General features: G+C 44.3%; 5 protein-coding genes across 14 annotated transcripts; 4 read left to right on the top strand and 1 right to left on the bottom strand.

The window, feature by feature from the left end:
* Nucleotides 1-1,317: 1,317 nt before the first annotated feature.
* Nucleotides 1,318-2,547, top strand: LOC117057635 (CD276 antigen homolog; the record flags this gene model as incomplete). The annotated part of the gene is made up of 2 exons (XM_033168476.1): nt 1,318-1,678; nt 2,392-2,547. Coding segments are annotated over 2 exons (486 nt in total), but the record flags the coding sequence as incomplete, so codon positions are not given.
* A 14,269-nt stretch (nt 2,548-16,816) lies between these two features.
* On the top strand, nt 16,817-27,118 carry LOC117058656 (zinc finger and SCAN domain-containing protein 16-like). 4 transcript variants are annotated; one of them, XM_033169971.1, is made up of 4 exons: nt 16,817-17,027; nt 22,238-23,185; nt 24,255-24,384; nt 26,339-27,118. In XM_033169971.1, the coding sequence occupies exons 2-4, from the start codon at nt 22,352-22,354 to the stop codon at nt 26,809-26,811; spliced, it is 1,437 nt and encodes a 478-aa protein (XP_033025862.1). In that variant the 5' UTR covers nt 16,817-17,027; nt 22,238-22,351; the 3' UTR covers nt 26,812-27,118. The 4 variants fall into 4 exon arrangements, with proteins under 4 accessions (XP_033025862.1, XP_033025861.1, XP_033025864.1 ...); XM_033169970.1 differs by lacking the exon at nt 16,817-17,027 and adding an exon at nt 17,042-17,281; XM_033169973.1 differs by lacking the exon at nt 16,817-17,027 and adding an exon at nt 17,610-17,852.
* A 3,066-nt stretch (nt 27,119-30,184) lies between these two features.
* Nucleotides 30,185-34,867, top strand: ZSWIM9 (zinc finger SWIM-type containing 9). 4 transcript variants are annotated; one of them, XM_033169966.1, is made up of 4 exons: nt 30,186-30,358; nt 31,129-31,231; nt 31,598-31,850; nt 32,660-34,867. In XM_033169966.1, the coding sequence occupies exons 3-4, from the start codon at nt 31,603-31,605 to the stop codon at nt 34,029-34,031; spliced, it is 1,620 nt and encodes a 539-aa protein (XP_033025857.1). In that variant the 5' UTR covers nt 30,186-30,358; nt 31,129-31,231; nt 31,598-31,602; the 3' UTR covers nt 34,032-34,867. The 4 variants fall into 4 exon arrangements, with proteins under 4 accessions (XP_033025859.1, XP_033025858.1, XP_033025857.1 ...); XM_033169969.1 differs by having other exon boundaries at nt 30,186-30,378; XM_033169968.1 differs by lacking the exon at nt 31,129-31,231 and having other exon boundaries at nt 30,185-30,358.
* Nucleotides 34,868-38,604: 3,737 nt separating this feature from the next.
* Nucleotides 38,605-59,915, top strand: LIG1 (DNA ligase 1). 4 transcript variants are annotated; one of them, XM_033169961.1, is made up of 28 exons: nt 38,605-38,757; nt 39,434-39,520; nt 42,138-42,294; nt 42,743-42,854; nt 43,935-44,045; nt 44,155-44,310; nt 44,838-44,948; nt 45,058-45,213; nt 46,289-46,409; nt 47,743-47,841; nt 48,501-48,557; nt 48,651-48,823; nt 48,996-49,162; nt 50,284-50,360; nt 50,635-50,726; nt 51,361-51,460; nt 52,373-52,458; nt 53,522-53,637; nt 53,729-53,824; nt 53,970-54,080; nt 54,423-54,494; nt 54,636-54,780; nt 55,090-55,172; nt 55,536-55,688; nt 55,944-55,997; nt 56,851-56,994; nt 58,906-58,998; nt 59,601-59,915. In XM_033169961.1, the coding sequence occupies exons 1-28, from the start codon at nt 38,741-38,743 to the stop codon at nt 59,676-59,678; spliced, it is 3,024 nt and encodes a 1,007-aa protein (XP_033025852.1). In that variant the 5' UTR covers nt 38,605-38,740; the 3' UTR covers nt 59,679-59,915. The 4 variants fall into 4 exon arrangements, with proteins under 4 accessions (XP_033025852.1, XP_033025853.1, XP_033025855.1 ...); XM_033169962.1 differs by lacking the exon at nt 44,838-44,948; XM_033169964.1 differs by lacking the exons at nt 43,935-44,045; nt 44,155-44,310.
* Nucleotides 59,916-59,971: 56 nt separating this feature from the next.
* ATF5 (activating transcription factor 5) lies at nt 59,972-64,248 on the bottom strand. The gene is made up of 3 exons (XM_033169976.1): nt 64,080-64,248; nt 62,653-62,931; nt 59,972-61,133 (listed from the first exon to the last, which is right to left on the bottom strand). The coding sequence occupies exons 2-3, from the start codon at nt 62,828-62,830 to the stop codon at nt 60,490-60,492; spliced, it is 822 nt and encodes a 273-aa protein (XP_033025867.1). The 5' UTR covers nt 62,831-62,931; nt 64,080-64,248; the 3' UTR covers nt 59,972-60,489.
* Between the last annotated feature and the right edge of the window lie 5,507 nt (nt 64,249-69,755).

The following is a 69,755-nucleotide window of genomic DNA, read 5'->3' as shown; positions in this document are numbered from 1 at the left end:
AGCGGGCTGGACGGGTTGGATGGGTTTTCTTTTAGTTAGAGTTAGATCGCGGAAGATCATTCGGTTTAGCCTTAGTCAGGTTTCTTTTAGGTTTAGCCTAGGGCTAGGCTTGCGGAAGATATTTCGGTTTTAGTCTTATTTAGCTAGCCTCGCGGAAGATTGGGCGCGCAGGGACTTTAAGCTTAGGAGAACTTAGCTTAGGGGACGAGCCTATGCGGGTTCTGCCGAAGCCACTAAAGATACTACCGGTGTCTGTCTTCCTTTGGGGGTAAAAGGGGAGTAAAAGGTTTAAAGTAAAAATTTTAATTTCCTTAAGTTGGTCCATCTATTCAGAGTCAGGGTATATTCTATTTCACGAGGCAACTTTTCATTAAGAAGGCAACTAAGAACTCATGCACCTTCGGAGTCATCAATTGGCTTACTCAGCTTCCTTCGGATTGTGAGACTTGGCCGGCGCCCGTGCTCAAAAGCACGCGGAACGCTGGCCGCTTTCCCCGCAACTGGTACCTCGTGCATGATCAGTCCAAGTTTGTGCACGAGGAGCTCCAGCACGCAAACCCCGACATTCCACAGGGTGAGTGCAACTACCAAGAAGGCCCTCTGCCTGGTTTCCTGTAATTTCACTTCTCGCAGTGAGAGAACCACCAGAAGGCCCTTGGAACTGGACCTCAGTGTCCAGGCTAAATGATGGGAGTGGAGAAGCTCCTTCAGGTATACAGTGGTGCCCCGCTAGACAAAAATAATTCATTCTACGAGTTTTTTCGTCTAGCGGTTTTTTCGTCTAGCGAAGCGGCAATGACAGCCGCGCTCCGCTAAACGAAAAAAAAGACGAAAATTTTTCGTCTTGCGAAGCAGCCCCATTGACTTTTTCGTCTTGCGGGGCAGCTTCCGCTAGACAAATGCCGTTCGTCTAGCGAGTTTTTCGTCTAGCGAGGCATTCGTCTAGAGGGGCACCACTGTACTGGGCCAAGGCCGTTTAATTCATTCCTTCCATGAGAGTGATAATCAGATAGTGTAGCCATCAGCAAATAACCTCAAAATGCACCTTAAAAATGGTATTCAGTGCAAGCACACCAAATATCTGTAGACAAGTCTGGTTCATACATCCAGTGAGATCCTTGTAAAGGCTGCCTGTTCCTCTCAATCAGAATATTCCCCAATCTCACCGCTCACCTCCATGTACACAAAGTCATCTGGAGGGAAAATATTTGCCCCTTCTGTAGGGAATCCAAACCGCGAGATGTACCATTTGGGGAAATGTTTCAACCTCAGATATGTTGGTGCTGTTGTTGCCTTTAATATTTGTGATTTTTTTCCCCAGACCATTTTGAACTGAACTCTGCCCTATTTGTTATTGGGTATGTGGGGCAAGATGTCATCTTGCCATGCCAGAGCTCTTCTGGGGCTCTGCCACAAAACGTGGAAGTTCAGTGGAAAAAAACTGTAGATGACAACACTGAGAACATCTACCAGTTCACAGCTTTCACTGGCCAGGAAACATTTGGGCAAGGCTATGACTCCAGGGCAGTGTTTGCCACAGAGGGACTGGACACTGGAAATGTTTCCTTGATGCTGAAAATGGCCAAAAAGTCTGATGAAGGAAGCTACAGCTGCATTGTCAAGACCAAAGACTGGGGTGCTCAGACACAAACTGTTCTGGTTGTTGAATCTTCAAAAGGTATGAATCACAAAGTAGAACGGGCACGGAGGAAATAGCTTGGGCCTAACTTTTGCACTTGTGGTGTAAAATTTAAAGCTACAGTAATCACCAGAGATGACCTCTCCTTCACAAAGGACAGTCCTATTTGAAGGCACCCTCTCTTTGAAAAGCTTCCCAGTCCAAGACTGGTTTAAAGAGCCATAAGAGGGGAAAGCAGTGGCCTTGAATTTGATCATTAACACTTATTGACTGCTCAGCAAACTGAGCAGGAACCTGGGTCATCTATTCAGTAGGATGAATTAAAGTGGCACGATGCATTTCATCTTTTTTGGTTCGTTGATGTGGGCACCGGGGGGGGGTAAAGAAAGGAAAACAGGCCCCCTTACAACTATATTTCCCACTACTCTCTTTGCGACATCATAATCTAATCAGCAAAGAAAGGACCTGGTTGAATGTGTTACCAGAGTCCTCTCTGTTGTCCTCCTTGGAGTTCCTGCTGCCACGACTGATACTGATTCCCTGGATAGATGGCAATGACTCCAAAAATCTCAGAACTCAAGTGGTTCCATTTAAAATGGTTAACATTTTTAAAACATCTGCTGCCTGATCAATTAGGAACCTATTTTTAATAGATGGAAAGGTTTTCAGTTGATTAATCGTACTGCCTGATTGTCTGACTATCACAGCATATAAAAAGGCATCCCTCATTCTCTGTCATTTCTTTCTTTCAGGCAACAGTACCTCAGAGAATTCTTGTTCCTCCACTGCCTTTTGGGTGACATTGGTCTTTCTCCTTCTCGCTCTTCTCGCTCTTGCAGTCACTGTTTGGACATTCAAACACAAAGGTACCATATAAATCACTCTCTCTAATAGCGAATTCATGTGAGGAGTGGAGTGCAGACAGCGGGGCCAACTTGCATAAAATATTGGGGGGGCCAGGTAAGCCCCTCTCCACATAATCGATCACAAGATGCAGTGCACACACACCATTTGCATGGCAATGCCCATCCATTTTATTGGGGGGCAAAGATCCCTCAACCCCCAGGGAGTTGGCTCCTATGAGTGCACATAATATTATAACCAAAGCAGGGGCATTGAGACCCAAGAGAGATTTATCCACATGCTCAGAGTAATTACAAGGCAACGGTGGACCCTGGCTTTTCACATTTCAGTGGTGTCCCGTGTGACGCCCAAATCCAGCCTTCTGTAGGATTTCATAGTTGTGTCACCTGCTGCAGTGTCCCAGAAGCTCTGTGCCCAGTGTGGCCGAATCAGTCATGCTCCCCTAGATCTGCCTCTGCACAAGGTCTGCAGGTGTACACAAAAAAATTCAACAGAGGGTACAATCCCCCTCAAATGGCTTATAGCACAGATGACTAATCTGTGATTTTAACAGTACTGTAGCTGGATCACAATTCCCATCATCCTTGATGATGCTGGCTGAGGCTGGAGTCCAGTAATATCTGAACAGGCACAAGTAGACTACCCCAATCCACAGCATTCACCCACTCCTACATCCTTGCCTTGGGACTTTTACCGTACAGTCCTACAGCTCTATATTCCGTAGTTGGTTGCAAATACAAAAATCCATTAGGGTACTCTATTCTGGTGGTGCCCTTAGATGCCAAGCTAAATTAGACTTCCTTGTGATTCCCCATAGACCACTGCCCCACATTTCAAGGTGCCAGAGAAAAGGGAACTTTCTCACGGAATGAAGAGCAGAGTGTTAAAGAAGAAAAAGAGGAAATAAAGGAAGAAGAAGGTATGTCGTGTAAAATCCGTCTGCTTGTAAACAACCATTTGATCAACTGAAAAGTCGGCCACATTTTCAATTTTTGTATTTAAAAAGAGAAATATGAACCATCAAGATTACCCCTTTGCTAAACCAAGAGGCATTTTCTGCCAGCCTGAGACCCACATTAAACCTGGGACATTATCTGGGGTGCGGGTAGGTGGTCCAAGCACCTCCCTGTAACTGATTTGTGGGTTAGGGGCTGAATAGAAACAATGCCCCCACAATGTAGCCTTGGTCAGCTCTACTGATCAGAGGGATGTGGTGTGAAACAATGTCTCCACAATCACACCATCAACCCCACCCCCCACCCCCTCCACACATAAAGCAGGATGGTGCTTGTGTACACCCAGCAACTATGCCACTCTAAACGGTATCTGTGCAAAGTCCCTCAGTCAGTCAAATCCCTCCTGTAGGCAAGCCACTCACCCTGAGAGACCTGGATCATTCCCTCTGTTGAGAGATTGGTGGGCCATATCACTTAGAATGAAAACCATATGCATTTCTCTTTTTTAGGACTATTACAAGAAATCAGAACATTTCAGAAAGAAAAAGGTATGCCATATAAAATGTTTCCGCTTTCAAACAACCTTTTGATCTGATTAAAATATAGCCATATATTCCATTTCTCTGTTTGCGGCAAAACAGATGAAAAAAGTAGGTATCAGTTTGGAGGGTTAAGATGTTCAATAGTGGGCATTCATTTAGTGAAGGGCCTTAGATTAAGCCACAATGATGATACTGGCACAGAGTTTTAAAGATCACTTGGCCTGAGCATTTTGTTCTTCCCTTGATCACCACCTGCCACTACCTAGATTCCCCTTAGTTTCATAGCTTGCCTTCGACATATTCACATTCAAATAATAAACATATCTATCTATCTATCTATCTATCTATCTATCTATAGATATACCATCATGATTACCTCTTTTATGTGTGGAGAAGTGCTGTGGGCCAGCTTGTTGGATAGCTTGTGCCAACGTTGCTGGTTGTTATGTGAAAATAACTACTTACTAATAATTCCTTTTCTTCATTCCTTTATTCACAGAGTTTTCAGAGGCCTGTTCCTTCAAAGGTGAGAACAACATACTTTTTTCTTTCTTTTTTAGACTTTATTGAGTATTTGCAGAGGTACATTGGGAGATACCACAAAACAGAACACCATAACAAAACAAAACAAAAAATATGGGAAGAACCATTTGTCTGCAAAATAAAACAGTCAATGGACCAAACACTCCAGCTCCAGGGGGCGGAGGTTCTGTGAGCTCTCTAAAAAAAAAAATTTAGGGGGCTGCCCCCCCCCACTGTTGAGGCCAAATGTGGAGCCAGGCACGGAGCAAGCTTCGTGTCAGGGCCCCCTCAATGTTCTTTGGAAGATGACGCTTCTGCAATAGACATACCGGTACTTGTAAATATAAGAAGCAGAATACAAGCAAAGACAATGGGCTTTAGTGGTGGGAGGGAATCAGAAAGTTCTGCACACCTTGTGTTGTGCTGCTTATTCAGATGATCCTGTAAAGCAAACCCAAATCTTCCTTTGTAATCATCCTTCCATGCTATTCCAGTCCCAAAAAGATGAAATAAAGATCCAGGAAATGCTTTTACTTGCCATCAAAAGCTGCAAGTGATTTTTTTTTTTTTAATGAAAACGGAGGAGATTCCTCTGCAGCACTGAAGAAAATGTCCAGACTTTAAAAAAAACTATGCTAAATAGTGAAATAGTAAATTGCTGGATGCAGGTTGGTGCAATCTTACTAGTATCTGCCTTGCTTGTGTGTGCTTTTGTGTTTAAAACCACAGGAATGTTCTCCCCAATTCAGTGGATAGGATTCTAAAAATTAGGAGAAATATACATAAATTAAAAGTAATAATAATAATAATATTGGGCGGCTCCCAACAGAATACTAAAAACGCGATAAAAGATCAAAGATTAAAATCTTCCCTAAACAGGGCTGCTTATAGATGTCTTCTAAAAGTCAGGTAGTTGTTTATTTCTTTGACATCTGATGGGAGGGCATTCCACGGGGCGGGCACCACTACCGAGAAGGCCCTCTACCTAGTTCCCTGTAACCTCACTGCTCGCAACAAGGCGACCGCTAAAAGGCCCTCGGAGATGAACAATTCTTTCATTTGTCACCAGTGCTTTTTTTGAGGCGATATGCTGTACTGCCACCTGTTTTCCTCCAGCCACCATCTTGCCAGCGCCATTTGCCCTCCCACCCATTTACTTGCTTGCTCCCACACACACCTTGCCGCTTCTGCCATTGCCGCCCTGCAGGCACGGCCTGCCAGTTGAGTTTTGGCGCGACCCTTTTACAATCTCCAAAGCGCCTTCCTTTGCTCTGGTGCATCCTTTTTCCAGTAGGCAGACACCTTCCTGGAAGGCACTCTGGAGATCGTAAGAGCAGTGCCAAGGCTCCTCTGGAAAGCCATGCCTGCAGCCTGAGGAAGTACTGCACAGCCGTGATACTCTGAAAAGCAAGAGGAGGTATGTCCCACTGACCTCCGTGGGATTTACTTCTGATTGAACATCCCTAGAAATGGGATGTCAAATTGAAATTTCTATTTGTCACATGGTACAATGGCAGCTTGTTGAACGTGGTATCGTTGTCCAATTAATGAAATCCGTTTTCTTTACTTTGCAGTTGACGTGGTCTTCGACCCCGAGTTAGCTGTCTCACAACTGGAAGTGTCTAGAGATTGGGAAAGTGTTTCAGACACAGAAAGTATTTCTAAGATTTTTTACTATAGTGATACATTGACCCTCCATGCCTTTATTGTGGCAGCACACTGTTTCTCTGAAGGCAAATATTACTGGGAAGTGGAAGTTGGCCAAAAAGAAAATTGGGACTTAGGGGTTGCTTCTCATTCTGTTCATAGAAAAGGGAAGGCCAAACTGCGTCCTGAGAATGGCTACTGGGTCATAGGACTTGATGGTGGGAAAGATTACTGGGCTTGGACAGAGCCAAGGACCCATCTAGAAGTGACTGGAAATCTTACAAATATAGGAATGTTCCTAAATGAGGAAAAAGGTTCCAGAACCCTGTCTTTTTATGATGTCCACACAAGAAGTAAATTGCACACTTTCCGTATCTCCTGTTCTCACAAGCTTTATCCTGTCTTGTCCATGGGCCCCATAACTGCAGAGATAGATCGCTGGAAAAATATTCCACTGTTTGAAGATAAGCAGATTGTTCAGAAAGATGAGAGTGCCTTAGTTCCATCAAGATCATGGATGAAAGGTTTTGCATATACTTCTCATAGATAAGTTTTCTCAAACCCCAATAGCAAAGCAAGTCTTGATTTGCCTTGATTAACCATTGTATGTGAGATTATCCATAAAGAATATGGATCCTGACAGGTATTCATGGACAATTTACTTGACAGAAAGACTTATCCAACAAACCTTGTAACTGCAGGTTTTTATCCCAGTATGTATATGTTTTGGAAATGAAATTGTTGTTGTTTCTAATTAATAATTTTTATTAGTTTTCAATTACAGCCCAATAATAGCCTCATTGTAACAATACCAATTTATAATACCAATCGTTCAAATACCGAATTATGTAATTTAGATAAAGTGGGGCCCCCATGTGCTAGATTTGATGGTTTGATGATTTTCTTTATTTCTGCATTCAAAATCTTATTAATTCCAATTACATTCCGGTCATAATAATAATCCCTCATACAACAACTGCAATATTAATAACTTCTATTTGTGTTGACACATTCAATGATTTCTAAAACTACAAGTGAGGAACTCAATCTATATCCTATATCTTTCTGTGTGTGTGTGGCAATTATTCTGTCTGTGGTGTTTCTTCCTGTTCTTGTAAGAAGTTATGTCTTTCTTTCCCCAGTTGTTGCTGTTATCCATCATGCCTTGGGTGGAGCTGATATCCCAGTGTTGTTCCAGAAATTTCTCTGTTGCTCCATCCTGTGCTTCATTGTTTTTCAACTTTAACACCAGCTGCAAAAGTCACTCTGTCCCAGTAAATATTACCTGTTGTCACCATTTTTCCTCTCAGCCTGAGAAGAAAAGCGGTCTGTCGAACTGCAGATGACTCAGTAAAGAACCCTATCAGTTCCTTGGCAGTTCACAGACTCCTTTCATCCTTCCTTCCAATTGAAGATATATGAGCAATTATACTTCTAATTTAATTAAATTCCAAGTCCTCTAAGCATTATTCAGTTCATTTCATAAATAATAAAGGATGGGGAAGAGTCAGCTCTAAATTTCCATTGTATACCTTTTGCCAAAAAAAAAAATCCTTTTTTGTGGTAGAATTTAAGATACATGATCTGACCTTAATAAATATAGCAATGATGGGGTAAATGTAACTTATTCTTTGTTTTTGTTGCTTATATTAAATTGATGTTTTATTCACTGGTTTGTTGTTTCTAAAATGGCATTTTGTAAGCTAATTTCAGGGCCCTCTTGCTCCAAAAGATACATATATTTCATTCAAGGAAGTACATAAAGAATCTGGGAGAAGCTGGTAAGACAGACCTTCTTCTTAAAACCCTGAAGAGCTATTCCCCATCAGTATGGACTAAACCACACACTCAAATAGTTTTGAGCTTCAATAAGAAGTGTATTTGGGCAGCTCCAAATTACAAACTAATTATGTGGTTTATAAAAATTCATTGACAGTAATGTACAAAAATAAACAACACCTTCTGATACTTAGCATTCTTAAATGGGAAAGAACACTCCTTTCAATAATGTCACTGGCCCCATCTGACTCCTGTGTTCTGTGATGGTTTGAAGGGGGAGCACAAAGTGCATCTCTGGACATGCATAGGTTCCTTGATGGGTTACAGAATCCTTCATGGTCAGGATTTTCAATTCTAGAAAAGCCTACACACGAAACTATATGTGTGCAGATTCCTCAGTCCATATTATCAGTCCATGTTTAATGTTTTATTATGTTTTTAATATGTGTTGGAGGCCGCCCAGAATGGCTGGGGCAACCCAACCAGATGGATGGAGTATAAACAATGAAATGATGGTGATGATGTTCTTCTTGTATTCCTTGGCCTTCATTTGAGTATAAACAAAATAGAAAATTCTTTCCAGTAGCTACTGGAAAGAATTTTCTATTTTGTTTTGACTATGGCAGACCAACACGGCTACCCACCTGTAACTGGTTCATTTGAGTATGTTAGTCTACCTAACTTCTGATTGGTGGTGCAATGATATTAAAAGTGTGACAGTTACCAAAAGGACCCCCCCCCCCTATGTAAGACCAGAAAGGTCACCAAGATTATCAAATAAGAATTTGCTGAAATCATCCAGCAGCACCCCAAAAGCAGGCCTTCTCCATAGTGAGTTCAGGGTTTGGGAGAGTCCAGGGTCTAAAATTACCTAAACAGCACCACTGAGATTATGAGATCAAGTTTTGCCCACGAGGAAAAGGCACTCTGTGCATGCTCAGAGATACTTTGTTGTGACATTTCATAGAAGGGGTCTGGGCCAAAGATACAAGAAGGGATGCTAAATGGCTGAGCAACGATGGAGCTACATGCCAAGACCAACTGTGCCTGCAAGAGATTTTTTTTTTTTTTTAGTACACTGCTAAAGAGACCACGAGAGTTTTCTGCACCTTTACTCTGGAAAGCACCTCTGATGTAACACAGTATTTTCCATATCATTCTTACTATTTGGCAAATACTTGACAGCCTGTCATTTTAAAACTTAAACACCAGAGGGAGCTAAACACATACAGCTTGTTGCAGAATTGATTTTCATTTTTTAACAAATCTGACTACTTCTCAGGAGGCAAGTACCGGTACTGTCTATGAAAACACCTGTAACAGTCCAGAATTATTATTTTTTTAAAGGGGGGAGTGGAATTTGGATCAAAAACCAACACAAAAGAGACGGTTTCCTGCATGCATCCCCTCGCCACAATTTCAAATGTGAGATTGCAGCAACACCGCAATGGCCCCGTCTCATCCTTCAATTTATAATTTATTCAGTCTCTTTTTTTAAAAAAAAGAGCTAAATTCCTATGCCCTCATAGATGGTTTAGCAATCATGTCACCTCTGCTCAGGAAATAATTAACAACAACTACAACTACAACCACCACCACAGAGATTTGAAACTTCCTGGTTCCTTTTTCTTTTACTGTCCCAGGGGAGAAGCGAGAGCCATAAACAGAAAACAAGCAGAAGCACCTGCAACTAAGATGTTGCAGCGTATCACCACCACTAACAGGAGTTCATTTCAGAGCTCCAGCTAGTCAGCCATGCATTCCCTCCATATTATTATAAGCTGGAGGTGAAAGGATAAAGGAGGGCATTCCACTCTCTGTCTCTCAGTTTTTCTTTTCCAACAGACATTCAGCGTTCTGTGGTTACTATCCAGTCTTCATTCGGCTGTGTGTGTTTCTCGGGGAATGGGCTTAATTAATAATAATAATAATAATAATTCTCCATACCTTGGGGTTCCCTAAAGCATATCAATACTTCTCTTTTGCTTCTTGGTGGCATCATTTTAGCTCCAGCCCTGTTGGGACCCACTACCAGAGTTTGATATTAGGAGGAGTGATGAAGAAATCCAAGATTTTAGTATAGTCAAGTTTGGTAAGGAGCATGCCCACCCAGAAACAAAAAGATAACAGCAAAGACACAAGACTGTGCCTTTCTAACTTAGTTCTTACTTCATGCAAGATGGGAGGCTGTTACCCAGAAGGAACACAGACCACTATTAATACTGCAAGTCAAACACGGTGGGGCTGAAGTTGGTTTTGATCTGTAGCCGGGGAAACAAACACCCATCAGATTCCCAGCCCAAATCCAGCACTTAATTGGCTATAGAAACCTTGCGCTCCTTTAACTTAAATGCAGGCATGCGGTCCTATTCAATGTTTGAAAGCTACACAAACAATTTAAATACAAAAAGAGATGCGAGTTCAGAAAAGGAACGAGTTCCTTCTATGCTACTATCGTTTGATGGGGAGGGATGGACGTTTCTGCCCAATCACAGCAAACTCCCGAAAGGTCTGTAGATTTTCTCTGAGCATCACAACCAGGAAATGGACCCTGCGTGTCCGTCTACCCTTACAAGTCTATGGCGATCTCATGTTCAGCCCCAGGGGCTTGTGGGAAGGCATCTCAGCCCCCACCCACCGAAGCAGTTAAAGAGCCTGTGCAGGTTTAAAGGCTTGGAGTAGCTGCGAGGCGCAAACTACACAAACCCGCTTAAGAAGCTTGCTGAGCCAGTAGGAGCAGCTGTGTGTGAAAGAGCACATTCGCAAACCACGGGGAGAAGCGATTGGAAGCAGCCAGTTTTGTGAAGGCAGCGTAGCCCCAAGGCACACACTTAGAGCTTTGTTTTTTAGCAAGGAATGCTGCACCAATGTATGAGGTGTTACGGAAATTATGGGGGGGGGGCACCTAAGCAAAGTCTCCTCCCGAGTAAACTCATTGGGGTATGGAGTGATGCCCTTAAGGGGACCCATCTCTCTGCCCTGATCCAGTAGATGAGAGACCACGTAGAACAGGGAAATTGGGTGCTTCAGGAAGCCACTGGGCTAATATCCCTCAACCAGAATCCCATTGTTCTCTCCCAGGTAAGTGCTCAAGGTATCCTTGCCAATACTTAACACCCATTCACATTTGCTCAGGGCTATCTCCCTGATATTGCTCTGTTTTCCCCACATGTTAATCTTGTTTTTCCTAATGTTTTAGTGATGTAGTAATGATGTTTCCAAACTGTATTCTGGGATATGGTACGAGTTTTTAAAAGTTCTTGTAATGCTGCTCTCGGTGTGCAGTTTTACTGTAACCTATTGCACAATAAACCCTGTCTTGTCCTTGCTCCAGTGGCTGGACTTCTTTTATTTAACTCCGCAGAAACCAGTGGGCTTATCTCCAAGGGCCAGGTGCCTGGGCAGTTCCACACCTGGGATTTTCCGTTACAGAGGATAGAATTTTTAAAAAAGTATTTCCACCACCTTTTCTGCACACAGATTGCTGCACCTGGATAGCTTGCGCACTGTGTCCTGCCTGGATTATTTACTCCCTTTCTGGGAAACTAACACAGATGACTGCCAAATTAAAGTCCTAACTTCGCAATGTTCTGCAGGACAGCTCACTCACTCGGCTGTCCTGCAGATGTTCCTCATCCTTTCCATTACAGTGGTACCTCAAGTTACAAACGCTTCAGGTTACAAACTTCGGTAGCCTGGAAAAGTTACCTCGAGTTGAGAACTTTGCCTCAGGATGAGAACAGAAATCGTGTGCCGGCGGCACAGCGGTAGCAAGAGGCCCCATTAGTGAAAGCACGCCTCTAGTTAAGAACAATTTCAGGTTAAGAACGGACCTGCAGAACGAATTAAGTTTGTAACTAGAGGTACCACTGTACTCCCATTCTACTCTGGGCATTCTTTTGTCTCTAATCTCTTGTGCATATTCATCTATTCCTCAGTTCCAACTACAGTGGTACTTCTAGTTACAAACTTAATTCATTCCGGATTAAACCTGAAACTGATCTTAAATACTGTAGAGGTGTGCTTTCGCTAATGGGGCCTTGTTGTAAGAATTTAAGGTCTTTTATTTATATATATATATAATATGTTATTAATTTGCCAAACAAATAAGGCCACGTGTCTGAAAACAGCACAGAAAGACAGGCCTCACTCCATGTTGACTCCTAGCTGGCCAAGTGTTTCCATCTGCAGGGAGGAGGTGAGAAGTCTCTGCCTGAGGATGGGCCATTTCCCTCACAATGGACAGCCATTAGCCCTACTGGCCAGGGAGGAAACCTTTTGTTTTGCAGAAATGTGTGTCTGGGAGGGTCAAGGAGATGGCACAGGTGTGGAAAATTCCCAAGTTACCTCCTCTGACCATTCCTATTTGTGATGTAGCTCTGATGTATTGGGGGGGGGGGTAGTGGTCTTGGGTTAAATCTCTTCTGTTGATTGGATGATGTTTCTGGGGGTGGGCTAGACTCCAGAAGGGATTTTGAAATGTCTTTATAAGAGCATGCTTGCTTTGTTCTGGGTCTTTTCCCCTGAAAAACACCTTTGTTGCAACAGCTTCAATAAAGATCAAGCTTACTAGCTGCTTTGCTTCTCAATCTCCTCTGGTTAGCCCCTGTTTTTTACTCCTACCAATGGAGAACCTGCAAAGGACTTTGCAAGGGCTCTTGTGTACCCCATAAGGGAATAAGGGCAAATTTTTCCTATTACAGCCTCTTGCTGCTGCTGCGCCACCGGCACACGATTTCCATTCTCATCCTGAGGCAAAGTTCTCAACTGGAGGTAACTCTTCCAGGTTAGCTGAGTTTGTAACCTGAGGCGTTTGTAACGCGAGGTACCACTGTATCTGCTTTTCTTGTTTGTCCCCCATCACACATGCTGTGTAACCCCATCTACTTCCAAATCTCACAGAAATAAAAGTTTCCTCCACCCCTGCCCCTTAAAGATGGACTCTTGCAAAGATTAAGTTGAACATGTTTAATAATGGCAACCAGCATGCCTCTAGGCATATTCGGCTTTAGAGCAGGAAAGTGTTAAAAAGAAATAAATTCAAACAGGAGGCAAGCAAACAGCAGAAAAAGAAACAGCAAGAGAAACTTGTGGTAGATCAGATGTTGGAACTTTGGGAGCAAGGAAACCTAGGTTCAAATTTGTACCTGTTGGCTCGTCTTGAGCAAGTACAGGTAGCTATTGAAAGCTAGTACATGCTGTAGGAACAGTGCTGCATTTGGGCCATGGAGACCTCGGTTCAAAGCTTCACCCTGCCGTGAAGGTCTTTGCATGACCTTGGGCCAATCAGGATCCTACAGAATTGCTGTGAAGATGAGGAACGGCAGGGAAGTCCCATGCAGGCCACCCAAAATATGGGCTAAAAATGCAACATATACATCAATGGCCAAAGCTCTATTTTATCTTACGGTTGTTCTGAGGATAAAAATGGGATAATCCTGGAGGAATGGTGTAATATACACATGATAAATAAATAAAACAAAGAAACAATCGAGGAGTTTTAAAAAGGAAGAGCTACATCCCTAGAACCACTGGGAGGCAGCGCCAAACTCAGCTAGGACTTTTTATCAGCCTCAGGTATGATGTTTTGGAGAGTGCACCTGTATGAAATTACACTCTGCAACTAGCTCTGGGCCCTCTGTTCTGTGCCAGTCTCTCTACACTCACTGGCATGCATATAAATATCTAGGAAATGGTAATGCTTGACAGCTGTTTAGTAATAAGGAAACAAACACTGCCTGCAGAATTAACCACAATAACACTTAATGGGCAGGTGCCGGGCAGGGTGTATTTACAGCTTTTTTGGCAGGTGATTTTGAAGTATAGGAACAGTGCAGTAAACACTGGTAAGAGCTGGATTGTGCTTGTAATGCATATTCCTCAACAAGTTAAAAAAAGAAACTTGTGTACAGTACTGGCACCACTTGCACTGAACAGCGAATAGTGCTGGAAATATTGTGTGTATGTGCAAAGTTTGGGGAAGGAGATTTTATTAGATTTTTTTATTTCAGTTTTGCATAACTTCTTAGGAAGTTAACAGGAGCTGGAGGTGAGCAGTGAGGTCATCGGGTTTGCTAACAATGCCAAGTTATTTAAGGTGGTGAAAATACAAGGCAAATGTGAAAAGCTCCAAACACAGATCTCTCCAAGCTGGGTGAATGGATAATAAAGCCAGATAAATGGCAAATGGTGTTCAGTGTAAGTTAAGTGCTGTGTGATCACACTGGGGCAAAAAGCAAACAGAAAAGCAAACAGAAAAGCCACCCCCCCCCCCAATCTTAGCTTCGCATATATTGAACCGGCAGCGACTGACCAGGAAAGAAATCTTGGGACTGTTGTGATGAACAAGTCCATGGAAATGGCAGTGCAATGTACAGCAGCCATGAGGGTGGTGGATTCCACACTAGGAATTATTAGGAAAGTAACGGGAAAGGGATGCAGGTGGCGCTGTGGGTTAAACCACAGAGCCTAGGGCTTGCTGATCAGAAGGTCGGCGGTTCGAATCCCCGCCACGGTGTGAGCTCCCGTTGCTCGGTCCCAGCTCCTGCCCACCTAGCAGTTCAAAAGCACATCTAAGTGCAAGTAGATAAATAGGTACCGCTCTGGCGGGAAGGTAAACGGCGTTGGTTCACCAGAAGCGGCTTAGTCATGCTGGCCACATGACCCAGAAGCTGTACGCCGGCTCCCTCGGCCAGTAACGCGAGATGAGCGCTGCAACCCCAGAGTCGGACACAACTGGACCTAATGGTCAGGGGTCCCTTTACCTTTACCTTTAACAGGAAAGAACATTGCCAATATCATACCTATCTTTGATGAGGCCACACTTGGAACACTATGCACAGTTCTGGTTGCCTCATCTCAAGGAGGATATTGTAAAAACTTAGATGGGGGAGAAAAAGAGAACCAAAGTGATTTGGGGGCTGGGGGCTAGGCTGGGACACTTGCCCTACAAGGAAAGGCTAGAGCTGTGGAAGCTTGACTGGGGGGAGGGGAGGGGAGTGGTTAAAGATCACTTGATCAATGATCTATCAGTTTAACCTACTACACAGGGTCTTTGTTGGATTAAAGGATATGAAACATGTATTCTCAGAGAGACAGCCTTGGCCCCATCTCTGTCAATGTTTAGTCACCAGCACAAGACTTTTCCGTTCACCCAGGCCTCTGGTTAATTCATTTTGCCTCTTCATGGATCACTGCCTTGTCGTGGCGAAGGGGCTTGAATTACTCAGGGAAGCTATGGACAGGTCATAGTGGAGAGTTTGGACCAAACATGATCCACCTGGAGTAGGAACTGGCAAGCCACTCCAGTATCCCTGCCAAGAAAACTCCATGGACAAAGACAACAGGCATATAAAAGATATGACGCTGGAAGATGAGCCCCTCAGGTCGGAAGGCGTCCAACATGCTACTGGGGAAGAGCGGAGGACAAGTACAAGTAGATCCATAGCTGATGAAGCGGCTGGGCCAAAGCCGAAAGGACGCTCAGTTGCGGATATGCCTGGAAGCGAAAGGAAAGTCCAATGCTGTAAAGAAAAGTATTGCATAGGAACCTGGAATGTAAGAAACTGCGAGAGGCAGTGAAGGATAGGCGTGCCTGGCGTGCTCTGGTCCATGGGGTCATGAAGAGTCGGACACGACTGAACGACTGAACAACAACAACAACATGTGGTGGTGCTCATCTTTTAGTGGGGTGGGTAGGACTTGATCCTTATTCATTTGTTATTGGATGAGCATTTTATGTATATTGTTACTAGTGATTAAACCTTCTCTGGTTTTAAATTGTTTTTATAGCCTGTATTTTACTGTTTTCAAGTCGCTTTGAGACTTCATTGCAAAAAGGAAGCGTTACATGAAATTAATATTGATGGTGCCCTGAACTACTTGGGAAACAGGGTAGAATATATCATTATTATTACTTTTACAGAGTCTCTGCTTGCAATTCACGGTGCAAAACTGGGATGGCAGGTGACAGCAGTACATTATGCTAGTGGTAGAGCAAACAAGTGGGGTCAGCCTCCCAATTCATCCCTAAATGTTTTATTTTTGAACATGCAAAGAGGATCTTTCTTTCACCCATTGAACAACCACAGTTCTGATCATTACATATTCTAAGACTTCCAGGTTCCCTAGTCAGACCAGAGTCCTGGCACCAGAAAACCAACTACTAATGGGTCTTGGCAGGTTTTTGTGGCCTTTAACAATCCAACAGGTGACCCTGGCCTGCCCACCCCCAAAACGCATCAAGGAGATGAAACTATCTACTGCTCATGTCTGTACATGAAGTCGCTAAGAAAGGCAGAGCTGCACTTGAAAAGTTGGCAATTCTACCTGACGCTGCTCCTTAAAAAAAAAGGCGTGTGGGAAAACAATTCCACTTAAAAGTTAGCTCCCAAACGGTAGAATTTGCAGCCTTTCTGAACTCGACTTACACTGTATAAAACTATTGGTGCACGGAAGTATGACATTCACTTGCTAGGCAGCAAACTTACAAAGCAAGCAAAAAGGAGGAGGAGTTTGTTTTTAAGCAATCGCTTTGAGGCTGCGATCCTATTCACATTTGCTGGGAATAAGACCCAAGGAGCTTAGAGGAACTTCCAAGTCGATATGCGCAAAATCGGAGCGCAGTTTGTTCCATACTGGTAAAAAAACAAAAAACCCAGCTGTAGCTTATCTGTTCTGTTTGGCTTTCTTTATCCATCATCAACACACACACCGATTTTGTCCCCGTTATAGCCACCCCAGCTCACTCTGAAAAGCTCTTGCATTCCTCAGTTGTGCAGCGGGAAAAGGAAGCCCCTACTTCCAAAAGAACCGGGGCGGCTCTAGGACCCAGAGAGCTCCGCCCGTTAACCCTTTCTCGTCTTACTTAGCAAAAATTTAAGGCTTCGTTTGAAACGGATCTGAGCGCCGAGTGCCTTTTTTTCTCCAACGCCGGGAAGCTCATCGCCGGGAACAAATGAAAGAGCAAGCGAGAGGAAAGTGCCTCTGAACATAAGACAACGTGCTTTGCCAACGCCACTGCATAACCACGGCCAATTTCCCACACATCTGGGATCACCAGGGGGAAGGACTTCCCAGGTCAGAGGGATGTGGTTTCCGGGCAGCTCTGAGCCCCGGTACCTCTTTTTTTATTATTTGGAAATTAACCGCCGGCAGAAGCTCAAGCAGAATAGCCCGCAGCAGCAGCAGCCGCAGCAGCCGCCCTGGCGAAAGTTGCATTTTCAGAACCACTAGACACAGATGAGCGTTGCACCCTTTAGCCACCCTGCCGTGATTTGTGTTTAGTGCATGCTGCCGGGCAGAACTTTAATTTCAGCCAGGGCTCACCAAAGGTATAGTTGCCTCGTCCTGAGCTGCTGCAATGCTCTGGGTACCTGGTTGCACCTGCTCCTCTGCCCCCGTTTGTTTTGTGCAGTCGCAGACCGTAGAAATGAGCAGCGCATCAGCTGCCGGGCGAAGAGTTCTGCATAACCTGCAAACTTGCTGGATGGAGAAATGACTTTCTCCGGGGAGCGAAGGTGGGGGGGGGGGGAGGCGGAAACCATCTGTCCCTTATTTACTGCGTTACTACCTGCTGCTTTGAAAAAGTGCTCCCTTGCTTCCCTTTGACTAGATTGAATAGCGGGGTGGGGAGACAGAGAGAGTCTAGTCCAGAGCACTTAAAAATCTGGTTAGAATGAGATCTTGCGGGGAGGAACGTTAATTTATTTCGGCTGTCAAAGGAGGGTTTAGAAATGTTTCTTAATAGCCTGTTTTATGACCCTGCGGGAGCAATGGGAGGAGTTAAGGACGCTCACCAGTAACGCTGGCAAGAAAGCGGCTTCAGTCAAGTCATTAAATAAATATGCCCGGAATCCTATGCACGCTTCTTTGGGACCAAGCCCCACTAAACCGGTCGCCTAGGTCTGTGCAGTCTGATCCTGCGCCCGCTTGCTCGGAAGTAAATCAGGGTTCATTGAGACTTGCTCTCAGGCAGATATGTTTTAAGTTATAGCCTTAATAAGGTGTGAAGACTAGGTAGCTACATCTATTTGTTCTGCAGAGTGAACACCATGCACTTTTTCTTTGCTTTAGCGTTGATAAACTGAGGCTGCAATCCTAAACATTCTTACTAGGGAGTAAGGTCCACTGAACACGGTGGGGCTTCCTGCTGAGTCAACGTGCATAGGATTGCTTGTGAGCTTTGGACTGGAAGTTTCTGCAGGGACAGGGTGTCCTAGTGCAATAGCACTGAAGGGGTTGGAAGAATTGCACCTGCCAAAATTTCCTTTTCTACAATTAATAGTTGTGCAGAGCTCCCCTAAAGTGGGGAGAATTATTTATTGATTCACAGCATGGCAATCATTTACTGTATCTTCTGTTTTGAAATCTGGACTGGGCATTGTAAAGCGATTCCTGCTGTTTACGGGGGTGGGGGGGGGTAGATGTAAGGAAATGAGGTAAAGGTGATTGGAGATTTTGCACGGTGCCTTGTTACAAACTGCATGCAAAGTGTTTTAGAACTTGGTGTTTCTTTTTGTGATATTAGTTAAAGCTGCAATCTGTAATTGATTAACTAACTGCAACTTAAAGGTAAAGGGACCCCTGACCATTAGGTCCAGTTGCGGCACTCATCTCGCTTTACTGGCCGAGGGAGCCGGTGTACAGGTTCCGGGTCATGTGGCCAGCATGACTAAGCCGCTTCTGGCGAACCAGAGCAGCACACGGAAACCCCGTTTACCTTCCCACCGGAGCGGTACCTATTTATCTACTTGCACTTTGACGTGCTTTCGAATTGCTAGGTTGGCAGGAGCAGGGACTGAGCAACGGGAGTTCACCCCGTCACGGGGATTCGAACCGCTGACCTTCTGATCAGCAAGCTCTAGGCTCTGTGGTTTAACCCACAGCGCCACCCAGGTGCAAAGCCATCCCTGACAAATAGGGGCAAGATATTAAATGGTGATCTTTCCCCCTTCACACCCACACAGAAGTTAATCCCTATTCTAAAATGTCACATACAAACAAAGGAAGAATACTTTCTCCCTCCAAAACTACTGTTTTATTTATATGCAAATCAAACAATCAATTAAAACACATTCAGCCATAATGCAATGTAACTCAAATATTGTTCCTGTTTTCTAGAGGGAATAGATGCTGAGTAATAGCTCAATGTCTTATAAGAAGCTAAACCATGCTATATTTCAAACAGTCATAGAAACGTAGAATTGTAGAGTTGGAAGGGACCCCGAGGGTCATCTAGTCCAACCCCCTGCAATGCAGGAATCTCAACTACCGTAAAGCATCCATGACAGAAGGCCATCCAACCTCTGCTTCTAAACCTCCAATACAGGAGTCCACCACCTTCAAAGGGAGTCTGTTCCACAGCCGAAGAGCTCTTACCATCAGAAAGTTTAAAATGTTACCTATTATCAGTTGTAAATAAAGCCTCCCTCTCGATGCAGCTGATTAACCCATCAATCATAGTCACATTCAGAGCTTAAACCAGGCTTTAATTTTGGAACCTGGAAATCATACTTACACTATGCTGATTGCTGAGGTAATTTAGTACTTATTATTATTGATAAAATTTATAGAGGGTGCCTCTGAACGTGTGCAAAGTGCATTTTCCTGAGCATTAGGGCAGCCACCATCTGGCAGGCATTCTTTGTCTTTCAACAGCTGCATAAGGGGTAGAAACTTGGCAGAACAAACTTTTCCCTATCAACCTCTTCTGGCTCTGAATTGCTGCACCTGTTCAATTGCTTCCTGTCATGCACCGGTAGTTTGTTAGGAGCACTGGGGCCCAGGGGAAAAAAGGCACAGGTGACGTCGAGTGGAGGGAAAGGTTTCTTGGAAGCTCCAGCACTTTAATTTATGCAGCATACATCATTGAGGAGCTCTCACAAGCCAACCCAGTGTGTAATTTCTCAGGTGTTTTGCTGAACTCAGTTAGGCTGTCCCTGGGGCCTGGGTCTCCTCAAGTGGCAGAATGAGCTGGTGGTAGAATCTAGAGAAGGTGGGGTGGGTTACACCACTTCAGACCAAAGGCGAGGGCATTTTTGTTGTCTCTCCCATTGCCAAGCTTCCTGCGGGTAAAACTAAAAAAACTTAGCAATTTAAGGAGTCAATCTCAGACCATTTCCTACTGCGTCAACTTCCCAGGTGCCTGTGGGTTGTTGTTGTTTTGACCTTTTAAATTTCTTATTATTCGAGGTGCAAATGTTGCCCATTCCCACAATCAGAAATGATACTGCCGTTTCTATTGACCCAGGATATTCCCACCTCATTCTGCTGCATATGGTGACCCCCATCTCCTTCCCAAGTCTATTTAGAATGAGCAGCTCTTTCCTATAAATCCCAAAATGGGTGGTTAAAGCATACCATTTCCCTCACCCTTTGAATAGGTGCTTATGTGCAGGGGGGGGGGGGGGATTGTGTGGCGTTTTTTTTTTTTTTTTTTTAAATCTGTGTTAAACCTGTGGAACCAGAGGGTGGTATTAATACTCAGGTTTAATTATGTGAAGTAGAAGGATGTGATGAGTATGAGGTAAACAATACTCGCTCTTTTTAAAAGTGACTGTTTCAGGTATTTCACAGCTGCATGACCAACAGAAGTCAACTGGTAAACTTTTACTACCTCAGCGTCTCCCAATAGCAGGAAAGTGCTTCTAATGTGGTTTTTTAAAGGCACAGAATTTATCTTTTTGCTGTAGTTAAGTGATAATGTTCTTAAGAATGTGCTAATCCCTGCACATAGATGGCTTTAAAAAAAAAAAAAAAACTTTAGGCCTGCCTAGAGGCTTAAACAACTTTTTAAAAAAGTATAAACTCTGGTATGCATGTGGCCATAGAAACTAAGCACTGTGGGCAGATAATAATGCGCATGTTTTTGTGAAGGTGATTACTGTGCATGGGTGGGGGGCAGAATCCTGGAAAAGAAAGGAGTCTGGCTAAGTTGATGGCCTTCTTTTGTGAAGCCAATGCTCTCTCCTGGGCTGGGCTTTTGTCTGCAATGCTCGGGCCAATTGCATACATTCTTAACAGTGCTCTACTGTTTGTGGGAAATACAAAGTGGTCTGTGACCACATGGGTGCAATGAGGCCTAGTCAGTTGCACAGCCCATTTGATCTGAGCATGCTCAAGGTGGGTAGGGGGAGGGCGAAGAGGAGTGATGCCATCAATTCCAGAAAGCAATGGGAATTGCAAAGGCAAGAAGTGGGGGGTGAGGCACTGACCATCTGAGACAGCTGTGGAGAACACTTGGGTGGACTTGGAAGTGTGCAAGCTGATGCTCGCTGGACTTCTTGGTTGGCAAGAAGCACCATTGAGAGCACGTGAAGAAATCAGACTAGTAAGATCTACCCACTCTCCTCCCCTCCCCTCAAAAAGCACCCTGTGTTTCATTTTTATGTCCTTTCCTGACTTCATCCTGCTTTGCTTCTCGTTTGATTTGATTGCAGTGGTTTTTGAACAGGGCATAGTAGGGTTGCCATATATGTTAGTTTAACAAATGTATCAGTTAATACATTTGCAGGGTGCTGAGATGAACAAATGTGTGTGGGCAGGGGGGAAAGAAAGCAGCCCCAAGATCTGGCTCAGAATCGCACTACGTGTTACCAGATTTCTCTGGTGTGGAAAAAAGTAATAGGTTCGCCTTCTCTTGGTGGGGTTATGCTCCCCATGAAGGAGCAGGTATGCAGCTTGGAGGTGCTTCTGGATGCCTTGCTGTTGCTTGAGGCTCAGATAGCCTCAGTGGCACAGTGTGCCTTCCATCAGCTTCAGCTGGTGGCCCAGCTGCACTCCTATCTGGACAAGGATAGCCTAACAAATGTTGTCTATGCTTCGGTAACCTCTAGGATAGATTACTGCAATGTGTTATATGTAGGGCTGCCTCTGGAGACAGTTTTAAACGTAACCAAGCCAGCTTTTTGATGCAGAAGGAGCCAAAAGATGTGCTTGTTTATTTTACAAAACGTATACTGCTTGACTGTTGTAAAACCTCTTAAGAGGTTTGCAAGAAATGTGTTGCTTATTTTCAAATACCACTGTTACACACCCTTTTCAGAAGACATAATCAGATTGTTTTTGCTTGTTTGTTTTGCCTGAACTTTCTGTGCCTTCATTCTAGCTAATATGATATTTCAAGCATAAGAAATCTCTTTCAGGAGACTAGCAAACTGGTAGATTTTTAGAACCCTTGCTGACCTATGGATTGATTGAAGCCTGCTGCCTTGATAATAATGTTGCTGAAATTACAATTTAAATGATTCTAATTCTTACCATTTTTGGTGTGGTTATCACCCCTCCAGGTTGGCATCAAGACAGCCTAAGGAGTTTTCCGCAGCTGATAGGCTCTCCTAGTGGCAAATTGGGTGTTGGAAACCCTAGTGAAAGGCCACATAAACTCAGAAACCGATTCAAAAATGAGGAGGAAAATGACAGCCAAGCGGAATATGGTAGCCCAGTATCTCCATTGTCCGGCACCACTGGAGCAAAGAGTGCAGCCGTCGGTGAAAATGGAGAAGGAGCCAGACCCAATGGGTTCTGATGCACTGGGGATATCAGAGGGTCCAGTAAAAACCTATCGTATTGTGCAGGTTGGGACAGCTGGAGGCGGCCTAAGGCTGATAACACCTCAGCAGACCAGGAGCGAACGACTAGAAACACCCCAGCGGTGGGAGATTCAGGGGCAACAGGAATTGCCAACTCCAGATCTCACGCCAGTTCAGTCGCCGGCGTGGAGGAACCTGCAAGTGCCAGAACTCACATTGACAGAAGACGTTGAAACCTACCTGGCTACCTTTGAGGACGTAGCTGAGGCCTGCAAGTGGCCGAAGGAACAGTGGGTGACGCGGCTCATGCCCGCCCTCAATGGAGCCGCGCTCCAGGCCTACAATAACTTGGATCCCAGAGAGAGCGGGGATTATGGGAAAGTGAAGGCCGCCATCTTGCGAGAGGATGCTGTCAGCCTGGAGAGGCAGCGCCAGAACTTCAGGCACTTCCGCTACCAGGAGGCCGAGGGCCCTCGCGAGGTCTGCGCCCGCCTGCGCGGGTTCTGCCACCGCTGGCTGGAGCCAGAAAGCCGCACCAAGGAGCAGATTGTGGAGCTGTTGGTCCTGGAGCAGTTCCTGACCATCCTGCCAGAGGAAATGCAGGACTGGGTTCAGGAATATCGCCCCAAGACCTGCGTTCAGGCCGTGACCCTGGCAGAGCATTTCCTGCTGAAGCAGCAGGAAGGCGAGAGGTGGGATCAGCAGGTGAGAACTTATTGTAGTAGTAACTGGGAGTTTTAGGAAGCTGCAGGGTTGTGATCATGTTGCTGAGGTCCACTGCAAGATCAAAATGCTTGCACAGAACCCTGGGGAATATCAATTTTATGTTTATTAAAAAGCTTTTCTTTGCCATTTGTGCACAAGAATGCATATAAAACCCTAACAGTATGTTCAAAGAGCCAGTGGTTGCTATGTGGGTGCTGATGTGCCATGCTCTGAAGGCTAGAAACTCCTGACTTTTCTTTTGAGCTCGTAATATTTCATCCAGTATTGGACAACTTTCGTAAGGCTTACACATAGTTTAAAAACAACAACAACAACCAAAAACACTATAAGCTGATTTCATGATTCTAAATTTTTCACTTGGTATGTACTGCATGCTCTCAATCCCAGAATACACACCAAGATAACAGAATGTACATAACTGAGGTGTACCGTTCTCACAGACAGAGGTACTATACCACTACAAGTTTTACATACAGAGAGATTTGTGTGATAGATGTGGAAATCATGTCCCGTTTGGAAGCTATATTCACAGGAAGGGTATGTGGGGGAAGTTCGTTTCGTTTTAACTTTTCTGTACGCTGCGGTTAAAAGCGGCTTGCAAACGAAATGGCTAACATCAACGTAGAAGCTTCATTTTGTTAAATGTGAAGTCCTTTGCTAAACTGATTCGTTTCTCTGTTGTTAACAATGAGACAGCAGTGCATGTGAGGAAGCAACAGGAGCCATGCCTTAACTCCTGCACTGTTAATTCAAGCCTCCCCCTTCATTGTGCACGTTTGAATGAGCCCTGAATCAGGCCTCTGCCCACCTAGTCCAGTACACATGCACATTCTCTCTCTCTCCCCCCCCCCCCCCAACTGAATGTTGCTTTCCAGACACAGCTCTTTCCTTGCTTGCCTTCCAATCTGTGCTCCTTTTAAAGTGATGGCTCCAGGGACTGAACCTGTAGCCTGTGTCTTTTTTGAACTGACATGTCCAATTCTACAATGGTATGATCTTATGCACATACCCCTCTCTGGCTTGAATGGGCTCCTTGCTGCTTTTTCAGGTGCTGGGGCCTTTTGTACTCGAGGAGGCTGTGAGCTTCCCAGAAACTGAGCAAGTGCCCTTGGACACCAGGCAGACGATGCTTTGCAGAGATGCCAAGGAGGAGGCAAATGAAAATGCCACTTCATTGGGTAAGGATTTTGCAATAGAGGTGAGAGCATTAATGGGTTGCTCTCCTATACTGTTTTTCACTGTCTCTCTCTCTCCCCCCCCCTTTGGAATATGTCCTCCCTCCCTCTCTGGGTTCTCAGCTCTGGGATTATTAACACAAGGAAGCCAGTGTGTTGTGCAGTACCTTGGATCGGAGAAAAATAGGCTCACGTGGTACCTCTGTTGTGCATTCATTCTGCACTTCAAAGAAGTCACACTTAGCCTCAGTTATGTCTAAAATGGCATATTTCTGTGGAACTCATTTGAGAGAGGTCATGAGGCTAAGTCCTATTTTCAGTGCTAAGACTCATATTTGTAATGGGTTACATGCAGACTAACTTAGTTTTACTCAGTTCCCATTAAAACCCAAGTGAAAAGTTAGTTACACTTGATTTCTTTGGGAACCAAGTGCAATTAGCTTGTAGTGCAAAACTATGCGCATCTACTCAGAAGCAAGTCCCATTAAGTTCAACGGGGCTTACTCCCAAGTGACGTGGATATAAGATTGCAGCCCAAGTCTGGATCCAACCTAGTACCATTAATTGTGTTAGCATGATCTTAGGTGTTTCTCTCTATGCTTTGTGCAATTCAGAGTGTTGGTCCTAGCCTTTGAAGCCTACACGGTTAAAGATTGAAATACCTTTACATTGCCTTCTTCCTGCATCAGTCTGCCTGTCCACTGAGATCATCATATACTGTATAAGGCGTTTCTCAGGATTCCCCCATCATCTGAAGTGCAGAGGGTGGCAACCAGAGAGTGCGCTTTTTCAGTGGTGGTTCCTAGCCTTGGAATGTCCTCTGTAGGCAGTCCCCTTGGTACTAAAATTTAAAAACCAGGCAGAAACATTTCTGTTTTCCCAGACTGTTAAGAGCTGCTAATCTCTTAGCATGTTTAACACTGTACAATTTTGGGTGGTTCCTGTCTGTTTGGAATGGTTTGTTGTATGATTTATTATTATTTTAAGTATACTTTCCTTGCTACTTTGTTAACCACTCTGGATGCATTAATTTATGTTGAACGTCCAGGTTATAAATTATGTAAATAAGTAACTAACTGGAGGTGATAGCTCCAGGGCATGTGCAGAGTTGACAGCCAGTGTTCAGTAATGATTATAGTATTGAAATAGGACTCAAATCCCCACTCGGCCGTGAAGCTCATTGTGTCACTGTGCAGCCGCCAGCTCTCCTTACAGGATTATTTGTTTCACTTGCTACATTTACAGGTGAAACTCAAAAAATTAGAATATCGTGGAAAGGTTCATTTCTTTCAGTAATTCAACTTAAAAGGTGAAACTAATATATGAGATAGGCTCATGACATGCAAAGCTGATGAGAATCCCAAATTAACAATTTCAACTTCGGGGGTTTCGTCAGCTGTATGCCATAATCATCACAACTATAACAAATAAAGGCTTGACATATCTCACTTTCATGTCATGAGTCTATCTCATATATTAAACTCCAGTAGCTAATGAAAACAATTGTTTACATAAATGGACTTTTCCATGATATTCAAATTTTTCGAGTTTCACCTGTATATAGCTGCTCCATAACAGGAGCAAACCACCATCAACATTTAAATTCAGGATAAAGCAAAAAAAAAATCCGTAATAAGTATTTCCTTTTTTAAAAAAAATGGAGCGCAATTAAAATGCTTAATTGAGGTTATAAAGGATAGAGAAGAACCATGTAGGCCACCCTAAATAAACTTCTGCCTCCCTTGCCAGTGTAGAATCTTAACTACACCCCACATATTTAGGAAGGGAGGCGAAGCAATAGGTTATGGATCAGATTGCATGCCTTCCAGCAGCAACCCTTCAGCTTTTGGCACCTCTCTCTCTCACACACCACCTTCTTTCCAGCAGCAAAATTATCAAGTGTTTCTACTAGTCTGATAGCTTGCATAAAATAGGAATTTTTCTTTCGATCCAACAGGTGAAGACATCCAGACCAAAAACGAGGGGGGCTTTCTAATACAGGAAGGCATAAAGAAGCAAAGAAGCCGGATACTCCCCGCCTTGCAGCCAGCCCAGTTTGCCTGCCAGAACGTCGACCGCCAGCAGCCTGCGAAAAAGCAAGACGCGCTTTTCCCGTGCCCCGAATGCGGGAAGAACTTCTCTCGCAAATCCACCCTCACCAGGCACCGGAGGGTCCACACTGGGGTCAAGCCCCACCAGTGCACCGAATGCGGGAAAAGGTTCCTGCACAAATTCAACCTGGTGAACCACATGAGAACCCACCTGCGGGAGGAAGCGAGCTGCTGTTCACTTTGCGGGAAGAACGCAAAGTGGAATTCGGGCCAGGGGGGCCACGACAGGAAGGACGGGTGTTGCGAATGCGCAGAAAGTTTCGGGCTGCAGTTCAGCACAGAGCAGAGCATGCAGGAGAGAGAAGTGCCCTTCAGCTGACTTTGAAGGCAAAGGCGGGAATTGTAGCTGACTTGAATGTAGAGAATTTTTTTTTATTTTTTATTTTAGGAAATACTCTAAACCTAGGGGATCTTTTTTTATTTTTGTCCTGGAACTCTTTAGAATCAGGAACTGCCTTCTGATGATGAGGTGGTTGCCTTTAACATAATCGAAGCAAAGAATGCCTTCAGCAGCTCAGATGGGTTGTATGTATGTATGTTTGTTTGTTTTCCTTTGGATGTTTGTCAGTTTATGGAGGCGAGTGGGGTGGAATAAGGCAAAGAAGCCCCAACCTGCATCTACAGCGGGAAATATTTGCTCCTCCTCGTGCCGTTGTGAAAGAGAGCAAAGATGGACAAGGATCCCTGTTGTGTCAGTTGCACAGGACCTGCATGCGGAACTAGTAAAAACTACACACAAACGCAATGTGATTGAAAGGCATCTTGTCCATACACGCCTTTCAACTGAAGAGCTGTCTGAATATTGAAATCTGAGCAGTGAAAAAGATAAGCTTCACCCTCAAAACGTCTTATCATAAATAGGAATGCAAGCTCAAAGTATCTGTATTGGATGACCTGGAAAGCCATGTGGGTGGGTGCTATCCAATCATATTTTGGCTAAGAAGTGACATAGTCAGAATTCTGTTAGTTCGGAGCAAACTCCTGGTAATGTGTTACCTCAAAGGCCTTCAAACAAACCACTTCCTCCATGGTGGTCTTTAACAAACCATACTCACTATTGCAACGTGGAGGAGATCTGTTCTACTGACATTCAACTTTTCTTTGTGTTTCTTTTTTCATAGCCTCTCAATTTTAGAAGTGGAGCAATTCATAAAGAATATTTGTTGTCCATTCAAACTTATCCTTTTACAGTTTGTGGCAGGAGATCTCCCTCTTCCACTAGTTTTCTCCCCACCCAATTAATTTACTTTTACTTCTTCTTTTTTACTTTTAAAAATTAAGAGTCTCCATAGTTTCACATGCCCAAGGGGGACCTTGGACTCATGTCCCCCCCCCCCTCAAATAACAGCTTTCCATACCACTAAAGCATTTCAGAAGTACTGGTAGTTTGTGATAAGAAATGGGAGGTCTGGTATTCAAAAGGGTGGGGGGAGTTTTTAAAAAAATCCTACTGCGTATGGCTGACGTAACTTTTGGAACTCTGCCTCCGTTTATTTGTACAAGCCTGTCAAAACACGTTTCAGTATTTCAAGCCTTTCTAACACTACCAGTTTTAACCCCTGTAACACTGTTGATACACCAAAATTGCATGTTTGGAAACCTGCAATGGTTATAGCTGCATATGTAAATGTTAGGGTTTTTTTAAAAAAAAGAGAGAAAGAAAAAAAGGAATTGTTTTCGTAAAAAATTTTTATTAAAGCTTTATTTTTGTGTAGTTTGCACATTAAAAAAAAGTTTAATGTTGTAATAACAAAGTTTAATTCTACATATCCTGTTTAACATGGCTACAACTATCCTTCAGTTGTTACGTCTTAGTTTATAACCCACAGACAACGAATAGAACCTGTGTTACATAATTGTTGTCGTGAAAAGAGCTCACAAAGCAGAATTAAGATTCCCAATTCTGTATACACTTAACTTACCTAGAAATAAGTCCCACTCAACTTACTGGGGGCAGGGACTTTAGTCTTGAGTTGACATGCATATAGAATTGCACTGTACTGGGCCCAGCTGCCAAAGTGTTTTAAGAATAGAAATATCGAGATGATTACCAAATCCTCCTCCTTGATAATGCTTGTTTTATTTTAAAGTCTCCTGTCAGTGTTATAGAAGAAATTGTTTTAACGAATAACAAACACCTTTCCCAAAGGACTCTGCACGTTTGATGGCTGTGGTCCTGAGCATCCATACACTCCTTCACACACTCTGCACATAGCTGTCAACTTCCCCTTGTTTTGCAGGAAATTCCCTTATTCCAGCGCCGTTTTCCCATTGCAAAAAAAGCGAAAGTTGACAGCTATGGTTTCCCAATACAAAAAAAGGAAGGTTGACAGCTCTGACTCTGCACAAATCCTATATTTCCCCCCCCCCCCATCAACCACAGCAATCTTTTCTCCAGCACCTTGTCTGTCTGCCCAGGCACCCAACCTTGCGCAGATTGAGCCCTGGCAGCCCATTCTGTAATCTCTCCACGCGCCCACCTTCGAGAGCTGCTCGCGTAGTAATGAAGCCAAGGTGAGCTGCGCGCCCCGGCCAGAGCAGAATTGCGCATCTTTCTCCCAAATGCGCCCTCGCGAGTGGCCGAGGTGCTTGTCAATCCGCTGGGGGGAGGGAGGCGAGGCTCACCCTTCGCTCTCTTTCGCTGGCTCTGGAGAGCTGTTTCTCCGACCGGCAGCGCCAGCTCCATTCATTTCAACTGCAGTCCGGACTCTTCTCCCTGGCTCGTCAGGTCCGCCCTGGCACCTGTATTGAGTGCCGTGGGGTCCGAGCTGCCGTGCGGCGACGTGTCAAGACGACAGCGCTTCTGCGCCAGGAGCAAAGTGAAGGCACTTCCTAAATGCACTAGGTGGCCAATTAACGATTCAGAAAGGAAGGAAACAGATTTGGATATACTCATTTATACTGGCGTACGTTTCTATAATAGAAATGAAATCTATCTCAAGGGAGGGGCTTGAGTACCCGCTCAGTCGGCTGTCCCTGTGCTGATGAGCAATTTTTAAACTAGGCGAGGGCGAGAGAGCCTTTCAAACAAGAGGACCGCCCTCAGTAGCCTAAAGTCGGGCCACACAATAACACGCCCATGCCGTCTTTTCTCCTGTGCTTTTTAGCAGCTGGCCCTCAGGCGGAAGTTCAACAAGTGCAGCTTCCCCCCTAGTTTGTTTGTAGAGAAGACTACAGCTACAAAACTTGTTTCGCGCCACGGTAATAAAGAGCACGTGCAAAGTAAGGCAACATCAGCCAGCCTCCCTTCAAAGATATTTCACGACGTAACCTCCAGGCTCCAGCAAGAAGCCGGTGTGTGTACATGCATTATTAATTCGTGACATGTTTGCCCTGCTCTTCCTTCGAGGAGCGCAGCAGTTTCCCTCTTTATCTGAGGTCTGTAAGGCTGAGTGGAAAAAGTCACTAGCATAACTTGAACCCCCGTCACTAAGTCGGGGTTCGAACCCGGCTCCCGCCCCCGGTCATCTGGCGCGCCGGGATTGCCGAGCTACTGCGCCTTCCCAGTTCGAAGCCCAGTTCAGTTCTCAATCTTGGGTGCACGGCTTGGTGTTGGCCCGGTAAGCGACGGGAACGCACTCTGCACATGCTCAGAGGCACCCTCTTCTCTCCTCGTGATCTTTTCCCTTCTGCTCCGCCACTCGCCAGCCACCTAGACTTTGCCCTTTCTCGGCAACGCAGTGCTGCCGTCCACCGAGCAGGCTGCGTTGCTGGAAGCTCCAGCAGGCGGAGCTCGCGGCTCGCCTCCGTCTCCCAGCCGGAATCAGCAAGCGGGAGACGGAGCGCCCGGGTTTGTTTCGCTGGGAGCGGGCCTGGCTCTCTGGCCGCATCCCGGACAGGCAGAGATCCAAGGTGTGCTGGAGGGGGTAAGGAGACAGCCGGCCAGGGATGGGTCCGATCCGGGGTCCTTTGCCGGGCGGAGGGGGTGCGGAGAGTAACACGAGATTGGGACTCCCAGAGACAGCTGGGGGCGCTCTCTGAAACTGGAAGGGTGGGAGTCGGGGCCCCAGAGCGCACAGCTCCGAATTGGCCGATCTTATAAAATGCATGCATAAATACGTGCACTTTCATTGCAGCATATGTTCCCCTTTCTCATCATACAGGCATATATATATTTTTGCATTTACTGCAGTATGGATTAAATGCACACATTTATGTCTCTTGCAGCATAGGATGCATGTTTTTGTTGTGTCTGCATGCGTGAATAAATGTGAGCAAGTGAGCGAGTGTGCATGTATTAATGGGTGTGTGGGTGTGTTCAGATTTGTGCAAACCGTCATCATGCTTTATATGTGCCAGCCCGGGAATAACTGTTTTCAGTTTCCTACTAACTGCAGTCCATTTGGGTGAGCCCAAGTGACAGGTGCCATTAACTTTTCCATTCTTGCACATGTACGCAGACATACTTCTTGTAGTACATGAACGTTGTCACAACTTAGATATGACAGCTGCAGTGCATCCCCTGCCCTGCCTCAGCTTTGCAATGGGCACCTCCCAAAACGGCATCACATCTCTTGCTACTTACAGTCTTAATTCAGAGGCACCAACAACCTCCAATGGGCATGGTAATTACTAGTAGTTCAAAATATTCCCATATTTGGTACTTTTATAAATCTTCATATGTGTTTTTCTCCAGGTTACTTTTTCTCCAAAGAGTGGCAACAAGTCTTCATGGCATGATTGCCAGTGGATACTGGATCTCTGTAAAGAAAAGACTTTAAGCATATTCACTTTGGCAGGTACTGTACTAGCTTCCTTAATTGTGTACCAGATTTGCAGTCCAGTTCCTTATATGACTTACTCCCAGAGAAGTGTGCATAGGATTGCAACTTCAACTACTTAACAAGAACATGTATCCAGATTTGTGGGATCTAAATAGTGTATGTGTCTAAAACAAAATACAAAAGCATGCATTTTAATATGGAGATATGCATCTTGTAGGAAAGGTTAGATCACAGAAGATGTCTTAAGAGACATATGAAGGTTTTTTTTTGGGGGGGGGTGGAATTGCTAGCTACAAATTCCATCACTGGAACCGCCAATCTCACTGCCTCCTCCTCCTGCTTTCTCTTATGATTTGAATGACTGTGCACCTCTGCTCACAGATGCCATGGGGGACCTCGGCCTGGGCCGGGAGTTTCACACCTGGCACCAGTTCAGCACATTCTTCGACGACTGGTGCGAAAACCACAAAGTGCTCTTCATCATCGCCAGCCTGAAGCCACTGATCTCACTGCGCCAGAACCCTCCGCACTATCAGCCCAGCCTCGCCGAGACACTCCGCTTCCGTTTCGTGCGTCTCATCTGCAAGCACAGCGGGACCTATGTGGGGCAGAGCACGGTGCAACGAAACCGCCTGTAAGTCCATCGTGTGTTTGAGTATATAATGCCCTCTGTGCGCATGCTACTACTGCGCAGGCCCCATGCTCCGAGACATTTACAAGCTAAAATTCTCTCCGATTCCTATTCCCCCAGTATCATTGAGACCCTCAAAGAGACATTGATTGTTCCTCTATAGCTTAGCCTCCAGATGCTTTTGGATTCCACCAGCCCAAGTCAGTGGGCAAGGACGTTGGGAGCTGTAGTCCAGCAAGCTCTGGTGGGGCGCAGGTTGCTTATCCATGCTCTATAGAAAGCAAAACCCTAGGATTTCTTCATAGGGACTCACTGAACAAGATATTCCTTGTGCTGTAATTGCTCCTGAATTAAAAATCCCAAGTGTATAAGTGCAGAATTAAGGCATGCACTTCTGAATAAAACCTACAGAATTGGTTGGCCCTCTTTGCCTTTTTTGACATAAGCACTGCTAATAATAGTAGTAGTAGTAGTAATAATAATAATAATAATAATATTTATACCCCGCCCATCTGGCTGGGTTGCCGCAGCCACTCTGGGTGGCTAAACTACAATACATTCAGTTTTTTAAAAAAAATTAAAATGAAGCCGTGGAAGATTTCTTTCGAAAAATCCACAATATACGTGAGATATTTTTATTTCCCCCCACTCCATGTGAAATATTTCCTGCATTGGAGGGGGACCCCAGACAGGGAGGGATTGGCAGTGACAGCAGTTCCTACCGGCATCCATTGGAGTCCAGTGTCAATAGTGCTATCGCTTCTTACTAAACAAACACCCTTCTCCCCCCCCCCCCATCTCCTCCTTTGCAGCAGTGAGAAGATTGACTGCCCAGCCTCCATCACTCTGCGCCTGGGCCCCAAGAAGGACCGCTTGGTGGTGATTGAGGCCAACCTGGAGCACAACCACCGCCTCTCGGAGCTGGAGTTTGCCCATCACTTCAAGCGGCACCAGCTGAGGGCCAGCCTAGGGCTGCCAATCCGCATCACCAACAGCATCTCCAAGCGCTTTCTGGCACCTGACCTTATCTGGAACCTGGAGGACTACAGCAAAGCCAAAGACAAGGGCATGTGCGACCTCCTGGCTGTTCTGGACGCTCTCTTCAAGGCAGATCCAGGGGCCAAAGTCAAACTTGTCTTCCAGGAGGATGTGGCTGTCCTCAACAGCATCTTCCTGGCCACCTCACACATGCGCAAGCTTGTGCAACATTTCCCGGCTCGCCTCTTCCTGGAGCGCGCCGCCTGCCTTGATGCGGACTTTGAGCTCTACACTGTGCTTTGCCAAGATGCCAATGGGCGCGGGCGTGAGGTGGCCTACTGCCTGGCACGCCAGGGGCTGCCCGACCTCCTTATATTCATTGTGGCTTCGCTGGTGCAGAGTGCCCCGGACATCAAGTTGAGGGTGAAGGTAGTCACAGTAGGGGCTGGGGTCACAGGGCTGGACGCGGTGGAGGAGATCCTGCCATGTGCCCGGGTGCAGATCTGTCGCCTGCAGGTCTTGGAGGCCCTCTACCGCAGAGCTTGCGAGCTGGCTGTGCCGAAGGAGGACCGGATCCGCAACCTGTTGCTCAACCTGGCGAATGCTGACTCGCCGCGGGTCTACAGCCAGTACCTGAGCGACCTGGAAGATGTCGCCCCGCTCTCCTTTTTGCAGTACTTCCTGGAGCACTGGCACCCTCACAAGGGCATGTGGGTAGAGTGCTGGGCCTTTGAGAAGAACGGGGAATGCTCCTTCCTCGACCACCTTAGCACTCACCGCCGTAAGCTGCTGACAGCACTCACCCCTCCTATGGTGTTGGCCACCTGCGTTCAGGGCCTGCTAGATCTCCAAGCCCTGCATGTGGAGGCTTCGGCGTTCAACGTGGCACCTGTGGCTGAGCTGTACCACACAGCCTGCCTGCCCGACAGCGCTGATCTGGTGGCCGAGGAACTGGACCTGGTGCCCCACGCGCACTATGAGCTCAAGGACACGCCTGAGGGCTACCTCTTGGAGGGAAGCACCTGCTCTTTCCTGGTGAGCCAGGACCTGGCCACTTGCAGCTGTTCCATCTACATGGCTCACCAGCTGCCCTGCCGGCACATCTTTGCCGCACGCCTTTGGGTTGGGGAGCCTCTCTTTGACCCCTGCCTGCTTCCCACCTCACCAGATAGGCATCAAGACTGCACAAGCCAGGAGGAATGCTAGCTATGTTACCCAAGTGCCGGTCCATTAAAGTGGTAGAACACAGTCCCGGTGACCACTTCAGTAATAGCCACTCTGGCACGAGGGAGATGCACCTCTTTGGGTGGAAGTGATCCAGCCTGGGGCACTAGACAGACTACTGACCAGCCGTCGCTGGACAGAAGTCCAGTACCCAGCCATATGCCCAAGGTTTGGAGGGTACTACGAAGCATCACATGAGCACTGCCACATTCTAGGACCAATACTAATGGACCGATCGTCTTATTCAGTAGAAGGCAGTTTCCAGTGTTCCCAGGATGCTAGTTCATTATGCAAGTCAAAGCACAGCTTAAAAAAGCCAAGTTCTGACCATTTTCAGTGAGCAGATCTGTGTACACACTGCCTTTAAAAACATATGTAAAGATTGTGCACCAAGGTAGCTCATTTTTTTGTGAGGAAATCTAAATTCTGTATACATGACTTTATGCAATTTGCAGCACAATCCTGTGCAGAGTTACATGAACCCATCTACTGAAAAACAGGTGTGCCTAGTTTGGCCTAGTTAAGCATATTCTAATTTTGTTAGTTATAAGAGGAGGCAGAGAGCGGTTGAAGTCGCCGAAAGGCCATCCACCAACCAACCAACAGCAGTCCTGCTCAACTCTCCCCTAGGCTTCTTAATTCCCCCGCCTCAAATATGTCCACTGACTCCAGAACGTGGATTTTATGGCTTGTATTAGTTCTCCTAGTAGCCAAATGCACAGAGCCCTAGGAATAAGCAATGTATCTAAATGGATGGATGTATACCATGCTATCTGACTATCTGATCTAATAAATTCACTCATTTATTTATTCATTCAGAGATTTATATTTTGCATTTCATGGTGGTTGTGTCCTCAGAAGGAAATGTATGTACAGTTAAAAAATAATAATAAAAGTAACCATTAGAAATGAAGCATTGATTTGCTTATAGGCAGCAGCAACTAAAAAATTTCAGACCCACAATGGACTGATTTTTTTTCAAGTTTCTTAAAAGCCAACAGACACTGAGAAGATCCTGTTTCTGATACCTGGCAATCCAGCAGCTCCTACCAGCAGTCCGGAGAGCAGGAACTAGACATGTAATGCTCAAGCAATCTCATAACAGGAGCAAGCAATCCTTCCAATAACGTAGTTGCAAGCCATTAGTGCTTTAAAGGCCAAAGCCAGCAAATAGAATTGCAAATGGAAGCAAATACCGGTAGGTAGCCAATGTAACCAGTACAGAACATGTGTAATATATCTGAAGCTCCCACATTCTTGCTGCTGCATTCTGCACCAATTGCAGTTTCCAAGCACCATCAACTATTCTTCAGTGGAATGGATATTTTGTGGCTTCCACAACAGTTTTTTTTTAGATTTTCAAAGATGACCCCTGGCCCCAAAAGGTAAGGATGGGGTACGTTAAGTTAAATGGCACGTTGCAAGGCAGGACTATTTGCACATTAGTGGCTAGGCTAGAGTTTTGAACCATTTTGTATTTCTGTTTTCATATTGTTGGTAAAAACTCTGAACAAAAAATACACTGGGAATAAAGGCTTCCAGGATCAGAAAATCTTAAGCCTTCTCAGTTTTAAGACTGAGCAGAAAAACAGTGGATTTGGTTTGGTTCTAAAGTGTTAACATGGTTTGTTGTTGTTCAGTCGTTCAGTCGTGTCCGACTCTTCGTGACCCCATGGACCAGAGCACGCCAGGCACGCCTATCCTTCACTGCCTCTCGCACTTTGGCCAAACTCATGTTAGTAGCTTCGAGAACACTGTCCAACCATCTCATCCTCTGTCTCAACCATCTCATCCTCTGTCTCAACCATCTCATCCTCTGTTAACATGGTTACATGCCACTATTGTACATTAATACCGAATGTTGTAACACACCTTCAAATGAGTAGTGTCTGTTTTCTCCCAATAAGAGGAGCAACAGCCACAGTCCTATAAAAAGAGTACTGAAAACTGGAATTAAATCATTTAATGGTGCCTTCATTACAGCAGCAGCAGCACCTGCCCAAACTCACATAGCTGAACTACATTTCCCAGCACGCACTTCGCTAAGCAGTTTCGGAGTGCCAGGCACATCAAAAAGTGGAGTGTGCTATCTAAATAAATAAATCCATTTCCTAGGATGCCGCAGACCGGCTATGAGTAGTACAAAGAAGCTCTGGCTGCCTCAGATCGGACTTCATTTCCCAGCATGCCCACGGAATGACGGATGGAAACGGAGGAAGAGTGATTCCCCCACCACCAACACCAACATCAGAAAACTACGTTTCCCAGCGTGCTGAGGTTTGTCGAGTGTGTGACGTCGCTCCGCCTGTCAGAGTTTAGGTTGGATTTTCGCGCGAAAAAAAATAGAAAGGTTTGCAAAGCGGCGCAAAGAGAGACAGCCATATCGACGTTGCAGAGGCTCGTGCAGGTAATTGTCGCGTGCAACGAGGGGGGGGAGGGGCGGGGTAAAGGTTTGGCGGGAATTCACTGGGCAGCGCGAGACGGAGAGCGGGCCCCCCCCTTTCGCGAGGGGGGAGGGAGAAATGGCGGGAATGTGGCAACCCCACCCCCACCCCAGCCTCACCTGTTCTCCAAGGAGGCGTCCCCTCACCTGCCCCTTTTTTTCTCTTACTGTTCTTCCCAGGGACCCAAGAGGCCTTCGGGTATTATTCTCTTTGGTTCCCCCCACCCCCACCATCGTGTCCGTTGGACGTGGCTGCTGAGGGGGGCGGCCTATACATTTCACCTCCTCTGCTCCTCTCAGTGGATGCGGTTCTTTAAACGAAAAACGGTTTATTCGCTCGTTGTTTGTCTCATTCGCCGTTATGAGGGCGGCGTTTTTCTATCTCTCCCCCCCCCCCCGCACGCCTTTCTTCAACAGAAGGTGTGGCGACGTTTGTTTATACAAAATGAAGGGACGCAGGCAGAGATACCATTGTGCCAACAAGGGCCAACCAGCCTGTCCCTGGTGAAAGAAACAAACCTTGCCACAGGATTCTGTTTCTTGGTCATTTAAAATGTGGCAGAACACAAGAAACTAGATAAAACTGTGGTGCGTGTGAGCATCACCATGGACGCGCATGTTTGGTTGCTGAGGTTCCTGAGCTTTCAAAAGTTAGGAAGAAGAGGGAACTTGTCTTTCAGATGCAGCTGAAAAATGATGAGGAAAAAGCCTCTCCTGCTGAAGTTTCTCCTTTTCCACAACTTTTTAAAGGCACTGAGGCCTTGTCCCTGCTTTCTATCAGGCAACATATGTAGCAGCTACAAGGAATTTTGCCTACTGTGTTTTTTTTAAAAAGTTGATTAATCTTAAGAGGTCTAGCACTTCTCTGCTATGCAGCTGAAGCACAAGGATGTTCCTCAGTCTGGACCCTGAAAAAGACATGGCACCAGATAATGTACCGGTAGCTTTTCCACTGTCCCTTTTGCTTCACAGGTCTCCTTTTTTTTTTTAAGGTTACATGCTCTTGGCTACATAGTGCCACAGCAAGCGTTTCAACATAATTTCTTTTTTAAAAAGAAAGCCTTATCAATTTCACACACAAATATCTTCAGCAGCTGCCATCCCCTTCTATCCTGTCCTGTGGCACATAGTACTACGAGGGATTTACAGGAGGACTGCACACACACACACAAAATGGTAGTTGGGGTGTTTTATGCACAGTTGAGTAAAACAGTTCTAATTCATGTTAGTGACGGGGATATAAAATCATGAACTAGTAGTCATTCTTGATTAGTTCACGATATGCATGTATGCTTATGTGATTATGTGTAGGTTCAGAAGGGTGCACAAGTTAGCTGCATTTTTTTTTTAAAAAAAAAAAACCCTTTCCTATTCAAATTCATTTTAATCTCAAGAACAACTGGGTCCAAGTGACCCTACAGGAAATGCACTCTCTCTCTCTCCTTTTTCCTAAAGTGCCCTCTCCAACTCCATCCTAGCTTTTTCCGTACTTAGTGAAAGGGTTGTGGAGGCTCACAGCATTGTCTCTCAGCTGACAAAGTTTGATGCATCCTAGGAGGGAACTGGAGCTGTAACTGTGGAAAGACTGTCTTGTGAATCAGACAGCTGTGTCTCATAAGACTAGCTATTCATACTACACTTTTGGGTTTCCTCCACAGCACAAGTATGTATGTGTGCATTTTTGAGGTGTCATGTCTACTCCATAGCATGCTCCCACTGTCATGCCTTTAAAAATACATAATTTTCATTTCTAATTGTCATATCACAATGACTTGGAATGCATATTATATCCGCGGCCTGTATTGGGTTATCGTTTTATTTGATTTTATCTGATTTTTGATTGACTGCTTGTTTTGTATTGTATGATTGTATTGTATGACGGGCGCAAATGCCGAATAAACACCTATCTATCTATCTATCCATACCAACACTTAAAGCAAGATCATGAAAAATATAAGTACTGCATCTTGAGATGGATTAAAAAAATTATTTTATTTGTCTGATCTTTAAAATCAACCCAGATGAAGTCTTGCCATACTTCTGGAAGCAGTTCAGGCTCAAACTAATGCATGATTTGTTTGTTCACCTGCTTCCTCTTTTCATTTTTATCAGCTATAGCCCATGAGAGGATAGGATCTAACAACCTGTTCCATGAACCCTGATTGTGCTCTGTTTGCCTTGTGGAAGTGGCCAGCCGAGTTGTTATTCTGACAGCAGGTTCAGTACTACCCTTATACAAAGCTGCACAATGCAAAGCACTATAAGGTAAGCATCACCTCAATGTGAGAATGGGGAGAAGTTTTTTTCCAAATGTCCAAACATAGAAATTGGCAACTTGGAGAAATGTTTGCTTGTCAAATATTTTTCGCTGGGCTGAACAGTGTGATCGTTCTTTAAAGCAGATATTGTCAGCCTTTTCAGACCCAGTACCCCCTTTTAATCCAGACGTGCATTTGGGGACCCATTTCTTAAATCTTTTACCATACATTTGCACAATGGTAGTTTTCTTGTAGCGACCCACCTTGGATCAGGCCACAACCCACTAGTGGATTCCAACCCACCAGTACTGTGTGCATGGTTCTCCTCCCTATTTTTGTCCTCACAACCACCTTGTTCGGTAGGTCAGGCTGAGAGAGACTAGTAACCCAAAGTCACTTCATGACTGCATGGGAGGATTTGAACCCTGCTCTCCTAGTTCCTAGTCTGCCACTCTAACCACTCCACCACCACTGACTTGCCACGTATCATCATGCGTACTATTTCTGCCTAAGATACCCGTGTAATAATATGTAACTCTATTGGGTATTGGGGGAGCTATTGCTTTTTGAATGGCCAGAAGCACTGATAACCTCAGTCCTGTTGTTGAAAGAAGTGGGTGCACTCTGCAACCATGAGTAGAGGAAGATAACAGACATAACCATATTTATTTGTATCTGGGCAGATCATTCTTCCAGCCCCTGGCACAAACAAAGCCTGGAAAAGAAGCAGCAGAGAGGAATCACCTGGAAGAGGAGCCTGCCCCCAAAAGGTAAGTGACATTGGGGCATGCACTGGTATATGGACAAAACTGTACACTACTCCCCCTTTTTAATGCAGTTGAAACACACATGCACAATAAACTCTGCTGAAGACCAGTGCTTTTAAGTAAGAGGCTTTTGGTTTTACTCTTACAATGCAGTGGTACCTTGGTTCTCAAACTTAATCCGTTCCGGAAGTCCATTCCAAAACCCAAGCGTTCCAAAACCAAGGCATGCTTTCTCATAGAAAGTAATGCAAAACGGATTAATCCATTCCAGACTTTTAAAAACGACCTCAAAAACAGCAATTTACATGAATTTTACTATCTAACGAGACCATTGATCCATAAAATGAAAGCAATAATCAATGTACTGTACTATAAAATAAATAAGACAGTATTGTAGATGATAAAAATTAAAATTAATTTTATTTCTTACCTGCACTGATGATAGTCATTGTTTGGATGGGGGACTTTTATCCATTTCCACAGTCACACAATCCACCAGTAGCTGAACTGGATTCCACACAGTCACAAAAACAAATGAACTGAACAAGTCTCAAAAACAAAAACGCAAAATAAATAGCAAAAACAAAAACACCAAACTTAATCTATTCCGGAAGTCCGTTTGACTTCCAAAATGTTCGAAAACTAAGGCGCAGCTTCTGATTGGTGCAGGTGCACTGAAAACAATAACTGACAGCCAGGTTTTCAGCATTTGAGAACCAAGGTACCACAGTATTTTCTCAAAATATTTAAAATGCATTTAATGATATTAGATAAATACACATGAAGAAATACAAATCAGGAAGTAAAACAATTTTATACTTCCAAGAAGCACTTTTCAATTCTGCAACATGTTCATCTCCCAGAAGCAAAGAAGCTTTAATTACTGTTATTACATTTATATGCCACTTTTTGGGGTAACAGGTTTCTTGTTGAAGCTAAAAATGAAATTTAAAGGAAAACCAAAAATACTGTTCGGCAATCCAGAATTGTCGTTATCTGTTTAAATAAGAAATATATTTTTATTGGTTTGCTGTTTTAATTTTGGTTATAATTTTGTCGTGGGTTGTGTTACATTATTATAAAGTGGGAGCATTTAACATTCCAACACTGAAAAGAGTTGGCCCTCTTAGAATGTTTGTAAGGAACTGTATCATGTGATAGACAGGAGCATTCCAAAGCAGTTAGAATCGGTTAAGAGAAAGCTGCAATCCGATAAACTGCTGCCCATCCATAGGGCTTAATTCTGAGTAGACAAGCGTAGTCCAAGTAGCGTGAAACAAAACGGGAGAAAATGGAAAGAAAGACTTCACAGGTGTTTTAGTGTCAGGATTTAATGTAACTAGTAACATGAACAGGTTTATTTGTTCTTTTACTAACTTTGCTTTTTCACTTTTTATGTACAAGTTCCTTGACATTGATATAAGAATCAGAGACCCAGGGTGTACATTTTGATTTAATTATGTTTCAAATATTAATGACATTTAATGTTTAGAAAGATAGAATGCATCACTCAATAGTTTTTATGTGTGGTTCCTGTGTGCCTATATTTTATAACCCCTGTGCTCTCTAGGCCATTAACAAGAAACCCTATAACCTTGAAAGTGGCACAAATGGTCATGTTGTTCTAGTTAACATCAGAGTGTAAATCCAAACATCTCCTTGAAGCTCCCTGAAATGTCCCAGGGACATGGGAAGTGAGATAGGGACTGGAATGTAAACAACCCTTCTAAAGGCCTTGTTGCCAAAGAAATAGTGATAGAAATGCAACATTTGAGACCAAATAGCCAGGACACTCTTGGGGCATCTCAATGTGATTGTGGGGGTGAATATATAGAACCATATGTGTTTTACTTCTCCTGTAACCTTTCTTGATGTATGTAGAAAGATGTTTATGTTTTGAGAATGTTTAGGTGTTTTATGACTCTTTGTGTGCTGTGCCTATAAAACCCTTGTTTTAATTCTCCTCATGGCAGACCTTCTTGGTGGTTCGGCTAGAATAACCGCACTAAGTTGGTCCTTTTGCAATAGTATCTAATAAACTCCAAGTCCCTAACTGGATCTGCTGAATCTTGCTGTAATTCTCTTGGTTCCGTGTTTTATTTAATAAAAGCTTTTCCCTCACCTGGGTAACAAACAGGTGGTGTAGAAGTAAATTCTTGCCACACCATCAGTTCTTTTTACCTCTTCACAATGTGCCTGAAGTATAATTGCTACCTAAACTTCTGTACTAGAACATTTGCTCCTGCTCTTTGCTGATGGCACATAAACTAGAATAGACTTTGGAATGAATCCAGCTCAAAGAGTCCACATTTGGAATGAATGATGGGCTTGTGCATACATGGGAGAGCCTGTATGGTATAGAGGTTAGAGTTTTGGATTAGGACTGTAGAGATCCAAATTAGATGCCTATTCAGCCATAAGGGTCACTTCATGAACTTTGGCCAGTAATTATCTCTCAGCCCAACCTACCTTATAGGGCTGTTGTGAGTATAAAATGATTGAGGAAGACTATGTTTACCAACTTGAGGTCTTTGGAGGAAAGTTGGGGTTAATAAATAATAATAATAATAATAATAATGGGCCCAGTTGTTCTGTTGCTAAGCAAACTGTCTCTTTTCAGAAAACTTGTAGATTCTGAACCACAGGTAAATGGTGCAACACACCATGCAAATTCCCCAGTGAATACTGCAGCCCAAGAAACCACCTCCATTCTTAAAAGTGAAGAGGATTCTGGGAAACCAAAACAAAAGGATACAGAGGCAGATAATAACAAGCAGGTACACCCTCTTTCTGATATGCCTTGATCTTTGAATAACTATTCATGCAGAAATCAATCCATCTCTGAATTTTGTAGTTCAGATCTTGCAGCTCTGGCCTTTTGGGTGTAATTTCAGTTTCCAGCAACTTAGTGTACAGTGGACTCTCAGGTTGCAAATGCGATCCATCCGGGAGGCGCATTCACAACCCACAGCGCCCGCAACCCGCAGCATTCGCAACATGAGGTATGACTGTATTTAAGGTGCCCTGGTTCATCACAATGTATAAAGACTGCTACATCCCCCTTTTACCCTCAAAACCGCATCCTTTGTAATGCTTCTTTCATTTCAACATTAAATTGATTCTCAAGTAGTTTTCTTGTCCTGGCCAGCCCCAAGAATGCAACACCTTTATTTAGAGTTATTTCTTCTGTCGACACCTTTTTACTTTGCAGTTCTGCCTTTTTAGGTTTCTGACTGTGTTCCTGAGCAAAAGATTCCTGCGCAGAGCACCTCACAAAGCACCAGCCCAGCTACCTCTAATTCACCCTCACCCACCTACATTCCCCGGCGCAGAACAGGTAAGTACCCAGCCATTTGGTCACCAAGAGCATCCATAAAATGTTAGTTTTTTTCTTCTTCTTCTTCTGTAAATGACAGTATAGTGGAATATTGGCCTGGCTCTTAACTTACAACTTTCACCTCTCTGCTGTAAGACTTCTTTAGTGGCATTTGTTTTGAAATTATTCTTTATATAAATACACAAGAAAGTAAGTTTCTTTGAAGTTAGAGAGGTTTACTTCTAAGTAAGCATGTCTGGGATTGCACTGTTAGAATATAGGCTTATTGATCAGTACCACTTCTAGTTCTTTTAGCTACTTGGAAAGACTATTACATACATGCACATAACATATTTAAATTCCCTAATTTCCCCTGTGTTACACATTTGAAAAGTTAAGATGGCAAGGATGGACCCACGACTTGCAATAAAATAGATTTTTTCTGATGCAGCAGAGCAGGTTGAAATCACAATTTGTAGAAAAGTTTCTTGCACACTTTAAAGTAATAGAATAACTTTATCACCAGGCTCTTTCCTCTTAATTGGAGTGACTGGAGAAATTTGGCTCTGAATAGAAGGACAACGTGCAGTTTGAGATACACATAGGGGGTTCATTAGATTCCAGTGCCTGGGGAAGTACCGGTAGTTTTCAATCATAGCAATCCTAGAAAAATGCAAAGAATTTTCAAATAGTGAATGCAGGCAAAGAAAAACTGGAACTAAGGCTTCCAACATGGTGTTCTCTAAGGCTTCCCTTAAAATATTTCACTTCCCTTTCAGCAGCCTACCATCTTAACCCTTTGGGAAAATTCCCTCAGGCTAACACATCAGTGTGTGGTATTATGGATAGACAACTGCAGAGACAGAACTCATAGGACCTGAACATCATTAATGTCTGTGAATGTGACATTCCATTGTTGCACCCAAAACCTAGGTTTAAGGTGACATTTAGCTCCTAGCTTTCATATCTCAGTTTGTCTGAGGGGCTAGTGAGGTGACAACTAACTCTTACTTTCGTTTGTACCAACAAGAAATTATCTTAATTTTTAAAGAAAACTGTAGTGCCAATTTGTCCATCAGCAAGACTTATCTCTGCCTTCAGCCCGCAAGCAGCTCCCTAAACGTAAAGCAGAGGAAGAAGTCAGCAACCATGATAGCATCCAGCAGGACGTTTGTTCCAAAAGATGGAAAGGAGATGATGAGGATGGAGAGGGTGAGTACTTTCTGAGGCCTGGTTGCAAGGCTGAAGAAAGGTACAAGGTGATATCCAGACTGAACCTTCTTTGAATTCTGTTAGACCTTGTCTTCTCCTTCTTGTGTAGGCACAAAAGGGGTGCCAGATGAGGGGTCCATCAAGACAGAAGAAATGGAAGATGATAATTCAGAAGTGGTGCAGGTAAAAATTGAGGTAGATTCAGATGAAGAGACAACACCAGGACCCCCTAAGCCATCCAGCAAGCCCATCTCTAATTTTTTTGGTGAGCATATGGTAGATGCAAATATTCATGCTCAAATGATAGTACTTCTATTAGATCCCCACTGAGAATGTTGTGTGGGAATGTATCCATGGCAACATTTAGAAACCACTATATGATGAGAGTTTTGGATTCTTGAAATTATAGGATTTTTTTTTTAATGAAGCCAGAATGGTTGTGAAAGGAAATTTGAAAGGGATTGGGGAAGAGCTTTGATGTGTGGAAGAAAGAATAACACAGAGATAACAGATGCCAGGAGGTTTGTGGGTCTCCCTCTGAAGACTGTTTGGAAACTTCAGCTGGTGCAGAATTCAGTGGCCAGGTTGCTCACTGGGGCAAGATGGTTTGAGCATATAGCACCAATCCCAGTCCGATTGCAGTAGCTGCTATTAGCTTCTGGGCCTAATTCAAAATACTACTAAGGTGACAACTAACTCTTACTTTTGTTTGTATCAACAAGAAATTATCTTAATTGTTAAGAAAATTGTAGTGCCAATTTGTCCATCAGCAAGACTTATTTCTGCCTTCAGCCCGCAAGCAGCTCCCTAAACGTAAAGCAGAGGAAGAAGTCAGTAACCATGATAGCATCCAGCAGGACGTTTGTACCAAAAGATGGAAAGGAGATGATGAGGATGGAGAGGGTGAGTACTTTCTGAGGCCTGGTTGCAAGGCTGAAGAAAGGTACAAGGTGATATCCAGACTGAACCTTCTTTGAATTCTGTTAGACCTTGTCTTCTCCTTCTTGTGTAGGCACAAAAGGGGTGCCAGATGAGGGGTCCATCAAGACAGAAGAAGTAGAAGATGATAATTCAGAAGTGGTGCAGGTAAAAATTGAGGTAGATTCAGAGGAAGAGACAACACCGGCACCCCCTAAGCCATCCAGCAATCCCATCTCTAATTTTTTTGGTGAGCATATGGTAGATGCAAATATTCATGTTCAAATGATAGTACTTCTATTAGATTCCCACTGAGAATGTTGTGTGGGAATGTATCCATGGCCCCATTTAGAAACCACTATATGATGAGAGTTTTGGATTCTTGAAAATAAAGGATTAAAAAAAGGACGCCAGAATGGTTGTGAAAGGAAATTTGAAAGGGATTGGCAAAGAGCTTTGATGTGTGGAAGAAAGAATACCTTCTACACCAGTACTGCATAACACAGAGATAACAGATGCCAGGAGGTTTGTGGGTTTCCATCTGAAGACTATTTGGAAACTTCAGCTGGTGCAGAATTCAGTGGCCAGGTTGCACTGGGGCAAGATGGTTTGAGCATATAACACCAGTCATGGTCCAGCTGCACTAGCTGCTATTAGCTTCTGGGCCTAATTCAAAATACTACTCAGGACCACAATACCTCAAGGTCCGCCTCTCCCCATATGAGCCAACCCAGACCCTGCACACTTCATCTGAGGCCCTTCTTCATGTGCCGTCTCCTGCATGACGTCCAGAGGTCGGCAACACAAGAACGGGCATTTTCTGCAGTGGCTTCTCATTTGTGGAATGCTCTATCCAGTGAGATTCACCTTGTCCTATCATTGTACTGTATATCTTTAGGTGCTGGCAAAAGCTTCCCTTCATAATCAGGCCTTTGACTTTTAACTATTAGTGGTCTTTTAGAAGTGAGCGGGATGTTTTTAATGTATTCCTCTTTCATCTTGGTTTTAATGTATCTATGTGGGGTTTATTGTCTATTTGTTTGATTGGAAGTTGTTTTGGGTTGCCCTGGGCAAGATAAAGCAACTGACAAATTTAATAAAATAAAAAAGGAAAATGAAAAATAAGAAGTGATTCTGAAATCTCACTGTTGATAGCCCAAGAAGGAGCTAAGGGTCGGGCCTACTGCAGAATGCTTCCAAAGTCTTAGACTTGGTCCCAGTACCTCCTATGTTTGTGGTAATTCTCATAGATTCATCAGTACTCCAAAAAAGTTGTTCTACCTACGGAGGGAAACTGCCACATTTGTCTAATTTCTGCCTTACAGCCCCTCGGAAAGCCTCTATAAAGACAGAGAAAAAAGAAGCGCCGGTGATAGGAGGAAACATGCCTGCACCAAAGAGCCTTAATGAAATTAATGGCCATGAATCTAATAGCAAAGCTGACTGGCAAGTGATCAGTGCTATTTGAGGCACTATATTTCTCTTGTGTTATCACCAGGTTAGGACTCTATAGAGTAGCATGCAGGAATTCATACAATTGCCAGCCACTCTGTATGGAAGTAAGCTAGTTTTTGCTCACTTGGGAGAGTTGATTGGAGGGAAAACCAAAAGTAGCAGCACAGTAAAAGAGACTGTAAAGTGTTTTGTCCACAGAAAAAACCCCACCATGGATGACAATAAATTCAAATATTTCTGTTTTGGACTGTCTGGGAGACCCACAATTGTACATGTTACGTGTGTTGTAATGATGGTGATAAGAACTTAGGGCTGGCATACAGTGCCTTGACAAACATTGAATTTTCTGTTTCACTGTTTGTATAGAGGAATTTGTCTGTGTTTCTGCTCATTGCCAAGTAAGGAAATCCCTCCACAATCACCCTTCATTCTTACCCATCTTCTCTCCTGCATAAAGAAGGCATACTTTGAGAATCTCCTTGTCCAAGGAGACAGTTGAATTGATGATTGTGGTCAGTGCTTTTTTTCTAGAAAAATAGGTACTGGTACTTGCCCTGAAGCTGTTACAGTAAGTGTCACTTATTAACAAAAAAAGAGAGAGGTGCCAGTAATGTGTACCCTTGAGTACTCCCTGAAAAAAAAGCACTGGTTGTGGTCATTATTGGTCCCTTCATTCACTTGATGAGTTGCTAATTTAACTTAGTTGTCTTCTCTGTTCCTTCTCACATTTGTGAAGGCTATCCCTAGAGCTTTGATTAGCTTAGTACTGATTATAAGAAAAAGATAGTAACTCCAATCCCAGACTGGGTAAAGAACACCTGGGGAAATAATATGTGTTGATCTAGGTCTTGGCTGGCTTTGTGGGAAGAGTTGGGGTTACTAATATTTCTCAAGGTGCCATTGAATTCCACACCCTCTAGTATCTAGTCACATGTGGGGTCTAAAATGGTTTTGACTATATTATTTTAATATTTTTCTAACTGATGTGTATTTAGTAGTGCTAGAAAGTTTCAGCTCTTGTCAGTGCTAGTTTGTCTAAATAAAGATTACCAACTTTGAACCATTTTGGATCCTATCAGTCTGTCTTTAGGAGAGATCTATAAATAACCACTTGCTTGTGCTGAGCCAAAAAATAGCACCAGGTGAGCAGATAGAGAATTATTGTAAACAAGGTAACAGTGGATTATGCATGTGCAGGTGAACTAATTTATTTTAAGAGGAAAAGGTTATTGGTTTGAAACCTTTGTGGACTTATTTGCTAAGTTGCCTGAATACATACATGACGGTCACAGTCAACCTGCATGCCTATTTCCTACTTTTATAGTTCTGCCAAACCATCTCTTATACTTGAGCCTACAAATTACAACCCAATGAAGGGAAACTATCATCCTGTAAACGATGCTTGTTGGGGCCCTGGCCAGAGGTAAGTGCTACTGGGGTAGGGGGCCTTTTTGTGTGACAGAAGGCTGTTAGTCTCAACCCTTGTTTCCATAATCTACCTTCATACACCCCTTATAATCCAAGAACTAGAGAGTGTAGATAACAAGTTGCTGACCTGTGACCCCCAGATGTTGTTGGACTCCCAACTCCCATCAACCCCAGGCAGCATGGCCTATAGTCAGGGAAGATGGCAGGCCAGCAACATCGGGAAGACTAAAGATTAGCCACCCCGTTTGCATTGTCTGTTTTCATGTCAGCCACATTCATGCTTGACCATAGAATCATAGCACTGAAAATTACTGCATTGATCATCTAGTCCTAATTACTGCCCTGAGGTCAGATTCTAAACGGTCCCAAAAAGCACTTTGTCATTGGTTTGTTACTCCATGTTGGGGTGCTTTGCTTTGGTTGGAAGGGGAAAGTGGCTTTCTTCTATGGTGTATTTTGGTTTACTTGTTTCAGTCAATGCAGAAGGTGGATGGACTTTTTGGTATGACTTAAGACTTTTTAATACTCACATTCTATGATCACAGCCCTTGCCAGGCAATGTAAAAGGTACAAGAAAGCAGCAACTTACTGTTGCCTGATCCTTATTTAGCTACATGGCTCTGAACCAGTGTCATGTCCTCATTCCTCTGACAGGGTACCATACCTGGCAGTGGCTCGTACCTTTGAGAAGATTGAGGAGGAATCTGCCCGGTAAGGTCACTTTCTAGAATTCAGGGAATGAATGGGGGTAGCATTTTATCTGACCGCAAGCTGTTCTAACATGCTTCTGATCTATGTTGCCAGGTTGAAAATTATAGAGACCCTGAGCAATCTTTTCCGCTCTGTGATTGCTCTGTCTCCAGAAGACTTGCTGCCCTGTGTCTACCTCTGTCTCAACCGGTTAGGCCCAGCATATGAGGGCCTGGAGTTGGGCATTGGTAAAACTATCCTCATGAAAGCTTTGGCTCAGGCCACAGGTGAGTTTGCCCAGTTACAGTTACTGCTAATCTCCAGGCATTCAGCACCAATGTAATAATGGCTGCCTCTGTCCTTATCTAAATTATGAGACTATCAGGAATTCATAAGAAATTGGTGATTAAGCTAGACCATGGTGTTCATGATCATTGTGGTCCTTCCTTCCTTCTGTAGGTCGTAATTTGGACCAGATCAAGGCAGAAGCAGCAGAAAAGGGAGACCTGGGTTTGGTTGCTGAGAGTAGCCGCAGTACACAGGGTACCATGTTTGCCCCACCCAAGCTTGGTGCTGCTTCTGTCTTTGGCAAACTTCAGGCCATTGGCCGCATGACAGGAACCTCTGTAAGTAATGGATGATTGGGCACAGATGATCAGGGACAAGAATCAAGATATAGCATTGGGCTATCTGGGGAAGGGGCATGGTTGAGGTCAGGTTAAGCCTAAAGCCGGAGACTGAGAACCTCCAGCACATGGGTCTAATTTTTCCCTGCTATCCCCTTTTTGTCAAGCCACACTCATCTGTGGAGCATGTAAGACCTGGCTTAGCCAAAGGAGGTTTGCAATGGTTTGTGCAATAGGCTTTGCAAGACTTGACCACCAGTGAAACACTTTGAAAGGAGCTTTGCAACCCATGCACTTGCCTGCACAGTTGGATTTGAAACTGCAGGCAAAAAAGATCACCTGACATTATAACACCAGATGATTGACAGGTGGGCCATCCTTCCCACCTACCAAATTTGTCTTACACAGTGGAGAGATATAACAATCTGGCCCACAATCCAAATCCAGTTTACCACCCCTAAAGAGTTTCTCCTCTAATGTGCATTTGGTATATCATATCTGATGTGATATTTTCCAACAAAGCACAGATAATGCTGTGCTAAAGGAGTCTACATGTGTGGTATGAGGACTCTCAAACAGTACAAGGATTTTTCTCTGTACTTTTAGATTTGGCTGTTCTTATACTACAAATCATACAAAGGATAGGCTGCAGAGTCCCCAAGGGAACATAGCTATAAGCTAATATCTGGGAGGGGAGTTGTAAAAGCATTAACTTAAACACAAATTTTTGTGAGCTTGCTATTATTTATTTATTTATTTATTTATTTATTTATTTAAAAGCATTTCTAAGCTACTTAATATTTAAAAATCTGTAAGCACTATACAAAAATAGCATAAAAACGATTAAAAGCAGTAAAACAGCATTATAAAAAGAGGAGCAATTGAAAACAGGAATTCAGAAACAACAGGGTTCATTCTTTCAGGTCAGTGAAAGCTGGACAAAAATATATGTCTTCACATGATGTCTGAAGCAACCAATATATATGCTTCATGTATGGCAGAGGAATGGGGATTCCACTGTATTTCATTCTATAACACAAAAAGAGTTCCTGAAGCATGTGCCAGGTTGCCCTTCCCTCCAGATGCATCTCAACATTCACTCCCATTTGTGTCCCTTTCAGTCAATGAACAAGAAGATTGACATTATCAAGACTTTGTTTGTTGCTTGTCGCTATTCAGAGGCTCGCTATGTTGCTCGGTGAGTGTGATATATCTTCCTCTAGTGTGCCTGCTCTCATATCCTCACTTTACTGCATCCCTGTAACATTCTGTTCCCTAAAACTATACTGTTATTTCTCCCACTCCTATCTTACCTGTTGGTTTATTGCTGCCACACACCACCCTATTTCTCAGTCCCCACTCCTAATATCCCTGCCTCCAACAAACAGACCCATTCACACACAGAGTTCTCCTAGAGCCCTCCATTCCAGGCTTGTAATGTTACAATTGGATTTTTTTTTCTTGTATCACAGGTCACTAGAAGGAAAACTGAGGATTGGGTTAGCAGAGCAGTCTGTCCTGTCTGCTCTGGCCCAGGCAGCATCACTCACTCCTCCAGGACAAAGTGAGTTCAGGATACAGTGCAGTACTGGGGTTTGGAGCTGTGTTGTGTTGCAGCTGGGAATAGTTAGTGTCCATTGTCAAGCATTTGGATGTTGCATGTAGGGAATTTGGTGCCATCCACAGGACAAGAATATTATGTATTTTTCAATTAGAATTAAATGCAAATAAATATGTATCTTATTTCCAAAGATGAGATTATGCGAGAATGTGGAATTTGAAGCTTTGAGACATGGAAAAGGAATAGGAGAAAGACAAAAAGTTGGGTAGCCATGAATGATACGGAACTTTGCAATATATTTAAGTACGCTAGCTTCCCTTTGTTTCCTGATCCTGCCTATGTATCAAAACTTCCTTGTTATCTCGCAAGCTTAAGGGTTAGGAACTTGATGTTTTCTTAAAATTGAAAGCTGAGTTTAATAGATTCTGTATTCCCACCCCCCCACATAAAAATAGTTTATGTAAATTGTTGGTAGGGTCTAAAATGTAAACAGTATTTGGGGGAAATAAGATTTAACATTTTCTCAGAATCTGCCTTCTTTCCATAAGTCACAAACGAAAAGGCACATCCCAGCTACAGGGACCTTAGCAGTTTATATGTGAGCCACTGGGAATAGATATGTTTCTTCCCTCTATAGAATTTCCCCCAGAAGTTGTGGATGCTTCAAAGGGCAAGTCTGCAGAAGTGCGCAAAAACTGGTTGGACGAGAGAGCATTGATTGTTAAACAGGCCTTCTGGTGAGTAACATGTTCAGACCCAATTGTTTTTCATCTGTCCCTAGTTCTCTGTCTTCAGAGGCTGAAATAGCTAAAGTTTCAGAGAGCAATGGGACCTCAAGGAATATCAGATCTTTTTGCTCTCAGCCACAACATATATGTGGGCCTTTCCAGACACATTAAGCTTCCCAGACTAAAATAAATAAGTGTATCGATTCTGGGATGATAAGAATAGCCATGTGTGGTAAAATAGTAATCTTGGGCACTGTTAATCTGCTAGTTTGCACTTTATGTGTAAACTCAGCCTACCCCACCCGATGCCTAAATGCACTCCTTGTTCTGAAGAAGAAGAGTTTGGATTTGATATCCCGCTTTGAGACCCTAAGGAGTCTCAAAGCGGCTAACAATCTCCTTTCCCTTCCTCCCCTACAACAAACACTCTGTGAGGTGAGTGGGGCTGAGAGACTTCAAAGAAGTGTGACTAGCCCAAGGTCACCCAGCAGCTGCATGTGGAGGAGTGGGGACGTGAACCCGGTTCACCAGAATACAAGTCTACTGCTCTTAACCACTACACCACACTGGCACCTCTGGGGAGGTGAGGGGAGAGGGTTGCTCTTATTGTATTGTATTGTATTGTATTGTATTGTAATCAGATTGGAGTGCAAATTGATTATCAAATTAGTAATAAAATGTGGGTTTTTCTCACGTTAGCCTTTCTTTCCTACAACCTGGAGCCTGACAGAACTTTCTGCAAGAGCAAATATATGCCAGAGGGGACATACATAGCCATAGGGAGTGCTGCATGAGTAGTGCTGGCTTCTGAATCAGCAGCCTAGGGCTGCAAGCAGTACTACTCTTTTGCAAGATTTTGGCTTGGAACCAAGGCCTTAGCAGAAATTAATCTTAAGTCATTCTGGTTTACTTTGTTTTCAGTGAGCTGCCAAATTATGATACCATTGTGCCTGTCCTTCTGAAACATGGTGTGGAGAGTCTGCCTCATCACTGCAAGATCACACCAGGTACCTAGAATATTTGTCTTGTGTGTGGAAGGAAATTTAATGTATTCCCTTCAGCAGAGTGTGTACGTCTTTTCCAGAATTATTTATTCTTCTACAAGGAAGAGGGAATCTTCAGATGGGTTGGTCCTCCCTCTCACACCAATATGCAGGGCTATTCAAATTAGCTGCAATACAAGGAAGAAAGTCCCTCTCAGTTCTAGTCCTGCCTCTGATCAGGGTTCTGGCTAGCTCCACCTTTTTTGCTGATTCTACCTAGAATTTTTTTGTCGTTCTCTCAGTTTTCTTCTGAAAACCGTTAAACAGTGCAAAACAAAAATTTCTAAAAAGCATATGCTTTCATTTACAGAAACAAAATAAACTAGTTCTAGCCCTCTTGCTTGTTGGTATATATTTTAAAACACAGATGTTGTCTATAACAACAGTAAGAAATGACTCTGCCATGCATGACTTCATGTTTTGGAATCTCTTAAATTGGGAACTCCATACTTAAATTGGGGAGAAATAATAATAATTTATTATTATTATTATTATTATTATTATTATTATTATTATTATTTATTATATATACCCCGCCCATCCAACTGGGTGTACCCAGCCACTCTGGGTGGCTCCCAACAGATTAAAAACAGAATAAAACATCAAACTACAAGTTTCCCTAAACAGGGCTGCCTTCAGATGTCTTGTAAAAGTCAGATAGTTTATTTCCTTGTCATCTGATGGGAGGGCGTTCCACAGGGCAGGTGCCGCCACCAAGAAGGCCCTTTGCCTGGTTCCCTGTAACCTCACATCTTTCAGTGAGGGAGCTGCTAGAAAGCCCTCGGAGCTGGACCTCAGTGTCTGGGCAGAACAATGAGAGTGGAAACGCTCCTTCGGGTATACTGGGCCGAGGCTATAATAATAGGAAAAGAAATGTTGAGCTTCCCTTGCCCCTTTCTTCTCCATCACTATCATATGTTTCCTGAACCCTGTTCTTTTCCATACAGAGATCTCTGTCACTTTCCCTTCCAATGACTTGCTGATTTGACTGTTGTTGCAAGTCTCAGCTTGTGTACTTTCCCCACAGGGATTCCACTGAAGCCCATGCTGGCTCACCCAACAAAGGGAATTGGGGAGGTATTAAAGCGATTTGAAGAGGCAGCTTTCACCTGTGAATACAAATATGACGGGGAGCGAGCACAGGTAAGGATGCATGGTGTAAGGCCAAAAAGGGGAATCCACCCCCATCCCTTTTCAATTTGTAGCTCAAGCTCAACTCTTTCCTTTCTCACAGATACACATCCTGGACAATGGAGAAGTGCACATCTATAGCCGGAACCAAGAAAACAACACAACAAAGTACCCTGACATTGTCAGCCGTATCCCCAAGGTGCAGCAACATTTAGAAATATGGGGTGAAGGGAGCGCATAACTAGGAGGGAACAGAATGTGGTGGAGGCTTGCTAACACAGGGTCATCTCTATAGCTACTGGGTCTCAAAGGGGAAGCTAAGCTAAATCCACTCCCTTGTTCAGGTAAAAAAGAGCACTGTGCAATCATGCATCTTGGATGCAGAAGCTGTGGCCTGGGATCCTGATTCCAAACAGATCCAGCCATTCCAGGTACTCACCACCCGCAAGCGCAAGGTAAGTGGCCTCTGCTGGATTGTTTTACAAAAATATTAATCTGGTATATCCGTTTTGCTCTTGTCTTTAGTTTGGTGCACACCACAGTTATAATGAGGTGGATTATGTTTGGATTGGGGAAGGAGGGTATTGCATGTAGGAGTTGTGGCTTTGGGAATAAGAGTACCTTCCATGAATAAATTGTGCAGCATATGGAAAGGATATTTCTCTTCTAGCATCTGTTAGTTGGGGTGTGCAGGAAACGTGAAGAAAAACAAAACGAATAAGCAGAAACATTTCAAAGAAATTTTCCTGTGAAAATATGTACTTCCCCTTTTCTCTGACTGCACCATTATTCTCCAGGATGTAGAGGCCACAGAGATCCGGGTGCAGGTTTGTGTGTATGCATTCGACATGCTCTTCCTTAATGGACAGGTAAGTGCATCCAGTATTACCTGGATCTTTGGTGCTTTCAGTCATTTGTTTTCCTGATGCCCTGCTTTAGACCTTCCTCACCCCACTGGAGTCCCTGTTCTGTATCTGCCTTTTAAAATGTGTAATTGTGCATCTTTCCAGTCTCTAGTCCGGAAACCCCTATCTGAGCGCCGGGTTTTGCTTCATGATTCCTTCAATGAAATTGAAGGCCAGTTCCTGTTTGCAACCTCCATGGACACTAGTAACACTGACAAGATAGCAGACTTCCTGGAATGCTCCATCAAAGGTATTGTGGGGATAATCACTGTTCTCCTTGCCACTGTATTATTTCACATAAATCCTGGACTCCTGGTGAGCCCCCACAATGAGAGCCAGTGTGCAGTCATGGGTAGGAGATCCAGGTTTAATTCTGTGCTTAACATGAAGCTCACTGAGTGACCTTGAGCATGTCCCTCTTTCAGCCTAACCTATCTTATAGTATTGCGAGGATAATAGGGGGAACCATGTGGACAGCTTAAAGCTCCTTAACAAAAGGAGCAGGATAAATAAATGTGCCATAGAGGTTGGGATAATCAGGATGGTTTGTCTCCCTCAGACTCATGCGAGGGGCTAATGGTGAAAACGCTGGAAGTGGACGCCACATACGAAATTGCAAAAAGATCTCACAACTGGCTGAAGGTGAGAACAGAATCCCAGTCCATCTTGTAGTGCCACCTGGCAAAAGAAAGTCTGCTTTAACTTGACTGACCTGAGACAGGAGTGAAGATCCTGCCCCCTTCCTTCCCCAAATTGGCTGTGCTCTTGTTGGAGGGAGGACAGCATCTTATTTATTTTCCTCCTTGCTTCTTCATTTGAATAAAATGTCCTTATGGAATGCTGACAATGATATTATAAGCAAAAATTCATAAAAGCAACATTATATCCCTCAAATCCGGGATCAAAATTTGTATCATTTGAAAGTCCCAGACCTAAGATACAAATTCAGCCCATATGCCTGAACAGACAAATTGCTCCACTTAGTAACTCTGTTTTCCATACCAGCTTAAGAAAGATTATCTGGAGGGTGTTGGCGACACCTTGGACCTTGTGGTGATCGGTGCCTATCTGGGCAAGGGCAAACGCACAGGCACATATGGTGGTTTCCTCTTGGCCTGCTATGATGAGGATAGTGAGGAGTTCCAGAGCATCTGCAAGGTAAGGCATCCCCAGGATTACCCAGCTGTTAAGGACACTTGGCTTAGTGGGGCCCTGTAGCATCAAGTGCACCTGGCCTGAAAAAAAAAGGAACGATTTTTGTTGCAGTTTTATAAGTTAAAGGGCAGGAGGGTAGATGGAGGTACAGTCTGAGAAGTAAACTGAGTGGGTCTTGCACATCATGTCCAGTGTATGGGTTTGCTAGCTCTGCAGGGCAACACTTCCCTAACAGCCATGTTTCCTCTCTGCTCTCAGATCGGCACTGGATTCACAGATGACAAACTAGAAGAACTCCACACCTCTCTCAAGGTAGGAGCTTCTTTCTGCTCTGATGAACGTATCCTCTTGTATGTCCCCCCACCCCCCATCGTATTCCTTTACAAGGAATTTCTATGTATGTGGAGTTAGGAGTGGCAAAGAAGGGATCCCATCTTCCTTGGATCTGGCCTTCTGCCCTAGTCAACTATTTCTTGATTTGTAGGAGAGAAATGCTAGTGTTCTGGGTCCTATGCCTAGAGAGTCTTAGTGGGCCCTGGGCTATGCCCCGTGGAGGACCTTACGGTCCGCAAACAATAACATCTTGGAGGTCCCGGGCCTCAAGGAGGTTAGACTGGCCTCAACTAGAGCCAGGCCTTTTCGGCCCTAGCCCCAGTCTGTTGGAATGCTCTGTCGCAAGAGACCAGGGCCCTGTGGGACTTGACATCTTTGCACAGAACCTTCAAGACTGAGCTGTTCCGCCAGACCTTTGGTCAGGGCTCAGTCTGACCCCTCTCCTTTTACAAGACGCTGCATATAAGTGGCCTCTCTAACTCTTCTCACCGGCTCATACAAATAGCTGAGCCTGGTGAGTACTTAAGGTTCCCAACCCCTATAGTTTTAGTTATAATTCGTGGGTAGCCATCTGATCTTATTTTGATTTAAATCCTATTTTAAGCTGTATTTCAGTTGATTGCTGAATTTTATGTCTTAATATATTATATATATTTTATGTTAGCCGCCCTGAGCCCGGTTCTGGCCGAGGAGGGTGGGATATAAATAAAATTTAGTAGTAGTAGTAGTAGAGCCCAGAGGAAGATTGTATCATGTGGTGATACTGATGATTGCACGAACTCCTCTGGACTAGTCCACACAAATACTACTTATCCTAGTCTCTTTATTGCAGGACCATGTAATTCCACAGCCACGACCCTACTACCGCTGGGGTGGAACAGCTGAGCCTGACCACTGGCTAGAGGCTCAGCATGTCTGGGAGGTGAAGTGTGCTGACTTATCCATTTCTCCAGTCCACAAAGCAGCAACTGGTTTGGTGAGTGAATGATGGGCCATTGGTGAGAGATTGTATGTATGATAATTCTACACTAAACCTCTGAAAACTATCTGTAGGACAGGTTTAGATGCGTATACAGTGGTACCTTGGTTTATGAACTTAATCCGTTCTGGAAGTGTGTTCTTAAACCGAAACCGTTCTTAAACCGAGGAGTGCTTTCCCTAATGAGGCCTCTCGCCACCGATGCCCTTCCTCCATTCGGATTCCGTTCTTAGACCAAAGTAAAGTTCTCAAACCAAGACATTATTTCCAGTTTTGCGGAGTTTGTAAACCAAATCATTCTTAAACCGAGGTACCACTGTACTTCACTTATCTGCTATTTGTTCATGTCACACCCTGGAATAAATTTGTATGAAGGGCAGTACGCACATACCTTGAGTTAGCAAACTATTTTTTGTTCACATTATATCATTCTGATTAGATACACAGTGGGTTATGAATAGGATGTAACTATTCAGAAAATCTTTTTAATGGAAAGTTCTCTGAGAACATTAATTCAGCATGCTATATAAAGGCAGTGTTTAAGTTTTGTCACTGGATAATCAAGAGACAACTGGGTGTAAAGCGTAGTGCCAAACTGAAAATGTGCTAGTGAAAAACCACAAAACGTTATTGTCCAAACACAATCAAATGCTAACTAATTTTGACCACATAACTCTTTTTTTCAGAGTTTATGTGTTAAGTAGGAATTCCTCATGAGATTTTGAAGCAATTGTTAATATGTAACACATTTTATTTGAAAAACTTTTCAAAAATATTATATCTATATGGTACAGAATTTACTGTTAATTGCTATGTGTGTTTATAATCAAATGAACAACTAATGTGCTTCTATGGGTACAGGTTAGAAAAAATAAGTTTTGCAGAGAAGCTGGATTACACTTTGATCTGGCTAAAATCCATCACTTGGCTTTAATAATTTAAAGACAGGTAACATTTCTTGGAAGATTACTTCATATTTAAGTGTACTAACTTTGAAAGACCTACAACACCGTTTATAGAAGCATCAATGCCAAGTCACACATAAATTCTTATTTCTGGCACATGCTCGGTGAATGTCCTGGCATCCATCATAGTTAAACTCCTCTGGGCTCTTCTGCTTAGAACGTACAATTACTGTTGAACAATATTTTGCAGCTATTTACAAAGTTGTCCTATTTGTCTTATTGGTAACCATACTATGTAATTTATGGCAAGTTAAATTTTATCCATTCAAATCATTATGTGCTGCCAAAATTGTGGTATAGTTTGTATACTACTGTACAGTATTGTGGAGAGTAATGTTTTACATGGTTTTTCATGTTTTTATAATTTTGTAAAACATGCAAGTTTATTATGGCCAGAGGCTTAACACTGGCAAACGTTTATTCAATGTTTTGTGAAATGTATTGTCATTGGTGCTTCAGTATATCAGATCTGTCATAATGTTGACTTTTAGATAGAACTTGCAATCGGTGTATCTGAGCAAATTTTTCAGTTCTGTATTATTGGTGTATTTCATGTGTGTTCCTCCTCAGATGTTTTTTTCTTCTGCACTGTATGCATGCAGACATGGATAGAAAGAGCCCCACATATGCAGAAAGGCAGTGTCTAGATTGCTCCCAAAAGACCATGGCTTAGTTCTGGAAAAGGAAAAAGTAGTCAGTGCTTCAAGTAATCTAGGCACTAAAATTTGCCTCTTCAGAATTAAAATAAGTATCGCATTTCAAAAACTATAATGCAGAAGAAGGGCATATCCTATACTGTTTCTCTTCCCTTGCTATGCAAATCACCAAGTTCTGAAATTGGCAAGAGCTCCAGATAACATATTTTGGGGGAAACTGCCTCATACAAAGTAGGCACTGAAACATCCAACCCTAAACTTCTGACCAGCAAGTCCTTCCACTGCAGGTTGATGAAGAAAAGGGCATCTCCCTCCGCTTTCCCAGATTCGTACGCATCCGAGATGATAAGAAACCAGAGGAAGCTACTGCCAGTACTCAGGTACAGTGATGGGAGGAAACATACGTATGGGATTGTAGTCTATGGGTCTAATAGTCATTGTCTTTTTGCAGACTGTACAGAGCCATCTCTTCCTTTTACTACTCTAGTATTTAATTTCTATAGACGGGCTAAGAAGCGGGTGAGGAGGAAGAATGAATCATCTTCAGGTTTTATTGACAGATCTGTGACATGCAAGAAATTGGCCTTGTTTTTGTTTGGAAACATATACAATTTAGGACATTAAGGAACCAGCTCCCTCCAGAGATCTATAGGTTTAGGAACAGTGGGCAGTATTCTAACACATTCCTTCAGCACAAGGAATTCTGCTTACACAATAGGACTTCCTCCCTTTCCTCCCCGCTATGTGCCCCATGTCCTCCCCAAATCTGCTCCAGAGCATTAGGAGAACCCCCTAGAACTGATTTAGGGTGAATGTTCCATTGTGCAAACAAATCCTTGCAATGACAAAATGTTCTCCATAGTGCTGTGTTGGATTCTACCCACTGAAACTGTAGATAAGGACTAGGTAGCAGTGTGCAGGGTTACTATGGTGAGTGGCAATGGAAAATGGACAGCTTTCCATAATATTTCTCTGGCTGCAGGTGGCTGAGTTGTACCGGAAGCAGCAGCAGATTCTGAATCAGCAATCAGTGGAAAAAGGAGATGATGATTTCTACTAATCCTATTCATCTGATTGTGAATGGGTTTTTGCTGAACCCCTCTTGGAGTGTGGGTAGAACCTTGGTGCCCTCTTCAAATTTTATCTAATGAATGCACCCCACCCACTCTGGAGCTGTAGTAGAGATACAGTGAGGCATGTTCTGATAAGGCCTTGCTGCTTTCCCTGCACTTGCCCAAATGCAGGAATATATTGAGTTGATGATGCTCTGTTAATAAACCCTTGTATTTTTTTGGTAGCTGCCTGTATCATTTGCTGTGCTATCTTGTACTTTCACTCACATGACTCATGGCAGGTGTTCAAAACAAGTGTTTATTGGTGCATAGTTGAGAAAAGGTGCAAGAAAGAAGTGCTATATAGTGTACATACGAAAAAGCCATCTCACAGCCTTGAGACTGTTGTCTGTTTCCTGATTTGGGGGACAAGTAAGGATGGGGATGGGGAAGGAGAAAGAGAGGAAGAGGTACTACCCTGTCACAGCCTACCCCAAAAAACCTGAGACGATTTCCAAAACTAGCTCATCTTGGACCTTTACACATCAGCAATCCTCATTTCCTCCAAATGTAATCCATTCCCCCCCCCCCCGATTCGTGCAGAGTTCAGTAGCCCCACAACTCTGAATCTGTATTGTATAGTTCATCTACGTGGCCCTAACCTCTGAAGTGCCATGCAGGCTCCTAATTCCCAACACTTCCCAAACTTTATTCCTACATGCTTGATCTGTTCTTGTCTACTTCCAGTATCCCCATGGCTTCTCCTTGAGGCTATTATTTGGGGAAGCGGAGAGAGAATTGATACACAGCCCCCTGCCTTTAGGGGGAGGTGTGCTGGCGCTGACTTCGTGCCTTGTAGACTTCAATGAGAAGGTCTTTTACATATTGGATTTCTCTCTCAATGGATTCTGCTTTCTCGCGCAGCTCACGATTGCGTGCCTCCAGAGCCTGGCACTCATCCCCCAGTGCCTCATGTTCAGCCCGCTTGCGCTGACGGTACCGCAAGGCTGCTGTCTTGTTCTGGTCTCGCTTCTTCTGGCGCCGGTCCCCCTTGGGTGCTAGGGCAGATGACCGTTGTAATGGGGCATGGACATCACTGCCCTGCAGGGGGAGCTCAGCAGGCACTTCTCCGCCATAGATCTCCAGCAATTCTAAGCAGCTTGAATCCAAGGTCTGCAGGGGAGCAGGTGCAGGGTGGTGGTCGAGGGGCTGAAAACCATCACCAAAGGGGAAGTGGAAGTTCCCATCAGAGGGAGGGGTGCTAGGTGCTACCTGGTCTGGTGAGAGTGACTCCTCCAAGAAATAATCCTCCATCTGCTCCAACTCTTTCTTGAGCAGTGAGGCCATGGCCTCCAGGTCCGGAGCAGGAGGGGAGGGCAGTGAGAGTGGCGAGGGCTCCCCTGACACACTCAGGAGCGTGGCCAGGTCTGTGCGCTCCGTCATCCAGTCTGAGAAGCCATCGCCTACAAACAAGCAGGAATCAAGTCAGCAGTAGACAGGCAAGTATGAATCTACAAGACTCTACTAGAAAGCAGACCCCATCAACTTCTACACATGAGAGTGGACAAACTGGGAGCCAAGAGCTCTTGCACATTAGGCAGTTGGTACATATGGGATGTTCTGGAGACAGCCACACATCAGAATAAGCACAGGAAGGTGTGAGTCAAAATATGGAGCAACCAGACAGTGGCAGAGCTTCATTCTCCAGGGGCAGGGAGCAGGCAGGGGAGGGGTTGGCACGCGTTCTGGACGTGGGGCGCCCAGCGTGGGTGGAGGGCAGCCCCGATGGAACCCCACTGGGATCGCACCAATGGGGGCGATGCACTCCCATCGCCCCCACCTTCCTCCGCCCCTGCAACCAGAAGCCACATGTGGGAAAGGGTAGGAGGAAAGTGTAAAAGAAATAAAGGCTCTATCCAGTTCTTTTATTGGTTGTAAAACAGCTATTCACCTTCTAGTTTTCAAGCTGTCCAGTATAATTGTGAGTCTTGCATCTTTTTAAAAAAGTAATTGAATACTAAGGCCCAGGGGCTGGATGCAGCCCAATCACCTTCTAAATGCGGCCTGCGGATGGTCTGGGAATCTACATGAGTAGAATGTGTCCTTTTATTTAAAATGCATCTCTGGATTATTTGTGGGGCATAGGAATTTGTTCATATTTTTTTTCAAAATATAGTCTGGCCCCCCACAAGGTCTGAGGGCCCCCTGCTGAAAACGTTCGCTGACCCCTGGTGTAAGGGATATCAAGAGGATAATATTCAAGAGGGGTAATAGGTTATGAATGGGGGGGGTTGAATGCTAACCCTTGATGGAGAGGCATAGCCACCACTGCTTTCACAATCCTCCTACTTAAGATGGGAAGGGAGTATGGAAGAATACATTTTCACAAGCTGGAGCAGCAAAGAGGCCTGGATCAGGTCTGTTACTGTCATATGATAGCAGGCTTCTCTGGCCTATACTCACCCCCTCCATGAAATGCCCCAGTGGTAGCTCCCACAGGGCTGCTGTTGGGGCAAGACCATTGTAGTACTCCTCACAAATGGAGCTGGAACCATAGCTCAATAGTAGAGCATTGCTTTGCATGCCCAATTTCAATTTGTAGGCATCTCCAGGTAGGGCTGAGAGATAATCTCATCTAAAACTCTGGAGAGCTGATGACAACCCCGAGCTACACAGCCAATGATCTGTCTCAATATAAGGAAGCTTCCTGTGTTAATGGCAGAGACCAGCCAGGCAGACAACTCCACCCATCGAAACCCTCTCCAGCACAGAGGATCATCAGTTGGGATTTGCTGATACTTTGGTGTTTCCCAATGCTGTAGCAGTTTTATGAGCAATGCTTAGAAGAACTACAATCCATGCCAATGCTAGTTTCTCAATGACCTTCAGGGAAAAGATTCTCCTTTCCTGCTGCATCTGGAACAATTCCCCCACAGCCCTCAGACTCCAGCTTATGGTTCCTCCCCTGCTCAACCTGCTCACCTGTCAGCAATGGGCGCTCCATGCTGAGGGCAAAGCCCTCATCCACAGGTCCGGCAAGCAGCTCGCAATGACCGGCGTGGGGCAGCCGGTGCTTGAGCAGCTCCGGCCTGCAGGACATGGTGCTAGCTGGGAGCATGGTCAGGTCCAGGTCCAGGGTCAGTGCCGCCAGCAGGGACATCGTAGCAATGATAATTCAGGGTCGACACAGGATTGGGATGCAGCACGCAAGGAGTAGCTCGGCTCCTGCAGGCAGGGATAGTGGTGGTGGCAAAAAGGGACCTGGAGGAGGAGGAGGATAAAAATACAGGTCAGAAATGCATACAGTTTAGCATTTTGATAGAGGACCAAAGAAAAGGCCAGATCCCTTCCTACTCCATGCCAGGCTTAGCTTACCCATCTCAAACTGGAACTTTAACTTTTTTGTTCTGCTAGAGGATTAAAGTGATATCAGAGCAGACTACAGGACTTGCAAAGCAGGCCTTTGTATGTTAGGCGGTTAGCTGTGGCCTGGACCATTCCCCACCTCCAGTCCTACAACCTTCCTAGCTTCTCTCTCCCCTCCACCTCACATCAAGAGTATTATCCAGATGGACATGGCATGTGTATGTTGCACAATTCCTGCCAGCATAGCCTTTGGGAGACGTTTTTCATGATTCCGACCATGTGGCATCCACAGTACAAGCTCTGGACCATTCGACAGCTCATTTCGGGTGTCATGAAAGGGCAGCATATGGTAGATCCCATTGATTATCACTGTATTTTGACTGCTAGCGACAGAACAGGCATTTGTGGGACTTTCCGCCTTGGGTGCCAAAATAACCTGGCCGCAAAACGGCATCAAAAAAAGAAGAAGCTTCGGCCAGCCCTATAGAAGCGCTACGCCCTTGGAACAGTGGAAAACCTCCCGGGAGGTTTAGCATGGGCAGGGATAGATACGTCGCGCTCCCCACCCCCCCCCCCCCACCATCTGCCTTATGCGCTGAGAGGGGGTGGGGGCGGGTACATGTCATCGCGCACCTGCTTCTCCCGGTGAGGTTTGGCATGACGCACCTGCTCCCTTCCCTAGAGAACCCAGAAGAGCAGACCTCTCGAGCCCCGAGAATAGAGGGAGCAGATTTCTGTATGCGGTTTTTTTTGGGGGGGGGGGGTCGTGCTGTTCTACAGCAATACAGAGGACTATGCGGGCGTTAGAAAAACCTCGAGGTCTAGCAACACCACGCCCCCACCCATTGCGTTTCAGTCTATCATCAACGCCCCCCGGGATTGCAAAAAGAGATACAGGGAGGGAGAAAGGGGGGGGAAAGGTACCCGGCCGCACCAAGAGGCAGCTCGATCCCCGACCCGCTTTTCCTAAACCGGGCGAGGGACCGACCCGCTTTCCCTAAAGATGGGCTCTGCCAGCGAAAGCCCCCAAAAGGTCTACTCACTCCATTATGCTTGTTTCGTTGCAGCGTGCAATACACGCTTGTTCGCTTCAAGATCCGCGCAGCTCTAGAAAGCCATGTCCTCGATCTCGCCCACGCGTCGCCGCTCTCCGTCTGAATGCTCTGTTGTATCTGTGTCGAGAAAGGAATGAGTCATAGCGGGGTGGAGTCTCCCTATATATCGCTCCAGCCTCCCTAGCCGCAGCGCCCGCTCGTCGCGTATCCATCCACCGGCCCTTTCCCTTGACATTGCGCATGCTCCTTTTGGAACGGGATTGTAATGTGTTTATCCCTTCCTAAAACGTATTATTTCTTCCACTCTAGGAAACGCGCGGTTAGTCCGTAGATAATTCTTTAAAATACAGTAAAGGTGTTTCGCTGCTGTACTTCCCGGGGAATGCAGAGCTGAGCCGCGGTTAGTTGAGCGAGATGCATGTGCTCTGCACATGCTCAAAGGCAGTCTTGTGATCTAAGAACACCTGTTCAGAGGTTGAGCCTTGAAAGCGAGGTTGCTGGCTAATTCCTTCTCTACTCGAATTAAGTTATGGCATTACAGGTGCAGAGTCCCCTGGCTCAGTTTAGCTCGTAGGACGCCTGGTAGGACATGAGCAAGTAAATCATACTTGGCATATACTGTACCCAGCCATACTTTTGCTAATGCACAACAGCTCTCTAGTTGAACAGGTGTTTTCTGAGGAATAAAAAACAGAAAGGGGACCTACAACCCAGATCAATTTTCTCTTTGAACTTTCTTTACTAGCAAGAAGAATTGAAGAAAAGGTGGGAGAGGGGTCATGGTGAAGACCCTCTGCTGCTAAGTCGTTGGTGGGACTTCATTGCTGCTTCTACTTCTGCATGCAGTTTTCAAGAGATTTCAGATCTTTGCCTGTTCCCAACAACTTTATGTGTTAGGTCCTTCATGTTTCTGTTGTGGGAACTGAGAGGCTGAGATCACAAAGCATCGTGTGATAGGATAAAGAAACATGAAAAGGATCCAATCTAGATCAAATATTTGCTCTAAGCGGGTGGGTGAGTTATTTCCCACTGATGCAGACTGCCACATGCTTCCATCACAATCTCACAAATAACATAATGTGTGCTCCTAGTTTCAAATGATATAATATTTGAATATTGGGTCTTAGATGTGGCATCTTTCTCTGATAACACTAGCTGGTGTGAGCAGTGTGACTTGCACAGTTGAAAATAGTGGAGGTTGCCAAGCACGGCCATCTTCCACTGCAAACAAAACAGTAGCCCAAGAGGGACTTTCCCAACTCAACAAATGTCAGTCCCTCTCATCCCTCTGATTCAAAGGTAAAGCACCAAAAAGTCTCCACAGAGCAGTGTGCAAGATTTTAAGATGCATCCTCAAACACCCATCCCAAAGAGTCCTGGGTAACATGAAAGCTTGCACATTTGTTTCTTGATTTTCAAAAGGCTGGTGTATAACTCTCATTGGAATATACTTCTTTTTAACCATCTAATGTAGACATTAAACCCCTGGTCCATCTCTTTTCTATACAGTATTTGGCACTCAAGTGGTTAAAGAAGATTTTAAGCAGTAACAATAGCCCTCTCCTCTGCCCCCAAACTGAAAATGAGATCATCACAAGCAGGTCTTTGGGCTTGAATGTTTATGCCTGCCTACAATGCCCACATGTTAGCAAGAACTAGATGGTACGGTATTTCAGAACTATTTTACCAGTGCAGAGAGCAGAACACACACAGCAAAGGCAGCCGCGATACGGCACATTGCACTAGGGTTGCATCAGCTGTGGGTGTACCAGGATAAAGAAGGGGAATTCTCAGTTGCCTCTCATTGGCTACTGGACAGGCAAGTGCGGCATCAAGATTAGCTTCAGGAACTGTCCATCTAACAGGAGGCCAGCAACTCAGGCCCGCCTCCGGCAACCGCCTGCTGAGGTTGTCACAAATGCTTCCCACATATGTTGAAGTGGCTCCTTTTATTAGCGTCCCTGAAAGTAAGCAAGCTTTTGCATTACACAGGTCTCCTATCAGGCAACAACTGTGAAGGCTGTTGTTACTACAGCATGTTGGTGCTAGTCAGGATAAGAGCTACAAAGGATATAGGAATCCCAGAAGTATTGCCATGATTTTAGGGAGAGGAATTAAAACTTACTCTAGCAGAGGAGGGAGTCACTTTGGGTTTGTCATATACTGTTGGCAATGGCACTGCCATCTGCTTCTGAAATCAGTCCCACTCGGAAAGGTTAAAAGTCCATCTGTATTGACCTGAGATGAGTAACAGAATGTAGATTTCTGAATGTGGAATCTGCATGTCAAGAGGGAAAATAAATAATGAAACCATTGCTATTTGTACTGTGAGGTTTTAAAAATCAGATTCTTCCGATTTTATTTTTATTTTTGTAGTGAATGTGGATGAAGGTTAACCCTGGAAATCAGGTCTTTTTTCACTGCCATCATGCCGAATTTTTAAATGTGTGGGATTCATTATACTCTTACCTCTTTACTTCTGATCGAGCCAATAACATTCACATCTTCTGTCCATTTATTCTTTCATTCAGTTACTGTATTTCTTTCCTGTTACCCTTGACTCCGTCTTCCCTTTGTCATCATGGCCATAGAGTTTGGATAGAAATGCTGCTTCAGGCACTGAAGGAGAGAGTTGTTGTAAAAGGACTTTTAATTATTGAAGAACATTTGAGCAGGGATTTTATCTTATTGCCCAATGCTTCCCATAACATGGTAATAAAAACTGTCAGTTCCGAGACAATAATAATCTGGAAAGACCCTATTATCCGCCTCCTCCTTATCTCTCCCTGTTCTGACTAACTTCTCTTCCTGAACTGACTCCAACTGGCTCCAACTGCCTTGGAATGCTTCTGCCCATCATGAGTGACATTCCAAACAACTCCATCAGCAAAATTTGGATAGTAAGCTCCTTGGGGCAGGGAGCAGTCTTTTTTTGCTTAAATTATTATGTTAAGCTCTGTGGGATGGATGAAGGAAAAAACGCTGAGCTTGAATCCTGGCAATAAATCCTGGCACTGTAAGTAGTTCCTGTGCCAGAGAAACTGGCCCATTATCTGCACTGGACAGATGGAAGAGGAGGAGGAGCACATATTGTTTGGGTGTGCACCCAGAAATTATTTATGCATTTATTTATTTATTCATTTATCATTTTGAGGAAAGGAGAAGGGAAAACGAAAAGACAAGCAAATAAGGAAAAGGAAGAGGCAAAAAGCTAACAAAACAACCACAAGAAGTGTGCTCACAAAGCCAAAACAGGAGATTTTTCCTGAAGAGGGGGGGAAAAACAAACAAACTCATGCCAAACTGACCAGAGGCAGGGCAGATTTGGAAGGCTGAGGGCACCAGACCCTCAAAGTGTCCCTGTTTTCTAGGGATGTCCCTGATTTAGAGAAGCCATCCCGGTTTCTGAATTGGTCCCGGAATGTCCCACTTTTCCTTAGAATTTCCCTATTTTCAATGGAGAAATGCTGGAGGGTATGGAGTTATATGTTGTTCAGTCGTTCAGTCATGTCCGACTCTTCGTGACCCCATGGACCAGAGCACGCCAGGCACCCCTATCCTCCACTGCCTCCCGCAGTTTGGCCAAACTCATGCCAGTCGCTTCGAGAACACTGTCCAACCATCTCGTCCTCTGTTGTCCACTTCTCCTTGTGCCCTTCATCTTTCCCAACATCAGGGTCTTTTCCAGGGAGTCTTCTCTTCTCATGAGGTGGCCAAAGTATTGGAGCCTCAATTTCAGGATCTGCCCTTCCAGTGAGCACTCAGGGCTGATTTCTTTAAGGATGGATATGTTTGATCTTTTTGCAGTCCATGGGACTCTCAAGAGTCTCCTCCAGCACCATAATTCAAAAGCATCAATTCTTCGGCGATCAGCCTTCTTCTGGAGTTATATGACCCCTGAGCTATCTGAAGGCAATCCTGTATAGGGAAGTTTTTTTAATGTTTAATGTTTTATTATGTTTTATATATGTTGGAAGCTGCCCAGAGTGGCTGGGGCAATCCAGTCAGATGTGTGGGGTATAAATAGTAAAATTATCATTATGGAATGGGACGTCCCTACTTTCATCGTAGAAATGTTGAAGGGTATGAGGCAGGATGGCTCCTTCTCCACACTTGCAGGCCACAAAAGCAGCCCTTCACCCCCACAGATCTCTCTCCACAAGAGATGGCAGCCTATGGGGCTGGGAGAGCTTGGCCACAGTAGTCCAAGACGAGATTACTGCAATGTACTCTATGTGTGGAGTTTCCCTTGCACTTGGTCTGGAAATGGCAGTTAGTGCAGAATGATTGTTAGCATGGTCAGAGATCTGCTAGTTTCTTGGCATATTCTGGGGGTGGGCAGTAAGGTTTTGGAGGCAACACAGTTGCCTAAGCTAGCCTACTGATTTCAGTTGTGGTGAAGACAGCAGGCGTGTCACCAGTAACAAAGTAAGATTAAATTTACAGCCTTGTCAGCTTATGTGTGTGGAAGGTGAGGTGGGAGGCACCTTGGCTTCAGGCAGCAAAACGTCTTGAGCCAGCTCTGTCTAAAGGCTTCTTGTACTGTTTTCAATAAAGTGGTGCTAATTTAGCCAGTTCTGAAAAAGGTCCTAGCCAGTGCTTCCCCCCGCCCTTTAAAAATGTTTAGGGGTACTCTCATTTTGACTCAAGAAAATCACCATTTTATAGTTCTAATCGGGAAAAATAAATACAGTAAATGGACAAAAGTACAAAGATTCATAAAATGTTTAGGGGTAAACATACACCTGCGTCCCCTCAGAAAAAAGCACTGCATATAAATAATTGGGCACAGTAATATAGTCACACCCCACACTGTGCACATGATATGAGGTGAGAACTGCAAAAAAGGTAAGGGACGGTTAAGTCCAGTCGGAGGCGACTATGGGGTTGCGGCGCTCATCTCTCTTTCAGGCCGAGGGAGCCGGCGTTTGTCCACAGACAGCTTTCCGGGTCATGTGGCCAGCATGACTAAGCCACTTCTGGCACAACGGAACACCGTGACGGAAGCCAGAGTGCACGGAAATGTCGTTTGCCTTCCCGCAGCAGCGGTACCTATTTATCTACTCACAGTGGCGTGCTTTCGAACTGCTAGGTTGGCAGGATCTGGGACAGAGCAACAGGAACTCACCCTGTCATGTGGATTCAAACCTCCAACCTTCTGATCTTCAAGCCCAAGAGGATCAGTGGTTTAGACCACAGTGCCACCCATGTCCCTGGTGAGAAACTGTATGCCCCTCAATGAGGCCAAACTTAGATTCACAAGATGTTTAAGGGTATGTGTACCCCTGAGTACCCCCAGAAGAAGAAGAAAAAGCACTGGTCCTAGCAGCTGCTGTCTGATTGTCCAATTTCACACTGGAAAATGTCCCTTATGCAAGAGAATTGGGATCTCATGTTCACTGAAGGGCAATCCACACATGGAAATGCAGTTCTAGTGTTTTGAGGAGGCCTGGCCGGGCCAAGTTTTGAACCTCAGAAAACCCCCGTTAGCTCCAACTTAACAACTCATATGTCAGATTTTTCAAACTGTGTTTTCACTAGTGGGAATTAGAAACTCCTTTGGCCTGTGGAGTTTCTTACTTGTAAACACTCCTAAGGCAAAATAGGAAGCGGAAGATAATTCCCAGACCATCAGTTTATTATTGTATCAGATGCAGTTTTTTT

Source organism: Lacerta agilis, chromosome 14 (assembly GCF_009819535.1).
Source record: "Lacerta agilis isolate rLacAgi1 chromosome 14, rLacAgi1.pri, whole genome shotgun sequence".
NCBI lineage: Eukaryota > Metazoa > Chordata > Lepidosauria > Squamata > Lacertidae > Lacerta > Lacerta agilis.
Note: the sequence above shows the minus strand (reverse complement) of the source record. Positions and strands in the feature narration are given on the sequence as shown.

Coding starts and splice junctions, on each gene's coding strand:
- ATF5 (XM_033169976.1), bottom strand. CDS start 62,830: ATGTCCCTGCTGGCGGCACTGACCCTGGACCTGGACCTGACCATGCTC. Junction 61,134..62,652: donor GGAGCGCCCATTGCTGACAG/GTGAGCAGGTTG, acceptor GCTTGTTTGTAG/GCGATGGCTTCTCAGACTGG.
- ZSWIM9 (XM_033169968.1), top strand. CDS start 31,603: ATGGGGGACCTCGGCCTGGGCCGGGAGTTTCACACCTGGCACCAGTTC. Junction 31,851..32,659: donor ACGGTGCAACGAAACCGCCT/GTAAGTCCATCG, acceptor CCTCCTTTGCAG/CAGTGAGAAGATTGACTGCC.
- LIG1 (XM_033169961.1), top strand. Junction 54,495..54,635: donor TGCTCTTCCTTAATGGACAG/GTAAGTGCATCC, acceptor GCATCTTTCCAG/TCTCTAGTCCGGAAACCCCT. Junction 54,781..55,089: donor CCTGGAATGCTCCATCAAAG/GTATTGTGGGGA, acceptor TGTCTCCCTCAG/ACTCATGCGAGGGGCTAATG.
- LOC117058656 (XM_033169971.1), top strand. CDS start 22,352: ATGAGGAGGAAAATGACAGCCAAGCGGAATATGGTAGCCCAGTATCTC. Junction 23,186..24,254: donor GCGAGAGGTGGGATCAGCAG/GTGAGAACTTAT, acceptor CTGCTTTTTCAG/GTGCTGGGGCCTTTTGTACT. Junction 24,385..26,338: donor TGAAAATGCCACTTCATTGG/GTAAGGATTTTG, acceptor TCGATCCAACAG/GTGAAGACATCCAGACCAAA.